This window comes from Podarcis pityusensis (assembly GCF_964106645.2).
Source record: "Podarcis pityusensis genome assembly, chromosome: 9".
NCBI lineage: Eukaryota > Metazoa > Chordata > Lepidosauria > Squamata > Lacertidae > Podarcis > Podarcis pityusensis.
This window is the reverse complement of record NC_138034.1, coordinates 3,764,182-3,836,270: the sequence shown is the minus strand read 5'-3', so window position 1 is coordinate 3,836,270 and position 72,089 is coordinate 3,764,182. Positions and strand designations below refer to the sequence as shown.

The 72,089-nt window shown below is 41.4% G+C and overlaps 1 protein-coding gene across 2 annotated transcripts; it reads left to right on the top strand.

Annotated features, from left to right (window-relative positions):
- The first annotated feature begins 11,765 nt into the window (after nt 1–11,765).
- RAB28 (RAB28, member RAS oncogene family) lies at nt 11,766–71,007 on the top strand. Of its 2 annotated transcripts, XM_081021629.1 has the most exons (8): nt 11,766–12,212; nt 22,827–22,923; nt 30,301–30,389; nt 34,457–34,586; nt 60,369–60,472; nt 65,727–65,804; nt 68,897–68,997; nt 70,501–71,007. In XM_081021629.1, the coding sequence occupies exons 1-7, from the start codon at nt 12,138–12,140 to the stop codon at nt 68,990–68,992; spliced, it is 669 nt and encodes a 222-aa protein (XP_080877755.1). In that variant the 5' UTR covers nt 11,766–12,137; the 3' UTR covers nt 68,993–68,997; nt 70,501–71,007. The 2 variants fall into 2 exon arrangements, with proteins under 2 accessions (XP_080877755.1, XP_080877756.1); XM_081021630.1 differs by lacking the exon at nt 68,897–68,997 and having other exon boundaries at nt 11,768–12,212.
- The last annotated feature ends 1,082 nt before the right edge of the window (nt 71,008–72,089 follow it).

The window sequence follows — 72,089 nt, the reverse complement described above, 5'->3', positions numbered from 1 at the left end:
CGTGTGGGTTGCGCTGTGCAAGGGAGCCAAATAATGCCTCCCCACTCCCGGTAAAGGTGGGCAGTCAGCCGCCTTCTGTAATCAGATCCGATTTCATTTCGACCACAAGAAACGGTGTCTAAATGCTGATCTCTTTAATCTGTTTCCTCACGGGATTCCAACACAACACACAGAAGAGACTTCCTGGGCATGGCAAATAAATTGCTTATTGCACAGCCACGAAGCGGGACCAGTTATGGTGACACCACCCAACAATTTCAGAGGCACTTGGGCATTGAACTGCTTGAGCACGCAAGCCTATCGCCATCCGAAATCCATTTACTTGCGGGTAAACTTCACTTAAATAAGCGTTATTTCCCCCTTCAAGTATATGTAGTATATTTAAGAGCCAGATTCTGCCTAACCGATTTACTCTGGTGCAATCCTCCGTGTCTTTGAAAGGTCAACCCACCGAACGTCATAGACTTTCAGGATGATAGGTGGACTAGGACCCCAAATGTCCATTGTAAAGGACGCCTGCCCCACCGATCTAGAGACAAGGGGCAAATAAATCAGCTCATGAATCAGCGCAAGGGGGTGAGTTCCAGTTGCTCTGTCCCAGCTTCTGCCAGTCTAGCAGTTGGAAAGCATACCAGTGCAAGTAGATAAATAGGTACCGCTGAGGCAGGAAGGTAAATGGTTTCCGTGCGCTCTGGTTTCCGTCAAGGTGTTTTGCTGCACCAGAAGCGGCTTAGTCATGCTGACCACACGACCCAGAAGACTGTCTGTGGACAAACTCCGGCTCGCTCGGCCTGAAAGAGAGATGAGCTCCGCAACCCCATAGTCAAGTTTGACTGGACTTAACCGTCCAAAGGTCCTTAACCTTTTACCTTTACCTTAAATCATCCAATGAAACAGGGCTGATTCACACGCTCACGCTCTTTTCGTAAAGCTTGCTACATCAAGCGCTAACTTGCACGTGTGAATGGACCTTCTTTGCTAGTCAGAAACCACATCTAGAGCTTCCGCACCAGCTCAAACGCAGCTTTTTCTCCGTGGACCTGGTTTAAACGTTCAGATGTGAGTTCTATCAGAATTCAAAGCGGAAGAAAGGCACTGCTGTATTCATCACCTTCACACGAAGATAAGTCTCCATACCGCTCAGATCCCAGACACATCATAAGTCTCGTGGCTCTCTCTCTGGGTTTGCACCCATATAGAGAAATCCGAGTTCAAATCCCCGGTGCCTCCTTCCATATCAGGTAGTCCGATCTTTGCATGTTTAATCGGAAACAAGTCCCATTGTTTTCAATAGACGTCACCCATGCTGAGGCTGCGCTCAAATAGAGTAGGCGCTGCACACATGTTTACTATTGCAGGCTTGTGGATAGGACTTATTTAATAATAAAAATATGGGTTCCAGCTGCAGTAAGGGCCCCAGGAGGTTTTTGCTTGGGGGGGAGTATTGGTGCGTGTTAGGTGCTCAAGGCATGATGAATATCGCCTACTTTCCATGTAAATTTTTACACCTGCATTTTAAATGGGTCAGTTATAACGTTCTAAACTATCTCATTTAATATTGCCGAAATTGCTTTAACCCAATCATATGTACGCTTGGATTTTTAAAAATTTTATTTTAAAGACATCTGAGAACCTGTAAATAACTGATCCAAACTGATTCTTAATGAAGCTGCAATGCCGCTGGCTAATCTGGGGAATGGTGGGACGACGATTGTAACCCGCGTCGCCCTCTCTTTCCTGGACCCCTCCGTGCAATAATATTCCATTTAAATGCATTGGGATACACAAGCAGTTTTACGACGGACGCGGTAGAAACTGGTGGTCTTTGTTCCTGACACAAATGTAAACATCCGTTGCGAAACCTGGAGGTCCCGTCCCGAACCTGTTTTTCTATTTTTTCTTTTTTTGCAAAAGCAAAATTAGCATCTAGAAAGAAATCATTTAAGATGCGACATAATGGCAGTTTATCGCGCTTATGCCTGCTTGCTGTGCACTTAGGCTCCTGTCCAAAATAGCTTACTAGGAACTGAACTCAACGCAATTTCCGTCGGAGAAAACAGAGGCAGACTCGGTTGTCACGCCCTTGGAGGAAACTCGCGTGTTTATTTTCACATTTGTATACCGCTTTTTCTTTTTCAAAAGAGAAGCCGAGGCGGGTCGCAATAAGCAGCCAAATCAAGAATGGGAAGACCAGTTTAATACATACCCCGTAGTGCCAATAGCGTTTCTTATGGAGTCTATAATTTTTAAAAAAGTGTCTCGTGTAAAACATGGTGATATTTACAATGCTAGTGGTTCACTGCAGTCGCCGTGCCATATCAATAGAAATAACCTCGGAATGTTTCCGTCTGGACTCCGCGCGTCTCCAAGGCGCGGGCTGGCGCGCACGTCCCTTCCGCGCAGCCGCTGCGCGCAGTCACTGCGGCCACGTTCACCGCGCAGTGATTACCAAGGAGGGAGGGAGGGAAGGAAGGAGTGTATTGGAGTCTGACAGTAGGACGATTGTTTTCTCGCCTGGAGTTTGCAAGTGCTTCAAACCATCCCCGAGGCAGACTGTGCATATTTGAAGGAGGGAAGAGGCGCAGGCTTCCATAGTGCGCTTAGAGCGGAAGGCAGCCGTCGGGGAAACTGAGTCCCATGTTCAAGTGAACTCGGGTGGGACTTGGCTCCCCGCAACCCTGTCCTCGCTGCAAACCCAGGCCCTCCTATCTGGCTAGTACGGCTTGCAATATAAAAACACAAACATACACAACATGGTAGCAATACCCTCCCCACAACTGCACACTGTTGAAACGTGGCTAAGGCAGGCTTAGGCGGATAACCGGAGTGGGGACTCCCAAGGCCCTCCGGGAACGAAGAAAGAAAAAGGCTGCCGCTGCAAAGGACAGCGGCCTGCTGCCGCCGCCTCTTCCCTTCTTGTTTTCCATGCCTTGCCATCGGAGGGAGGAAGAGAGGGGTGAGCAGACCTCCCGCGGGAGGGATCTGCGGTGGAGTTTCATGGACGTCCCGGCGAGGACCACCGACTGAAGCAGGAGCCAAACAATAGGGGGAGGGGGGAGGGGGTCTGCACTTCCGGCGCCTCTGAAGCGAGCCCAGGCTCCTCCTTGGTGCTCGGCGCCAGAACGGAGTTCTCAGCCCTTCCACGCGCACAAACCCACGCTAGGTGGCCAGCACTGCCCACAATGTTTCCTTCAGTTCCCCAGCCTAGGTTTCTCTCTCTCTCTCTCTTTTGGTGCGGGTGTGTGAGCCTGGGGCTGCTGCTCTGGTTCATCAACGGGGAGTCAGAAACGTTTGCTGACACGGAGTGGGAGGTAGAGAGCTCTCAAATAAATCCGCTCACAGGGCGATCCTATGCATGTCCTCTGTTGCAATAAGGGGACTGACTCCCGAGCAAATGGATGGAGGTCTTTTCGGAGGAAGGTGGTGGTGTGGAGAAATCTATGTGGCAGAAAATGGAGCAGAGCCCCAGCAAGGCCGGACCACCCAGGAGACCAGATGAGGCAATTGCCTCGGGCGGCAGGATCCACCGGGGCAGCAGATCCCAAGGCCAAGCTTTCTTCCCTCTCTGTTCCTACTGCAGATCTTCCCTCCCTCCTTCTTCCCTGGCAGGGAGGGGATCTCATTTTGGGGTGTGCCTCAGGTCCCCCCGCAGCAGCGGCCCCTTTTCTTTGCAACAGTTTTCTTTTCGATCAGGAGCGGCGAAAGAGAAGTGCCTTGTTCCCCCTGCCCCCCCCCCAACAGCGACCGGCCGTCTCCCGGTAGCCCGGAGTGTGCCAGCTCTGACCTGCTGACAAACGGGATTTATCGTTTGTTTCTCCTACTCCTTCGCTGTGTTTTCACATTCTTTCCCGTCACGTGAGGCGCATTCCTGGCTTTAGAGGTGCCCAGGGTCTCGTAGAGGCTGCGCCAGCGAGGAAAGGCTTTCCAGCAGAATGGCCCAGGTGGGGATGCAGCTGAAGCAGAGGCGCAGCGCGATCCTAAGGGCATTTTTATTTTGCAGAAAGCCAGCAGCGCTAAGACCTGCTTTGCTCAATGGGGCTAACTCTTTCCTAGTATGTTTGCTTGCTTGGGATTGCAAAAGTGAACAAAAAAATAGAAAAGGGCGTTGTCTGGAGAGCAGAGGGTGTGTGTTTAGATGGCTGATCTAACAGGAGTTAAGGCTTGCTTCTCATAAGCAGAATTCTTATTGCAGAGACAAGTAATCTAAGTTACTGCATTTGTTATGTATTTTAATATAGTTCTCAAACAGAAGCTCTCCCATTTTACTTGGGTAAAAGTCCTGTTGAACACAGTGGGTCTTATTCCTCAGGAATTACGCCGCTATGGCCTCAGTGGCATAGGGGTGTTTATAGATGCTAGGAGAGGATATATTTATTAGATAATATTATTCCTTCTTCACGTGTTTGAGCTCAGCGGAGTGCTTTTCTTTGCAACTTAAAAGGGAAACTTAGATAGGCTAGTTTTTGCCTTTTAGTTTTAAGTAATCCAGGATGCTTCGAGGCAGACTGGATTCTCCTGGTATTTCCCCCTTTTCTCCCCCTTAAAACAATAATCACACAGACAATCTTGTAAAAGGTAAAAATAACATGTACTTACTCAGAATACTTCTTGAAGAGTAACAGATACAGCAGGCTTAAAATGGTAATCCAGTTATGAAGGCATACCTTAGTCTATCTTAAGATGGTTCTCACATTGCGGGAATGAGGTGGAAGAGCAAAGAGGAAGAGGAAGTTACCTGGCAGGTAAGGAGATTTTGTGTGGCTACACCCCCCTGCAGGGCACCATGCTAGTGCCTCTCAGAGTCCTCTCTAAAAAACTTACAGGACTCTCAGTTTCAGCTCCTATCAAGCGCCTATCTAGTCAACATGCATTATTGGTTTGACTGCATTGTAAATATCCCACAAGTGGCAGCTGGTGTTATTAGGGGACAGTCCTCCCCAAGCAGAAAAGATTTATTTTGGTGAAGTTTATGAAAGCATTCCACTCTGGATATCACAAGAGACACATGGAAATGACCACACCTGCTGTTTCTCTGGCATATGTATTTTTATGAATGGTATACTCATGATTTCGGCCATCCTTGAAATGGGCTCTTAGAAGAGAGAATGGGAGAAGATAAGCACATGCTTCCATCGGAATCAACAAGACCAAAGACCACTTAACTTGCTGGCTGGGCCCATCCCATGCACAGTTGAACTGCTTGAGGCCAGTGCTGTAAAGAAAAACATTCTCAATAGATATGCAACCAGATAATTGGAAGAGACTCTGATGGACATCTAGTTGAGAGGTTTGAGTTCATGGCTCCCTTGATGAACTACATCGGGGTCTCCAAGCTTTCCTTGCTTCAGGCCAGTGTCTTGAGCGACAATCACATGGCAGGCCGGAGGGTGGGGAGCACATGCCCACACTATTTCGGGCACACTTCCAGGTCGGAGTAGGCCTGTACGCATGTGCACAAGCTATTTCCGGTGCTCCTCTGACCCGGAAGTGGGTCCCCGTGCCGTGCTGTGCCAGTAAGAGTGGGCGGCAGTGGCTGGCAGTGGCGGGGGGCACCGCGGGCTGGATATACGAGTCCCTTGTGCCTTATCCGGCCCCTGGGCCATAGGTTGCTGACCCCTGAACTACATTCTTTCTGTGGCACCCCTGTGGATCTCAGGAGCCCAGTTATGTCACCCCTTGCCTACAGAGCTGGCAGCCTCTTAACCCTTTTTTGTACACCCTCCCTTGTGGAGTGTTCCCTCAGCCTCCTCTCTTCTTCCCTCTCCTTAGGAGTCCTCTGGGCAGCTGCTGCTGCCCACCCTGGTCTCTTAGCTGCCCCCCCCGCCCCCAGAGAGAAGTGCCTCCTCATGCCGCCCCACAGGGGCCAGGGAAGAGGATGCTCCCAGTCTTAGTGACCCAATGGAGACTGGCCAAAGGTGAACCTGAGGCCAGCAGCTTACCTCGGGAGGTAGCAGTAGGCGCTTCAGGGCCTGCATGGCAGAAAGGCTCCCCTTCAGCACTGGGCATTCAGCTTCCAGGCAGGCCTTGCACACAGCAAGCGCAAGAAAGGCCAGTGTGACGCTTGCCTGCCCGGCCTCCCATTTGTGGCAGCCATGAAATAGCACCTACAAGCTTTCTCTGCTGCCAATGCTGCTTTGGCAGTGGCAGAAGTCAGTGTTCACCCACAGACACATTTCAGTGATGGACAGGCAGCAGCACTTTTGAATGAAATCTAAGCTCACCCCTTCCTTCCTTCCTTCCTTCCTTCCTTCCTTCCTTCCTTCCATTGGAGGATGAAGCTCCATTGGACATTTAACTCTTAACAGTCAGACTTTCAAATGTGAGGAGAGTTGAACTCCTTCACTATAAATATATGACTCTCGTATGTGAAAGCAATCTGTCTCAGAAAAGCAGCACTCATGTCTTCTGGCTACCTGGATGGTCTGTGGCATTCTGTCACACCAATATCACTTTTGTTTCTCTAGGCCAGGGGTCAGCAAACTTTTTCAGCAGGGGGCCGGTCCACTGTCCCTCAGACCTTGTGAGGGGCCGGACTATATATTTTTTGGGGAAAATGAATGAATTCCTATGCCCCACAAATAACCCAGAGATGCATTTTAAATAAAAGCACACATTCTACTCATGTAAAAACACGCTGATTCCCTTGTCGGGGGCCGGATTGAGAATGTGATTGGGCCGCATCCGGCCCCCGGGCCTTAGTTTGCCTACCCATGCTCTAGGCTATCCTAACCTGGATCTTTTCAATATTACTTCTACTCTCAGATTCACAGGTTTCCATGCATGTGTAACATGTTCTTGATGTGGAATGTCACTGCCCCTCTTTCTCTGCTAGATCTATTCCTTTTGAATAAGGTCTAACTTTCAGTTGCTATATTCCAGTCATGAGGCTTCTGCCACCAATTCTCAATGTAAATCACATCATTTCAACATTAGAATCTCAGGTTCTTCCTGTTTATTTCCCATACTCTGTGCTTTACTATGTAGATATCAGACACCATGGGGGGGGGGGTTTGCACCTTCTGGTTTCCCTGCTAAATTTCTCTGTGGTTTACTGGTCCCTGCTGCTCTCTGTGTGACCCATTTCCTTTCCACTGCTCTAGTTATCAGGATGGGATATTGCTTAAGGGTTGTTGCTGGGGTCAAGACTTAGTTTGGGAGATGCATTATTTTTGCCCTTGCCTGGATTATGTTAGTCTGTGAGCTGTAGAGGTTTGGCAAGGTCTAAGAAGAGAAGGGAGGGGAGATGGGAGGGTGTTTGGGTGAGCTCTGAGGGGAGAGGGTGGCTTTGCCAAGGAGTGCTTGTGGGAGGGGTGGGAGGGGTGGATTTGGTGAGGAGTAAGGGGTGGGGCAGGGCACCCCACTCACCCTGCCACTTCCTCTGCTGGTGAGGAAAAGCAGTGGTGGTGGCTTCCAGTGAGATCTTGCTGAAATTTTGTGAGATATCATACACTCTGCCATATCTCATGAGATTCCGCTGGAACTCGCTGACAGCCACTGCCGCTTCTCGGGTGCCGCTGCACAACCCAGGTAAGGGAGGCAGGATGGGGAGGCAAAACAGGGGGCAAAACAGGATGTGCTGCCCCTAGAAGTGGGAAGGGGTGGTTTTGGTGAAAAGTGGGGGGGGGCGGCTTTGGTGAGGGGGTTGGTGATGAAGTGAACAGGGGCACAGTGCCCAGTTCAGTATATTTTCTTAAAATGTCACGGGCTTTGTTTAATGACAAAGATTAGATGCAACTTGCATGCACTCTTTTAAAAAAAGAAATAAAATTACTTTTTACTCAACAAAAGCCAGAAAGTATAAGCATGTGTGAGACAAAGATGTTGAACCAATGTGGATTGTACATCTCCTGCCTTGAGATATTATAATCTTGAGGTTTCTTAAACACTGGTCTTTTGAAATTTCACAAAGCACCCTAATTAAAACCACCCTAATTTCCTAACAAGAGTCAGAAAGGCACACACATTATTGCATCTGTTGAATCTCTATGAAATCAATGGGATTTTAAAAGTGGCTAACTTTCTGCCCATTTCACCCCTTATTAAGAAGCCCTCCTGAACAGTCTTTCTCATATTTCCTATTGAAACCATTAGATATAACCAACATGACCCAGTCAAAATTAAGGGTATTTTTTCCTCATTTTTTTCGAGCAGAAGAGTTTTAAATGTGCCCAACTTTTCTATTGAAATAAATGGAACTTAAATGTGTTAATAATCTGTGCTAGATGATGATCCACATTTTTATGATTTAAAGTCAAATACTTGGTTTAACATTTTGCTTCAAAATAAACTGCGGATTCTGAAGGATATTGGCCATCTTGTAATTTTTAGGTGTGCCTTAATACCATGCAGATTTATTCCCGCCTAGAGAATTCCTAAAGTTACAATCTTTGATCTTTGTTCTCAAGAAATTGGTACCCAAGGTGCATATAAAACAGGCATTAAAGTGGCTTTCTACCTTGTGTTTCTTCATTAGCCATCTAGCTTACCACCCACCACTGCTGTGGATTTAAGGGACTCCACATAATTGAGTCTGTAAATTAACAAACAACCAGACAGCTGCAGAAACTGAGCCCTAGGTGGGACATTGGCCCTAATGTTCTCATATTAGCACATTAAACAAGCAGAAGGGGAGTTCTTAATTATGCCTTGTTTTATGGGAGCATGATAAATTCATTTTCCTGGCCTCTCTGCAACGTCAATGGATGTGTTTGTGCCAGTGTTGAATTAACAGAGATAACAAAAAAACGGCTCCCTGGATTGAAGGATTATTCCATGTATCTGAAAAAACATCAGAAGCAGGGTAGTAATGAACCTGGAGCACACCCCAGGCTGCTGTTCAGCATCTAAGCTAGCAGTTATTCAGCATTACAAACTGACAGCTTGTAAATGTAAATTTTATTAAATGCACAGCAATAAAAATTTGTAGGTTTCTGTCACTTTGAATAAAAGGCTTGAACCTTTTAAATTATAGCTTGTACAAGCACAGGGCCAGAACCAGGCAGCATTCTTAAGCTGGGGCTTTTAAAAGCCTCATTATTTACACTCACTCATGTAATATCCTTTGCAAGATCCAGATATCCATGTCTCATATCACACACGGGGATGACAGACAGCCTTGCATTTCATACCTCTTAAAAAAATATGGCAGACCGTACATAAAACTTGGCTCCCTTGGCCCTAGAGGGCCAGATAATGAAACAAAAATTTAAAGCAATCATATAACTAGTCGATTTTAGGACTGTTCTCCCTTAAACCAGACATACTGGATGCTCGTACACCCCTTTGGTGTGAAAAGTGGGTACAAGATTTAGGACAGGGGTGAGGAACCCGTGGCCTTTGTTCAATTTCATGTAGGTGGGAGGAACCCAGAGGGAGAGGCATAGGGCCAGGGGTGGGAATGAGGCAGGAGGAAGCGGAATTGATGGAGCAATGGAAGGAAGAGGTACAGTTCTCAGCAAGAGACCAGTTCATCTTGAATTACTTTGGAGCAGTGGTTCTCAATTAGCAAAGTACTGTGCACACACCCCCTGTTTTTCAAAAGCCATGTCATGAAAAATTGAAAAATTTGATACCTCTGTGGTAGTTTTTGTTATGTCCCTGGACCACCAATTGGGAACCATTCCTTCAGAGAGTTAGCACACAGCTTGAAAGCTTGCTGGGAATTAAATACCGGTACTTGCTGTATGAGCTTGTGTGTGGAACTTTCCCTCATAATCTGTGATGTTCTCTCTGCCTTGGTAACAGGGTCAGCTAAAGTTCTATCCAAAATCAAAACTCAGGGATCATCCTAGTGTTAAAGGTAAAGGGACCCTGACCATTAGGTCCAGTTGTGGCCGACTCTGGGGTTGTGGTTCTCATCTCGCTTTATTGGCCGAGGGAGCCGGCGTACAGCTTCCAGGTCTTGTGGCCAGCATGACTAAGCCGCTTCTGGAGAACCAGAGCAGCGCACGGAAACGCCGTTTACCTTCCCGCCGGAGCTGTACCTATTTATCTACTTGCACTTCCTGCTTTCGAACTGCTAGGTGGGCAGGAGCAGGGACCGAGCAACAGGAGCTCTCACCCTGTTGCACCGCTGACCTTCTAATTGGCAAGTCCTAGGCTCTGTGGTTTAACCCACAGTGCCACCCGCATCCCTAGTGTTAGAACTTGGAAAAAGGAAAATGTAAAGGGATGATTCCTATGAAAATCCAGCTTCAGCTGTTGGAGCTGAATTATTTGGAAAATCTGTCTTCAGATACTAAACTGAGATATGATGGTGGAGACTTTCTGTTCTTTTGATCTGCAAGGCACTGCCTATAGATATAATTTCCTTTCCACACAGTAAATGAAATGCTCATAAAGCCTGAAGTTTTCCACTGGGAGCCAGAATTCTTAGCAAGAATACAATGTGTTCTAAACCCCATTATCTCAATTTACTAAAATAATTTGTGTCACAATAAAAATCAAGGTCATGGTCACTCATGTACCTGTCTTCCCTCTTTCTCCAGGCTCCTTTGTGTCTTATGAAATGTCCTTTCAGAGGCATGTACAAAACTCAGCAGTATCATATTTATATAGAGTGAACAGATGCGAAAGAGAAAAATAGTGATGTATGTTAATGAGTACTGAAATAATGTGTTTGAGATGAAAGTTAAGCATTAGGCTGCAACTCTAAGCACCCTTACTACGGAGCAACATCCTACTGAACACAATGGGACCTCTAAGTAAACATACTTAGGGTTTTACTGCATGTTGCATTGAATTTGTAGCATGGAGAGGTGTCTTACAGTTGAATAAAACTGCTTAGGTTTGTGCTCACGTGTATATAAGAACAGCCAATCTATATTAAGCAATACTGAGCAATTCTGTTTTCAATTTAGTTTTTATTAAAGGTTTTATTGTGTAACAAACAAATACACAACAAAAAGTACATATAGTGTCTCCACTTTCAATTCACTCTTTTTCGCAGTTTGTATACATTTGGTATGAGACACTTTTGTCATATGGATTTTGAGATGGGGGGATAATTATATTTCTTTCTATTGCTTAGTGTTTGTGCAGGATTTTTGTGACAGCATCGCGTGTATCAATCCTTTATTTATATATTTATTTTTGTTGGTATTACAAGAGACTGGAGACTGGTTGGCTGCTGTGTGGTTTGTATGTGTGAGGGGAAGGGGGTTGTTGAGCCCATCTAGTCCCCACCCTGTTCTCAGAGCGGTCAGTCAGATCCTCCTTAAGGGAAACCAGGGAGCAGAACTTGAGCACAAGAGCACTTTCCACGGTTCCCAGCAACTGGCATTTGCAAGCACTGCCACCTCCCAACTGCTGAAGCAGAGCACAGTCATCATGGCTTCGATCGCCATCTCCTCCATGGATCTGTCCAACCCTCTTTCAAAGTCGTCCAGGTTGGCAGCCGTTACTGCCTCCTGTGGGAGTGAGTTCCACAGGCTAACCGCCTGCAGTGCTTTCTTTTGCCTTGTCCTGAATCTTCCAGCTTCCATTCTCGGTGTCATGAGAATGAGAGAAAGTCTTTTCTCTGCCCACTTTCTCCATGTCATGCATAATTTTATAAGCAGGAGGGTGTCAAACCATGGTTTTTATAAGCCGGCTGTGTGCGTCAAACCATGGTTTCTCAATTTTGGAAATTGCAGGCAAAGCAACGCGCATGCCCCAATCTCCCTCCCTCGTGCTCCCCTGCCATTGGCGGACGCTTCCGGCGCCCCGCCCACTCCCCCAGGTACCGGGGCTCCGCCTTCCTCTTCCCCCGCCCTCCTGTCACCTTTCACCCTCCGCGGGCCCTTAGTTACCGCGCCGGCCTTGTTACGAAGCCCCAGACGCCGCGGCTGCCCATTCCAGGGCTCCGGAGCGAACCATTCCTGGGCGGGGGGGGGGAGGCTCTCCAGTCCGTGCTCTCAGGCGGCGGCGGCGGCTCGCGGTTCCCTCTTCTCTGCGTCCCTCGGCGCCGCTTAACTCCCGTTTCTGCGTCTTCTCCCGCGCGGTGGCCTCTCCGCGGCCGTGTCCGTCGCCGGCTCCCCCCCCTTCTCCTGCCGGGTGGTCTCGCCCAGCGTCGGCGTTAACGGAAAGCGCTGAGGGGGCCGAAGATGGCGGCGGCGGCGGCGGCGGCTTCGCCCCTCAGCGACTGAAGGCGCCCGGCCATGTCGGACTCGGAGGAGGAGTGCCCTGAGCGGCAGCTCAAGTTCGTGGTGCTGGGCGACGGCACCTCCGGCAAGGTCAGTCAGCCCCCCGAGGGAGCGAGACTCGCCGTCGCCCGTCATTGGGGGCGGGAGGACCGCTCTCCCCGAGCGCCCCTGGAGACCCCCGGAGGCCGGAGCCGGGCTTGTGGGTCTGGGGTCTCGCGGGGGATCCTTGCCAGCGCCTCTCCGTCCGGGCCGCCCTTCGCCCTCGCCCTTCAATATCGCCGGCCTACCTCGCAGGGTGCTTGTAGAGAGATGACAGGGACCAAACGCACGAGGGGGGTGTGTGTCCTGAAATGCTTTAAAGCACCAAGAGGTGTTTTCTTATTTATTTAGTTACATCGTCTGTGTTGGGAGGGGGGAGTGATGCTACCGGCCCCCCCCCAATGTAATTAAGAAAGCAAATAGTTTATTTTGTTTTAGCGAACAGCCAATATGCACATTAAAGCGATGGTAATTATAACAATAATAGTGACTTGCCTTTCTGCTCCTTAACCTTTTAAAAATTTCCCATACCTTCCTTAAGTTTTGTAGCACGGATCTGTAGAGCCTTAACAAGGAATCGGGATGTTCTGAAAGATATGTACTTCTCTGGATCAAACAGCAAAAACAAACAAACCGGTCTTTGCAAGGGATATCCTTCCCTTCTGCACTCTTAACAAGGGGGGAATATAATTGTTTCTAAGATCATTATAGAAAAGGCATTCCAGGAGCACATGAGTTGTATCTTCTATTGACACCAAGGAATTCATTTATGTCAGCCCATCCAAAATGCTAACAGGAGAACACTTAATCTTGCCTGTGTAAAGAATAAAGTAAATAAATAAGAACACCCCTCCCCACACAAGGATCCTTTCCATGATAGGGCCAGATCTGATACCTGCCAGGGCTCCTTAAAGCAGGGGGGAGCTCAAGTGACTAAAGAAGCGCCTCCTTGCAAAAAAAAATCCCTGTGAGCAGTGCTGGATTTACATATAAGCTAAACAAGCTATAGCTTAGGGCCTCACTCTCTTGGGGCCCCCCAAAAATTTAAAGGAAGAAAACCTGGATGTACATTTCCGAAATATAAGATAAAAAAACAAATAAAGCATAGATACAGCAACAGTGTTTCACTATTAATATACTTCTTAATTGTATTTCAGTTCAACAATTACTTTGATAAAATACATATTTTGTTATGTGCAAATGGCTTTAGATACCTATTAGGTCCATAAATTACCATATAGCATATATTCAACACAAAAAACAGCAACAATTTGTTGTTTACAAAAGACAGCTGGACATATAAAGGGCCCCATTACCTTCGGTAGCTTAGGGCCTCATCAAACCTAAATTCGGCCCTTCCCACGAGAGTACAGTGGTACCTCGGGTTACAGACACTTCAGGTTACAGACTCCGCTAACCCAGAAATAGTACCTTGGGTTAAGAACTTTGCTTCAGGATAAGAACAGAAATTGTGTGGTGGCGGTGTGGTGGCAGCAGGAGGCCCCATTACCTAAAGTGGTGCCTCAGGTTAAGAACGGACCTCCAGAACGAATTAAGTTCTTAACCCGAGGTACTACTGTATTCACTTTTGTCATTTGCAGCTCAGGGCTCCTCTGTTTGGAAGAACACTCCACTGAACACAGTGGGAATTATGATTATTGTTATTATTACTATTTAAAAATAGGGTCATTTCAAAAATAGGATTGGGCTGTCACATGATGATTACGGGTTTTAGATTGTTAGAAAAAAAGACATCAAAACTTTCTAGGGTTTCTAATTTATTCATTAAAATTATAGAACAGCTTTATCTTCCAAGGAGGGGTACATCGTTTTCCCCCATTTCATCCTCACAAGAACTCTTAGAGGGAGGTTAGGCTAAGACAGTGGTTCTCAATTCTTTTTCTTGGAGGCCACACTTGCAGAAAAAAATTGCTTGTGCCACACCAAATTTTTTTATAGATAAGAAAAACATTGGAAAACAGAAGAAACAGCAACTAGCACTGTTTGTACACAACTACTTTATAATAACTTTATAATACTTTATAATACTTTATAATAACTACTTTATAATAATATGTAATAGCACTGTTTGTACACAACTACTTTATAATAACTTTATAATACTTTATAATAACTACTTTATAATAACGCGGGTGGCGCTGTGGGTAAAACCTCAGTGCCTAGTACTTGCCGATCGTATGGTCGGCGGTTCGAATCCCCGCAGCGGGGTGAGCTCCCGTCGTTCGGTCCCAGCTCCTGCCCACCTAGCAGTTCGAAAGCACTCTTAAGTGCAAGTAGATAAATAGGTACCGCTTTATAGCGGGAAGGTAAACGGCGTTTCCGTGTGCTGCGCTGGTGCTGGCTCTCCAGCTGCAGCTTCGTCAGGCTGGCCACATGACCCGGAAGTGTCTGCGGAGAGCGCCGGCTCACGGCCTCTGGAGCGAGATGAGCACGCAACCCTAGAGTCGGACACGACTGGCCCGTACGGGCAGGGGTACCTTTACCTTTACCTTACTTTATAATATTATCATGGGACATCCAGAAATTTTAAAGCAATTCAGCTACATAAGAACATGAATTATTTCCACAATAGAATTATAAACAAGCCTTAAGTATAAATATGTACCTTAAGTATGTATACAACCTCAATGAGATGTATGAGCTTGCTTTTGCAAGGTAATCTCAGTTATAGGATGAGATAGTTCTCAGTATCACTTGATGCTCCTCTCATTTAAAAAAATATATCCACCCCCCCCCCGTATTGTACTGAACTGTACTGTACTACATGAAAATGTTTAAATGTTTCTTTGTCCTTGAATCTTCCCGCCACACGCCATCCTCTCCTGCCATACCCTTTGAGAACCACTGGACTAAGAGATGGTGAGTGGCCCAAGATCATCCAGTGAGCTTCATGGCTGAGTGGGGATTCACACCATGGTCTCCCAGGTCATAGTCCTAACTATTATGCCACACTGGCTCTCCAAATAACCCTGGTATTTCAGGATTCTGAAACTGGTGAGGAGGCGTCCCCGCCCCCACAAGCTGAGGAGCACAATTTGGGTGGTGGTGGTATTGGAGCTGGTGTGTTGGCCTCTGCTGCTCCCCTTGAGTGTTTTCAATAAAGCTTTATTATAGTAAAGCTGGGAAGGGGCCAACAAAGTCAAATGCATTTGTATAGCAGTCTTTTTAAAGCTGTTAAATTCACAAAAGGTCCCGAAATGGAGATTAATGTTTTTTTTAAGTCCCTAACTTGATTAAAAGTAAAAATGAGCTTAGGTAGCCTTCCAAGGGCACTAGAATGCATTTTGAACTGGACTTGAGTGGGAAATCATGGTGAGTAGTGTAGGGTAAAGGGATCCCCCCGTACTATGCAAGAGTATCCAGCGATGCAGGTCTCCGCACCTGCAGTCTGAAGTGGAATAGCCCAGGCACATCATTGAGAACTAGGTCTATTACCAATATTGCATCCATTTACTTTTCAGTAGCATTCATTTAAGATGAGGAAGAATAAAGTTCTGTCCTAATAAAAATGATATAGCTTAGCATAAGGAGTGTGCCCCGTGCCCACTGATGAATGATGAGGGGAAAGGGTTTACCGTATTTTTTGCACCAAAGCACTCACTTTTTTCCTCCTAAAAAGTAAGGGGAAATGTCTGTGCGTGTTATGGAGGGAATGCCTACGGGTGGCATGCCTACGGATTTTCCTCCTCTAAAAACTACGTGCATGTTATGGTCGGGTGCGTGTTATAGAACGAAAAATACGGTAGTTGCTCTTAGGATAAGAGAGCAGTGGAGTCATATATGTAAGTAGAGCATCGTCAGGTCTGGCCCACCCATGAGGCAAGGTGAGGCAACTGCCTTAGGTGGCAGGCTCCACAGGGGCAGCAGATCTGGCCTACGGCAATGGCTAGACCTTCTGCTTGGAAACTGGATCTGCGATCTGGAGCTGTCATCCCACCCCCAAGTTCTGCCTCTTGGTGAATAGGAGGTGCTGCTGGTCTCCTCCCACCCCTTGGGGGGAAATGTTGGGGTCTCCTGGGCTCTGCAGCCACCCAGCATGTTTCAGAGTGAGCCCCTTTTCCTCACCACAACAGCCTTTGATTCCCACGTCAACCATCAGGTAAGGTTGATTTGATTCCACCACCCTGTTTCTTCCTGTTGTAGATCTTCATGCACCCGTCCTTCCCTGTTGTGGTGGTGGTGGGGGCATTTTGTGATTTGCCTCAGGTTTCAAAATGTCTAGGGCCAGCCCTGAGCATAGTGGAGGAATCGGACTCTATAGCAGAATGTAAATTTGCTGATACTGTGTCAGATTCATAGAGAGCAACTTAAATCAATCAATCACCTTTCTAAAGTTAAAACCGTATAGAAATTACAGAATATAATTTTACAAAATATAAAATTACATATTACAAACATGGCAAAACAACACCAAAAAGTACACAACCGAATTGAACAATTTCCATATAAATCAGAATAAGGTCTAAATAAAGATGCAAAAAATTAATATCAATAACAGCAACAACCCCACCCTCCACAAAACCCCCTCAACAACACTCCAACCCAAGAATCTGTTCAGCAGCCACAGCTTTTGCATCTGGAGTCAGTCCAGGTCCTGCCCTCCCAGGCCGGGTGGAAAAAGGCCAGCAAGGCAGGGATCAGGTCTTCCCGGCCTCACAGCCAAGATAGTCTCTTATGTACCTTGCCCTAGTGCAGTGCTGCAGTTTCAGCTTATTCCTGCTATAAACTGCCAGCTTGCCCTCTCTAACTTGTATCACAAGCCTGGTTTAAAATTGTTTCTGGCCTCTTCATGTAGCTCTGAAGTATTTACCATCCAAGCCATCATAAAAAAATCATAGAGTAATTATAAGGATAGTTAAGATTGTTTTCTAAAAGTTTCTGGCTTCTCTTTCACATTTACAGATAGCCAAAATAGTTCAAAATGTGTGGTTCTAGTGCTAGAAATAGCAGGCACTACTTGTATCATGCTTTAGTGTTCAAGAGTGTACATTTAGAAGCATGTACATTCAGGTCCATGGGACACAGGTGGCGCTGTGGGTTAAACCACAGAGCCTAGGGCTTGCTGATCAGAAGGTTGGCAGTTCGAATCCCCGTGACAGGGTGAGCTCCCGTTGCTCGGTCCCAGCTCCTGCCAACCTGGCAGTTCGAAAGTGCAAGTAGATAAATAGGTACCGCTCCAGCGAGAAGGTAAACGGTGTTTCCGTGCACTGCTCTGGTTCGCTAGAAGTGGCTTAGTGATGCTGGCCACAGACCTGGAAGCTGTACGCCGGCTCCCTCGGCCAATAAAGCGAGATGAGCGCCGCAACCCCAGAGTCAGTCACGACTGGACCCTAATGGTCAGGGGTCCCTTTACCTTCAGGTCCAGCTTCATGACATAGCATCCTCAGGCCATGGCCCTGTCTCTTACCACGGGTCTCTGATTAGTGCTAGGCAGTTTGGTCTGGGCACCTTCCATTTTAATTTCCCACAGTGCTTCTGGTGCAGCATTATTCTGGGACATTGTGGGAAGTTAAATAGCAACTTGCTGCTCAGGGGATGAACTGATATAGGTGGAGCTGCGCCAAGACTCACTTTGCCAAGGACACACCTCTTCTTCTTGGTCTTTGATAATTGAACTGTTGTTATTAGTGCCCCTCCTATATAATCTGTTTTAGTTTATATGCATTGTATGGTATTTGGGGGTGGATTTGTTTTCATTATATTGTATTATTTTTTCTAGCTGTAACCTGCCCTGGGATCTTAATGTGAAGGGTGGGTAATAAATATGATGATGATGATGATGATGTTGTTGAGAAGAATTGCTTTGCTGGATCAGACTATCTGCCTAGTCCAGTATTTTGTTTCCAACAGTGACTGGCTGAATGCTTCTTGAATCTAAAGAATGTATTTATTTTACATATTTAGTACCTCTCCCTTCAGTTCGGAAGATCTCCCAGGGTAACTTATAGTAGATCAAAAAACCCCAAACAAAAGCTTAATGGTAAATCAGCAGTAAGGAAAACCTATCACAACATTATAACCAAAGCTGCAAAGTTTACAAAACTGGAGCTACCTGCAGACATTGAAAAGGTCTTCACGCTTGACACCGAGATTTCAGAAGTTGCTTAGGGAGAGTGTTTCAAAGATGGGGTGCCACAACTGAAAAGACTAATCCTGGCCACTCCCTGCCTCATCCCTTAGTTATATTGTACAGAATTAGAGCAACTGCCTGTTTATCCCTGCTGGTGTTGTTCTCCACAGGCCTTTCTGTTTTCTGATACCTCATATCCTTTAACTAAAGATGCTGGGACCTGAATCTGGGACCATACACATGTGAAGCAATGAACTATATTAGTGTGGGAAACCTGTGGCTTTTCCGATATGAACAGCCTCATTGTGAGTGTCCAGGAGTGATAGGAGTTGTAGTCCACCATCATCTAGAAGGCCACATTTACCCCAGCCTTCAACTCTAGTGGAGAAGAGCCATGCCCTCTGTCCAGAAACAGGAGCACTCAGCTTGATATTAATGGAGCAATAACAAGCAGAAGATACAGCGGGTTGGGGGCTCATTACTGGTTTTTGGGAGCACTGAAGTACGTTTCTTGGATTGTGTGGCACAGTTGCTTGTAGAGTTTTTACAGTTTGACCATATCTGTTCCCATTTTATTGAGAATTACCATATAATGGTTATGAGTGCCTTATATGATATGATACACTTGACTATAATATTGTACGCTGTATGCTTAGAATTATACTCTTCTAAACTTTTATCCCTAATTATGGACTAGAGACGCTTACTTTTGAAGGAAGTCTTTATTATTTTACATTTTTAAAAAGCATTTTAAAGTGTGTACCGTATTTTTCGCCCCATAGGACGCACCGCCCCATAGGACGCACCTAATTTTTTTGGGGGGGGGGGAAATAAAGAAAAAAAAAATATTTCCCCCCCCAGGCACGGGGCAGGCGTGGGGGAAGCCCGAGCTTCCCCCGACCCCAGCCCCCAGAACAGCCTGCTATCCGCAAGCCTAGGGAGCCGCGCCGGTCTCCCCAGGCTTGCGGAGAGGTGCGCGAAGCCCGGGCGCGCTCTTCAGCGCGCACCAGGCTTCGGAATGCAGGCAGCTCTGCGTCACCCTCCGGAGCCCCGCGCGGCTTCGCGCCGGGCTCCGGAGGGTGGCACAGAGCTGCAGGAACCCCGGGAAAGCCTGCATTCGCCCCATAGGACGCACACACATTTCCCCTTCATTTTTGGAGGGGAAAAAGTGCGTCCTATAGGGCGAAAAATACGGTACAGCTTGTTTTTTTCATCCTGATGATATCCCTATATGGAAAGTGACCATACCCTAGCTTTTAAGAAATGTAGGTAGCATTAGCAACTCCCATGTTGATAAGGGCTTTGAAATTGATTGAGATTCACACCCAACACTCTTTCTGCAATTCTTACAAGAGTCGTGATTCATGTGTATGTGTCAGTGTGGCCTGGTTCAAATGTAACTGGACTTCTCACCAAACTTTGGTTTGCTTCCCTTTCCTCTTGTGTGACCGGCTGCAAATGAGACTTCCTGGTTTTTTTGGACCAGAGTTTCCCTGATGTCTGAAATTGTAGTTTAAGGACCACCTACAATTTAGGATTGCAAACCAGGGTGGTAGTGGAATGCTTAGGTGCGTGCCCACTCAAATTATGTCTAGCTGAGTGACTCTTTTGTGTCTGAACTGGACCTCTTTCTCAATTCAGGTTAGGCTGTAGTTAATGAAGGTTACTAAATTTGGTTTACATGCATGATAGTCAGAATGCTTGTTCAAATCATGATTTCCAATTCTGATTTGCTGTAATGAGAAACAATAGTTTGAAAAAATGGCACTGAAGTGGCAAACTGTGGAAAGAAGCAGCTATGCCCCACCAGCAAATAGTGCACAAAGGAAGAAGTTATTTTGCAGAAATGTTTTTGTGAGAAACTTTTCTTTCTGTAAATTCTCATTTTCTTCTGAAAAATTAGAGGGCAAAAATTCAGTGCAGCCTTAATTGAAAACATTTGATCAGTGAACCCACTCTAGCAGGAAGGGAAATGGAATATAGGGTGCTAGTAGATTTGTCAGCCAGACTAGGCTTGTGGAGACGAGAAGGAAGTGCTGCTGTGGAATGCAAAGAAAACCACAAGGAAAAGACTAAAGAAAAGTATTTACTGGAAGTTAAGTTTGGAGAGTATAAATACATGATATAGCAAAAGAGTGGTTAGTTAGAGGATGATTAATCACCCCCTTTAATAACAGCTAATGGAATGAACAGGCTGTAGGATTAAGACAGATGTACCTGAAGTTCACATGGAAGGAATTTTAACAGTTGTATATTGTTCTCTCTCTTTCTTCTCTTCTTCTGAGACTTAGAATCCTCAGTTTCAGCAAATCAACTAGGAATGCTGAGGGCTACTTTGGGAATCTTAAACTGTAAAAGGCCCCCATGTTTGACAACTGTGTTGAAGACCCAATAACTTGGCTGTTTCTGCTGAATACAGATTACTAGCAGCACTTCATGCCAGAGCTCTTATAGCCCTTTGCTTTCTGGGTACTATTCTGGGTGTTTCGACATGTAAGCAATGTTTCTTAACCACCTGAGCCTAGAATGGGGCCTTAGGGTTTATTATTTTGGCTCCTGAGGCCAAGAAGAGATTTGTTTATTTGTTTATGAGTATTTCTTGAGGCTTTATTTGTAGTACTTAGATTCCAGTGAAAGCAAATTACCAGAGATCGTAAATCAGATATAATGGATTCATTTTTAATTCCTCAGTGTTTTGTTTTTTGTTTTTTAAAACTTGGCTATGTTACATATTGGTCTCTCTTTCTCTCCCCACAACCCCCTGAGCTGTTGGTATAGGGCACTTTACATTTATCAACTGCAAAGTAATAAGGCACCCATCTCCTGATTTTTCTGCTCTAAATTCTTTTGCATTAAGTGGAGATCATGAAAGTTGTCCTAGAAAACTTTGCTGAGTTGTTGAAAATGTATTGCACTTATTGGCAGATGTAAACCCAAAGAGTGTGTTCATTAATGCCTCTAGAAACCTCTTAGGGAATATTGAGTGTCATACAGTGATAAAGTCAATATTTACAGTATCCCATAAATCAAGGATGGGAGGATACTGTATATAACCTTTCTGATTTGGAAAAAATTAAATATTCCTATATAATTTCTTATTAAAATACAGGAATATTTTAAGGTAGGAATCTGTTTGCAAAATGAGGGTAGTTTTGGTGATTTCTTTCATTTATTTATTATGTCTGACATTCTCATTTTTGTAGTTTTCTCTGATGTCATACAATTTATATACTTCCTATAAAGTTTTAAAATGCAATTTTGAAATACTGAAATATTTTCATATTGTTTGGAAGATATTTATCAAATCAAAATGTCAAAATAAATTTATTGTGAATATAATTTTTAATTAATAAATATATAAACGTTGAAATGAATTATGATACCACTGTAAGGTAGGTTATTGTTCTCAGTCAGTCTGCAGCTTACAGTCTAAAATCCTTTCCCTCCCCCCTTTTTTCTAGAAAATGTATTGGGCTTAATTTAGCAGCAACACAATTATCAGTAAGCATATCTTTTAGGAAATGGATTCTATTCCACTAAACTTACATTGTTTTATTGCTAGGAGGCCTACATATTAATAGGAAATTTGCTTCTTGTTTTCTAGGCATATCCTCTAAACTCTTGCATTTATTCATAACTTGAATATCTCTATAACCTCTCATACATTAACATCTGCAGAAGTAGATTAGTGTTCAGAAAGTGAGAGGCAAAGTAGTCCAGTGGATAGAATTTCAAACTTGCTTTTAGGAATTCTAGATACACATCCCAGTTCTTTCATGGACTCGTTCTGTGGTCTTAGTCAGGTTGCCTTCTCTTTGCCTTGGTTCTCTTCTTGGGCTTGTGCTAACCTAGTGAGATGTTCTTAAAACATTTTTACTTGAACGGTATATGTTTTGGCCATGTGACAAGCTGTTTTTGCAACACCTATCAACATCAAAAGTCATCCATGTAGGGAAGGAAACACAGGTCCAAAGCCCCCTTGGGCACATGAACTATTTGTGTGGTCTTTGAATCCTGGACAGTGTTGTTGTGAAGACAAACAACGTTCTGAAGTGCTTTGCTTGTTACAGTGCTAAGTAATTAAGGCAGGATCTGGAGTGTGGCAGAGCATATGCTTTACTTTTAGAAGATCTCTGGTTCAACTCTGCATCTACAGGAAGGGCTGGGAACAATCCCTATTTGAAACCTTGGAGAGCTACTTTCAGTCATTGTAGATAATACTGAGCTTGATGGAGAAATTGTGTGATTTGATATAAGGCAGCATCCTATGATCCTGTGAGGTAAAGATAAATTCTTGTGCTCTCTGCTAGAGCAGCCCAGACTTCGTGTGTGTAGAATAGGATGTACACTTTTATTCTATTGTACTCTCTCACTTTAGACATCAGTTTTGTGTTAGAAATTTCTCTTCTATAGTTTTAGAATTGGTATCCTATCTGTTAACAGGAACCACCCCCCCAAAAAAAAAACAGTCGTGAAGCTCTGATTTAAAACTTGCCTAGTTTTCATTTTATTATGTTTTACTTCAGTTGTGTCTTCTGAGATATCAAGTGAACTTAATATGATTCTGTTTTTAGACATCCTTAGCCACACGTTTTGCTCAAGAAGCTTTTGGGAAGCAGTACAAACAAACCATAGGACTTGACTTCTTTTTGAAAAGAATAACACTCCCAGGTAAGAGGAGATTAACATGCATAATACGAAAAAGTGTGACCAACAGTAAAGTGTTGAGAAAAGGACTGTATTCTTAAGTACAGAAAAAGTTCTGAAGTTCTAAAAGTATGAACCAGCTTCAGTTACTAATACAGGATACTTACTGATGAAGGATTGTTTTTTATATTTGCATTATGTTTTGTTGTGTGTGAATATTTAGATTCCCAAGAATGTGTTTGTATGAGGTTCTTGAATCTAGGATTTAAAGTAGATACACCATGTGCAAAATGGAAATGGAAAAATGCTTATTTTGAAATGAATATGGTTTTTAGATAAAATATCCTCTACTTTTACTTAGGTTGAGGGGATACATATATACTGTAACTATGGAATTGCTAGGCTGTGATATGTGAATGCTGTCTTATGCAAGGCAGCATGAAATTGCTGGCATTTAATAGACCACTAAAATTCAGGGTCCCCAGGCACTCATAAAAATACAGTTTGAGCATTCAAGATGTTTCACTTCGTGATGCAAAGAAACTATTTAGATGCCAGTTGTAGTACACTGCATGGAAAACGTAAAGAAGTAATTAAAAAAGAATGACAGAATCTTAAAGTTTGTTTCTAAACAATTGGGGGGGGGGTCTAAAATGAGTTGATCATTTTAATGTAATTCAATTTGCAAGCATAAAAATATTCCATTAAAGGCATTTTCCCCTGGTGTGCTTAACAAACCAAAGCTGGAGAGAGCATTTTCACTATGAAACTGCAGGGAGAATTGATAATGTTGCTGCAAGATTGAACTTTTATTATTTCTGGGATTTTTCAAGAAAATACATATGAAGCATAGTTGAATTGAACAGTGAGCAGGATTTTTGTGTGTGCTAAACCTCAGATGAACTTTTCTGAAAATTCTGTTAAATGAGTGTCAATCTTAGAGGTCCTGAAAAATAATTCAGAATCTAGACTTCAGCAGAAATTTGGGAAAGTTGTCAGGACTTTTCCAGATTTACTAACATTCAAACTACATAGATTTGTTGGATGTGATATTAAATCTCAAATATGGGTGCTTATTTTTTAGGAATGTAGAGAATAATCCTGTGTTGCCCACTTGGTTCTCTAGATGTACATACAATATGTATCATATTTTCAATAGCAGAATGTGGGCCAGAAATACATTTCTTCTTATCTCCCCCTCACCACCCCCAATAATAGCTGCTAAGCTTGTGTAACATATTAAATCATTATTGAATTCTAAATGGGGATTGAATGCTTGGGAAAATTTCTTTTCCTACAATAATTTTTCTCGCCAATTATAATAAAATATTACCCACTTTCTTTATAACATCTGCATATTTCTTGTATTTGTGTTTATAAGAACATTTCAGTTGCTTTTTGGTGGAGTACATAAAATTGTTATTTTTCCAGATTTTTTCACAAGCTCCTCTTTGTACATAATGGCATAACTTTTTAGTTATCGGTGGTAATGTTTGTTGGAGAGCCATAATAAGTCTTCTTGTGCTTAAAATGTTTATGCCACAGAAACCCATTTTTAAAGATGAATGCAATTGTTATTTGAATAGCAACATTGTTATTTTTAAAGTGCAATAACTAGAATAGCAATTTCAAAAAGAAACAGTAACTGTGATTGAACTCATTAGGGGCCAGGTAACAAAACTGCAGTTTCTTGAGAGCTGTGGGATTAATATTTTTGGGTTAATATTTTTGAAGAGGACCCTTTAAAGTGAAAGTATTTTAAATAAAAACGCTTATTCTGCTTCCTTTTTCATGAACCTTTGGTAATTGTTCAAGACTGAATATTGATTTTAGCTCATATTTGGTACCTTTATTCTTGTTAGCTTTGACAGGCATTTATTTTGGGTTTGGAGGGAAGAAGGTCTGATTCTAGGGACCTCTTTTCCCTCCCAATTCCAGTGCTACCACAGCTGATGGTGTCAGCCAACTGTTTTGTATGGAAGGTCCTTCTCATACTCAGTCTACCGCTGTATGCAAGGGTCTCTGCATTGGGATAAATGTTTTTGGATTTGTGGTACATATCTTCCAGCACAAATAATGTTGAATAGTTTAACTGTAAAATGATATATTTTTAAAATTAAAACTGATTCAATTCTCTTTGAGGGAATTATGTTCCAAATAGTGGCCTGGTTCATTATATTTTATGATCCAGTTTAGTGTGTCATTTAGATGTAACCACTGTGCAGATTTCAATGCTTAAAATAGTGCATCTGTTAGTCAGAAGTTTTGCAGATAGAGCTCCTTAAGAGTCACAGTCAAAATACTTTCAGGAAGGTTGTGGGTATAAGCCAGTAAACAGGGTTTCACTGTGAAAAGGCTTTTAAAAGGCCTCAGTAAAAAAGGAGGACAGACGTGTTTTCAGTTCCATCTTTACTGTGTAGAACTTTAAGTAAGGTTAACCAGTGCCCCAAGTATACTTTTAGAAGGCTGCTGTTGAATCCTGCTAGTGGCATCAATTCAGACCAAATGAGTTTGGCTATCTGCCCTGTGTTCCTAATAAACTCAGCTTCACTTTCAATTGAACATTATTTCCTGTAAAGTACAAAAAAATTGAAGTTAAAACAAAATTTCTTAAGAATTTTTAATATTCAATACATATGAAAACTTTAAAGGTTTTTTTTTTGCTATAGGACCAAAAATATACATCATGCAATTGTGTAAAACATATTTGTGTATAGTTACTTGAAATATTTACCACTGTTCAACATCTACATGGATAGTCTGTATTCTCTCCAGTTTTAAATATACATGGAAATTGAACCTAACTGAATAATTCTGGCCTCACTTGAAAAATACATATCTTAGTCTCATTTATTTCAGTAAAAAGTTCTGCCAAATAAATGGGCTTAAGACCAGGATTCTAGGAAAATACAGCTACCAACATATTTTGAAGAGGGAAGAACCTTGTGTTTTTGAACATTGTAATCATAATAAGATATTTTTCAACGTAATATGTTGCTCATAGCTTTGATGCACATTAGTCTTAAGTCTCAACAACCCTGCTAATTGGGTGCCTTCAGGTGCAATCCAAGGGAAGTTCTCCTGTGCAAGGTTCATTAGAATGGATGAGAGCTTCCATTCATTTGAGAGTAGCTTGACACGTCACATGCCCTTCAGGAATATATTTACACAGAAAAGTTGTTAAAACCATTATTCACACTAGCTTTATTATATAGAAAGAAGGTTCCAGATCTGAATATAGTTTCTACATGTATCTCTTTAACACAGGCAAAACACTATCAAAACTGGCTAACTTTCTCAAGTTTTTCCTGATCATTTATTTATCTGACTATGCAGCAATGTTAGGGGAAGAATTTTAAAAGGTGTTCAGACAGGAAACCTTATATTTATGTTAGTTGTATATTGTAAAATATCAATACTTTTTATGTTAAATGCAGTGGGACTAAGACTAAAATCCTGTATATGCTTACCTAGGTGTAAGTCTTATTGATTTTGTTGTGGAGCTTAGTTCTGAGTAGACACTTTTATAAACCAATTTGAAGCTTTATTACATTCAAGCAATATATAGGCGTTGTGAAATAAAATAAAAAAAAAGACGTGCAAGTTTGCACTCTAAATATACATGAATGGGTGCATGATTGAAACCATAGTACTGTAAGTCATTTACTTTGATTTAATTAGGAGTAATCAACATAAGGTTCATCAATTTTATCTTTAATAATATTGAGTAAGTGAAATTAAATCTTTTTGTTTTATAGAATTACTTTTGTTTTAAAGAAATGGATATTTTTGTAACTGATATGAAGGATTTTAATAACTGTTACTTGGGTGTATTAAACTTTTATTTGCAATATAACATACAAAATTCAAACTGATGGCCTTTCTTTCTTCATTACACAGACACACACACACACACACACACACACACGCACGCATACACCTTCCATTTCCTCAGGTTGACATCTGTAACATGGGAATCTAGGAATATATATTGCTCTTGAATATGTGGACTGTTTAGGGTTTTCCACCTTCTTGTCTTGACCAACTGCTCTGCTAACAGCTGTGTGACAGAGAAAATGCAGTTTTGAGAAAAATATGCACCTATTGAATTTTCGTTAGTCTGCTCATTGTTACGATGGCACAGAGCTTCTGTCCATAAAAAGTAGCATACTATGATGCTAGAATTGTGACCTAAAGCATCCCTTTGAGATTTTTGTTCGGGGGAAAAAATGCATTGGCTGCTTAGATTTTGAGCACAAAATCACTATTTTGTATTATGCAAGCTGTGCTGTTCGAACAGTTCATGGAACTATGTTCTAAAATGTGATGTATGTAGGCAGTATATTTTGCCGTGGTAATGTTAACACTGGTTATAAAAGTTGGCATAGGGAATAATTTATGTGAGTTGTTTCTACACATACACATTTATTTTAAATGGAAGAGGCATGATTGCAATTTGTTACACTCTTGTGTTCAGTATTTTGTTAGATGTAAGTACTTTTAAGTACTTTTAAAGTGTGTGCAAAAGTGGACATACTACTTATCTGACATGAACTGATTCCAGCAGTAGCTGGCTCTTAGCATAGCTGTCAACGTTTCCCCCTTTTAAAGGGAAATTCCCTTATTCCGAATAGGATTCCTCGTAAGAAAAGGGAAAAGTTGACAGCTATGGTTCTTAGCTGTTATATCTTTCTTGCTTTATCATTACATTTTTGGGGGGTGTGATGCAAACAAATGAATTCCTGTGGGTGAGATTTAAGCTTTTATTTAGTGAGATCAGTGAGACTGGGAAATGTTTCAAATTGGCTGTATCATGCTTATATTATATGAAGTATTATAAAGGCTTGATATTAGAATAATTTGGATTTCTGCTAGAGAAAAATTAAAAACCACTGCTCAATTCATGAGATTTGAAGTCACATTGAAGGTGTTTTGCTTTTGGAATATTTATTAATGGAATATAGTGCTGGTTTAGCATCCACAATATATTGAGTATGCTGACACATATACAGTGGTGCCCCGCAAGACGAATGCCTCGCAAGACGAAAAACTCGCAAGACGAAAGGGTTTTGCGGTTTTTGAGGTGCTCGTAAGACGAATTTCTCTATGGGCTTGCTTCGCAAGACGGAACGTCTTGCGAGTTTGTTTCCTTTTGAAGCGGGAACTGGGCTGGCAGGGAGCGAGCAGGGGAGCGACCTACCTTTTCCAGAGGGATCCTCTTCTGGAGAGGGCACAGAGGAGGCAGGTGAGCTGGGATCCAGCGGATCTGGCTGGGTCTCTGTGCCGCCTCTGCCTCTGCCTCTCTCTCTCTCTCCCCCTCCCCACGTGGCTGCTCCATTTTGCTCTAACTGCGCGAAGGCAGGAGGAGGCGGGACAAAGGAGGAGGAGGAGGAGGCATCCACTGTGCTTGGGCGGCCGCGAAGGCGCCTTTGCGGGGGTGGGAAGAAGCCGGGAGCAGCTGCCGAGACTGTGGGGAGCCCGGCAGCGTGGCGCAAGGTAACGGGGGGAGCAAGGGAGAGTCCGCGCCGGGCGCTTCGTGCGTCCGCCCTCGGTTCCTGGGCTCAAACTTCCTTTGGCACCTCATGGAGAGAGAGGGAGAGGAGCGGGCTGGGGCTTTGATGTGGGACGCGGTTTGGCGGAGCGAAGACGCGGCAAGGCTTGGCGACAGAGGAAGGAGGGCTGTTTTCGTGGGGAGGTGGGAGGGGGTGTCTTTGCCTCTTCCCGGCAACAGATCCTCCAGGCTGGGGAAACTCCTCCTGCTGGGGAGCGACCCGCTTTGTGCTTTGCCCGCTATCCCATTATAATACAGTACCAGGGTGCATCCGTGCTTCGCAAGACGAAAAAATTCGCAAGACGAAGAAACTCGCAGAACGGATTAATTTCGTCTTGCGAGGCACCACTGTACACTGTGAGGAGCTAAGGACTATTGGAATACCTAGACACAATATTTAAAATCAAGTCCAGTTATTATTGCTGAAAAGTGCAATCGTTTAGTATTTTGAGTCTGTCTTTCTAGCTGTGCTATCAAGGAGATAACCAGGATCCATTGTATAACTATTCATTTGTGAGCAAGGTCTGCCAAAGCTTTACTTTCAATTTCTCTGCAGTTATTTGCTCTTCCAAACAGAAGAGCTGCTCTGCAATTTTAAAAATGACATGGCTGTTACTGTGGAAAGTGCAACAGATAAAAGTGAAAATATAGCTTTGCACACCATTCATGTCTTCTCAGCTGAATTAGGGGGAAAATTGCCCACAAGAAAATGTGTCAGATTATTAGTACAAATAAGTGGAAAATGGCTGCTACTGAGCACTCACAAATAATGAATGATGTGATGTTGACAGGTACAAACTGTTTGGAAAATAATGTGCACAAAATTTCGTTGTGCTCAACTTGTTGCCAGGACTGAGAAGGCAGAGGGCATTTTTGGTGGTGGCGCCCTCCCTTCAGCTGTCAAGGAGATAAAGAACTACATAACTTTTAGAAGACATCTGAAGGCATCCTTGTATTGGGACGTTTTTAATGCTGGATGTTTTATTATGTTTTGATATACTGTATGCTGTAAGCCTCCCAGAGTGGCTGGGGAAACACAGCCAGATGGGTGAGGTATAAATAATAAAATAATAATTATTACCTAGTTTTATGCACCAAAGTGAGGTTTTAATTTTGCATTCCTTGAACACCAGCCCCTCCTGGTAACATAGCAAGTAAATTGGGGGGGCGGAGCTGTTTGCAATGGAGGCGTGGTAGTGAGATAGAGTTGCTGTCAGAAATCCCCAGTGGGTTTGTGCAAGCTATTGGGCATTATTTAATAGCTCTTGGATCCTGACTATGTTGTGTGTTTATCATGGACACACACACACACACACATGCGCACATATGCTGTCTGGATCCCGTGTGATCCTTGAATTTGTTTTTTGTGCACAGCAGACCATGTCTTATCATATTGCCACTTTAACAGACTTGCATTAGTTAAAATGATGTAAATAAGCAAACCAATAATGGTTTTCATAAAGCATCCAGAAAAATATTATTAAGGAAAAAATCAAGAGAAGAATCAACATTTGACATGACTGTTCAGTTTGTTTGTTTGGTTTTTTTAAAAAACTATTTGCCAATGAGATATGGGTGGTGGTGGTGCAGTTTGGGAAAACATGATTAAAGCTCCTTTAGATGTTGCATTGCGCTCTGGATCCTGGTCAAATGCAGGGCATGGTTTGGTGTAGGCAGTGGCAAAGCCTACTGTTCATTTCTTTTATACAAGACAGATACATCAGCAACAGCACATCTGACAAAGGTGGAACACATGGTGTTGCTGCTTCAATATTCTGTTGCAAAGATTATTTATATCTGATTTCTGTGAACCAGCTATGTCAAATACATCTTTTCCCCCCTTCTTGCAGGAAATGTAAATGTTACTCTTCAAGTATGGGATATAGGAGGCCAAACAATAGGAGGCAAGATGTTGGATAAATATGTCTATGGCGCACAGGTATGGTTTAAAAAATTATAAGTTACTGTGGTTACTTATTGTTGGCTTCTCTAGGACCTTACTGTAAAAATGATAGTTTGCAGTAGAATTTTAAGAGGCTAGTAAAATGTAAACATCTGCTTAAGTGAAACTGTTTTGAACATTGGTTTTGTAGACTGAATTTTTTTAGCAAAGGATTGCTTGAACAGTATTTCCTTTTATGAACGAAAGGTGCTAGTTTGTATATCCCTAACAGCTTTCCGAAACAGATGTTCATGGCCCTGCATTGTGGCTTAAGTTGAAAATAGCAGTTTTCGTCAAGGTTATTTAGATATCCCCATGGATATCTAAATAGGCATAGTGGCTGTTTTGAGTGCAGATGCTTCCTGGGGAGCAAAGGTAGAAGGAGGAAATTAAGAGCAATCCTATGCTATTAAATTCATTCAGCCAGCTGAGGTTCTAGGAGGGCAAACAAAAGAAGGCAACTAGGTAGCTAAATGTTTTTGCAGAGCAGTGAAAATGAACTGTGCTTTACAAGTAGGCAAATTTTTAAATTATCAGTAATGCTACATACATTCTTTTCTGTTTAGAATAAGAAGCATTTGAGACAGTGCACCCTCTGTTGTTAGTAAACTACAAAAGAACACTTGATTTTTTATAGTACTGCTTTTTGGACAGCTTGATTTATAAATATGTACAATAAAACTTACTCAAACCCACAGCCCATTTTTATTTGTGATGAACCTATTTTTGTTTTGTTTTCTCCCTTATTAAAGAGAAAAATAGGTGGTTGAGGCCCAGATGAAATGGGGTGTGTGGCAATGTGTAAATATAGAGGAGGAATTGTTAATTGAAGAGACTGGAAATTGCACATTAGTAGAAGAAAAATGGGCCAACTTGTTAAATTTTAAAGCTAGTCATTTTCAGAAATGAAGTTAACAGATGTTTATTGCAGCTTACCCAAACCTGAGTCAACCTTGCTGCATCTCTTGAGCCACATCATGTTTTCCTACATAAGGCGAGGAAGCACTATAAAATGAGATTAAATTTAAACTCTCAATAATATGGTAACTTCACTATATGGCTGCAAATTATATACACAAAATTAAAAGCAATTGGGGATGTGAAATACTAGAAAATATGTTTCCCATGCAGCCAGTCCATGGAAATAGTGCCCATCTGTTCTCGAGGTATTTCTTCCAAATAAATGTATATAGTTAGCTTTGATATATGAAGTATTTTGAGTGTTCAAACCACCTAATATAAATTATTTTAGTATCCCTTAGAGCAGTCTAGTCAGGTAGGTCATTATTTAGTATCTCCCTATTGCAGATGAGAGACTGAGGCTAAAAAGCAATTGCTTGCATGAGACCATCTGCTGAATTAACTATAATAGGCACAATTTGAGCCTTAGACATCCTTATTCATATTTAGGCACTACACTAATTCTATTACCATTTTAACTTATCAGATAACCTCTTTTCTTCCTCAATTTCTTTTGATTTCAGATTTGCTTCATTAAATTTCAATGCTGTGCTCTACAGCAGAAGTTGCACTTGAATTACAAAAATATAGCTGTGGAAATAAATTTGATACCCAGAGTGCTGGTAACTTTGTGGACATCCATATTCTAGGTTAAGTTTAAATAAGACTGTAAACTTTATTTAGACTTTATTTTTTATACCTTAGCCCAGAAATTTTTTATCATATCCCTCTGACATCTTCCATATATCTGTTTTATTGGGCATGACTGATTCAGTCTATTGCTAGAACAAATAAACCATTGTCTGGACTTTTATATTGTCAATTTCACTCTATCATAATTTCAAGGTTAGAGATTCATAATTAAGACTCTGCAAACTTGAGGGTGATGGGAACTAGGTGCTGTCCTGCCGATGACAGTGAAGAAGAAGAAGAACTTATATGCTCAGCGGCAAGTAATGAATCACAGTAGCCACTACACTCAGGCTAAATGACAGGAAAGATGAGGCTACATGGGCTGGGAGTAGCAATCCAAATTTAAGAAGTCCAAGGTCAGGGCAAGGAGTTCAGAACAGCACAGAAGCAACGGAGTTGCCCTAGCAGGTTGGCAAGCTCATCTGCCAAGCTTCCAAATATAGGGCAAGGCATGCTTACTCATGAGACTCATGAGACTGCCAAGTGTGCAGATGATCATTGCATCAAGGAGGATGCGCCTGTTCCCAGTGTTGGGAGCACTGCCAGGCCCTGGGCAAACAGGCTGTGCCCTCCCCTTCTGACCCTGGTTTTTTAACACCTAGTGGTGGACTAACACCCTCACTGGATTCCATTGCTGTACTCCTTTCCCGGTTGGGGTGTGTGTGTGTGGTGGAATGGCAGGACTGGTTCCTCAGCCAAGACAGCCACATCCTGGGAGGGGGGTGAATCTGTCTGCTTCAACCTCTGTTCCTTAGTCTCAGCCCTGTCTCCCAATGTCACCCTCCTGTTCTCCATCCTCCTTCATCTCAGCCTGCCACTGCACATGGTGACCTCAGGACTTGTTACATCATCTCCCCTCCGATGATGCCCCCCCTTTCTTGGTCTTTGGATCTGGCTTCATGGGGTAGTGCCTGTGAAAGTGGTGTACCAGCTCAGAGGTGGGTACATCTATGACACCCTTCCAGGAGTGTTCGTTTAGTCCATAACCCTTCCAGTCTATCAGACACTGCAGCAGACTAACATGGTGATGAGAGTCTAAAATCTGAGTCATTTCATATTCCTCTTCTTCTTCCACCATTACCAAGATGCCACCCAAGGATGCTTGGCTGCAGAGGGGGATAAGGAGTGAACGCTGGGGGCATCCACATAGACAGGAAATGATCCTGAAATGCCATGGTGTTGATCTGTGCTTCAATTTGGAAAGGTCCTAGATGATGAGCATCCATTTTGAGGGAAGATGATGAGTGAATAGTTGCACTTTGAGTTTGGTGCCCTCTGGGCAATGTTTACTTGCAATTTCTTTGGACGCAGTTTTAGCCCAGCCCAGGTGCTCTTGAAGGAGTTGATGCATAGTTGGAAGGTCTTGGACAAAGTATTTTGTGGTGGGGATCAGAGAGGGGGGCAGGGTCAGTCAGAGGCTTGTGGATGGTTTCCATAGTTGATGGCGAAAAACGGGACTGCTGGGTGGAGGGGGGGCTCTTTAAGGGGAAGCATTGTGATCCAGTCGTCTTGTTGAAAATTTATACAGCAGTGCAGATATATCAGTATTGCGTTTGGTCTGTTCTGTCTGACCGTCGTCTGTGGATGATGGGAGGAAGACTACTTGAGCTTGATACCCAAAAGTTGCAAAAGGGCTTGCTATAAATGGGCTGTGGATTAAGGTCGCCTCTCCAATATATTCCCTACATGGAGCCCATGGAGTCATAATATGTGTTGCACAAGCAGCTGGGCATCCTCCTTGGCTACTGGAAGCTCTGGATGTGGCAAAAAGTGAGCCATCTTGCTGAAGAGGTCCATATTACGAAAGTGGTAGTGTGATACTTACAGGATGGCAAATCTACACTGAAATCCATAGACAAAAATTTCCAAGACCCTGTGGATATGGGTAGAGGTTGTGACAACCTTGTAGGCTTGCATGGCATGTTTATTCCACAGGATTTGACATACCGTTCTACAACATGAGGTGCTTTGAAACACTAGAACTCCCTAGCCATGGAATGATGAGCCATGCATTGTCCAAAGTGGCTGGCTATGAATTTCAGAAACCACCAGAGTAGACTTGCCTCCCAAATGAGGATCTCAGTGTAGAAACCTCAGTTATTCTTCTCCGTTTGTCAATTATTTTGCTTCAGTGCAGTTTCAGCTAATATGATTAGGAGTGCAACATAACCCTTAAAATAAAGGAAACTCTTATTTTTTCCAAGAGCTGTTTCTTACCTAGAACATTGCATTTTAGAACATTTTCTGTGTATGTGTCATTTTAATGCTGGTGGTGGGGAGCTTGTATGAATTAACATTGAGTAAGTGTTCAGTTTGTCTCATTTCTAAGTTCTCATAAAGATAGATTTTTTAAATATAAATTTAGACATCTTAACATACTGTGCTTTATATATATATATTTTGCTTCTCAGGCTGTCCTCCTGGTGTATGATATCACCAACCAACAGAGCTTTGAAAATGTAGAAGATTGGTATAATGTTGTAAAGAAGGTCAACGAAGAGTCAGAAACTCAGCCACATGTGGCTCTCGTAGGCAATAAAAGTAAGTTGTTGAACTGTTGTTTAGCTGGAATGTTTTGGTGATCGAGCTAAGATGCAGGTCAGCAGTATAATCCATATGCACAGATCTGCAGTACAACTATGTGAGCCTCAACGTTGCAGACATTGGTACATGTGTGGTCCCTTCTATTTTACTGGCACCATTGTTCATTGATTTTGGCAGGCTCTGGCCAGTAGAATGTAATATTTCATGCATTAGACCAAATGGGGGTGCTATGTTGTGACAGCAATCACAATGTTTAGTCTGCTGGGGGTTATCACTTCATGGAAATAACCTGCTTCAGTGATTAGCAGCATGACATTACCCATAAAACTTGGGAAACGTTGCCAGTATGTTTTCCTTATTTTTCTTATACAAAATGGTTGTATTATTCATCTTCTTTTTCTTAAACTGTGCTCAATAAACAAAACATAGCCTTAATTCCTAATAATAAAAATAATAATCTTTTGAGAGATGACTATAGCACATCATAATAAGGAAAACAAACAAACAAACAAACAAGCCACTACCATGAGGAGCTTAACAACATAGAGGCTATTTAGTGTCATGGGGGCAAGGATAGAATGATGGGGCAAGAGCTATGTGTTAAGTCACAAGAACACTGTCAGGAGCCTAATTTCCCCTCAATCATTTTAGCAAATACTAAGGTTTGGTATTGCCCTTATCAAACAAGGTTTGGTCAATTGACTAGTCAAATATTGGTCATATATTTTAAAGTAACAATTTTATGAGAACAACAGAAAAACGTGTTGTTGTTTTTTAAACTCTACAGATATGACAATTGGCTCATTGCAGAAACAAAGTAATTTCATGTGTCACAATAAACAGTTGTACCTTGGTTGTCGAACAGCTTGGCTCCTGAACAAATCAGCTCCCAAACGCCGCAAACCTGGAAGTGAGTGTTCTGGTTTGCGAAGGTTTTTCTGAAGCCAAATGTGCAGCATGTCTTCCACGTCTTCCGACTGAGTGCAGGAAGCTCAAGGAAGCCTTGGTTTTCAAATGGTTCTGGGTGTCGAACGGACTTCCAGAATGAATTAAGTTTGAAAACCAAGGTACTACTGTATATTGTAAAACTTTCTATGTCACTGTTAATTACAGTAGATTCTAGAGTACTGCTCAACACAGTAGAAAAAATATTCAGTCACTGGCCACCTGCAACAGAATAATTAAGCAGATTGAAGAGCAGCCAAGTAAAGAGCACAATAAGTGTTAGGTAACTTACTATAACAGCATAACAAATGTGAATCATTCATGGGGGGGAAATCTGTTTGGTTTTTATCCTGAAACTGTAGGTTCAATAAATACAAATGCAGTATAAATAAATAAAGTGTGGATAATGAAATGAAAGCAGAAGGCAACACTGATGCATAATTCAGTACCTTCAGTTATTTCAGTGGCTGTTTTCTAGATTGCAGTCCAGCCCTTCACAGGAGCCTTACAGAGCAGATGGTTAGATCATGTACAAGAAGGAATTCTGAGCCATGACCTTTGCCACTGACCACTTGTATTCCTGTACCTCTTTGAAGTTTCCTGCAGTTGTAGCAGGTAGCCAGTAAGAGAAGCTTTGTTTTGCTGTTAAGTTTCCTTCTTGACAGCCTCAGTGTTGAGGGGCAAGCAGCCCTCCATCGTTCCTGCCCGTGGCACCATAGCGCAATACAAAAGTAATCTGTCATGGACACAGTGACATTCTTGCTTTCATAGAATACTTGGCAATGTTTGATTATAGTCAAATAATAAGTGGTCAATTTTATAGTATTTCATTTGTAAGTTGACTGAAATGCCAACGCTAACAAATCGTTACATTTACAGACTGGAAGATGCGCACTGTCTGCATTTATCACTGGAAACTTTTTAGAAAGTAATGTTTGTTTAGGTTTTCTTTCCCCTCCAAATTCCACAAACGATTGGAGTGAGGCTACAGAAAAGGCAGAATGCCCAGCCATCACAGTCCCTCCTAAAAGCTGCATGGTGCAAATGTATAAAGGCAGCTTTTGATTTTCCTAACTTAGTTATTTGAAATAAGTGAATATTATTAATATGTTTATAGTTCTGTTCCCTGTGTGAAGTCTTGATCAAGGGCTTTCAAATGCTATACTTCGTGCCTTTTGTTTCCTACTGTTATCAAAGCACTTGAAAAAGCTTCATACAAATTTGCATGAATGTGATTTTCACTATGTAGAGTTTGTTCTGTTAATTTTACACATCACTCAATGATAACATTTTTCCTTGTGGTGTATAGAGTGGTGACTGTGTGTTTTCTTTAATTAGAATCTGTTTCTTCTTTTCTGCTTATATAATCTTAGTACCAAAACCAAGTAGTCCACTGTCCTGGAAATAAGACCTAACATAGCTCTGGGTGCCATTTTAAAATGCACATAAATCTCAAGAGTAACGGGTAACTGTTCTGTACAGACACAGTACATACTTGATGGCCTGTCATGATTTTAAATGTTTAAAGGGGACGGAAAGTATTTATACCAATCTTGTTGTGGACTTTCAGTTCTTGCAACTTCTGTGGATAGCTGTGATTCTGACATAATTGAACTGTAAAAATGGGAATACACCTAAAACCCCAGTAGGGTATTATTTCAATTTCTGACCTTAGGATAGGGTAGCTTTAGAAGGGATGTAAATAACAACTTGGCAATATTAAATTTGCTTAACATCATCGTCATCAAACTTTATTATGGTCGCAGAAACAAAAGACAAGTGGTTGAAAGCGACTATAAGGGAGGAAACATGAAGCAGCACAGGAGTTGCATTATTTGCTTAACAAATTAAGTAATGATTTAAAATTATGAAGTTCAAGCTGTATGAACCTGGGCTTCTTCTGCTCTGTACTACCTGTACTACCCTGTGCTCATCTGGTGCTACTGCGAAGAGGAATTGGGAAGGTCTTGCTTCCATTTTGCTGTGCAATTTCTGTTCTCATCCTGAAGCAAAGTTCTTAACCCGAGGTACTATTTCTGGGTTAGTGGAGTTTGTAACCTGAAGCGTCTGTTACCCGAGGTACCACAGTAATGTAAAAGCTTGAGGCTCATGCTTGATATGGCATTTAGTCATGTTAATATGTTTAGCCTGGATGAGACTGGGAGGAGATATCAGAGCCATCTTCATATATCTAAAGGGTTGTCACATGGAAGATGGAGCAAGCTTGTTTTCTCCTGCTGGAGAAACCTCTGAAGGGTTAGACTCAAACCAGTGGTTTCAAGTTACAATAAGAAGATTCTGAGTAAACATCAGGAAGAACATCGTGACTGTAAGAGCTGTTCAGCAGTGGAACGGGCTCTTTTGGAACAGACTCTCCTTCATTGGAGGTTTTTAGGAAGAGGTTGGATAGTCATCTGTCATGCATACTTTAATAGAGATTCCTGCATTGAAAGGGTTGGACTAGATCCCTCAAGATCCCTTCCAACTCTACAATTTTATCATTTTCTGATTTTGTATGAATACAGCATTTTAAGGCTTAAATGAAATGGTTCCTTCAGAACAAAGATAAACTTCTCTTCCTTTGCTTTTGTGTTGTCTTCTGTATACTCTGAGGTCCCATAATTAGGCTGTTTTTCCATTCCTACCATCCATGTTTCTCACCTTGTTTTATTTCCTAGTCTATTATACTTGCTACCTTTGTAGTTCCTCTGCATCCAATGAACCAAACTTGCCTATGAAAGCATTTAACTGCAATAAACCTGCTAATCATTAAGATGCAAGGAATCAAATTTCTGGCAGAGCAACATGCTGGAGTCAGTAATCTTGGAATCAGCTGTCCAGATCTGGGCTGTGAATACAGCAACCTTTGATATACATGGTGACCATTTCGCGTGGGGTTCCGTTCCTGGCTCCTGCATGTGTTGGCGGAGCACGTTTAAGTGCGCACTGCCCCATTCTGCCCCGGCCCCATTCTGCCTTCTTTTGGGTTCAAAAGGACCCCTGCCTCAGTGATCGCATGTCAATTGGACACACCTAAAATGGTTGCTGCCTGTATTACACTAGCAATTTACTGGATTTAATTGAGCAATGTATGGGGCTCTCCTGCCCTCCTACTCCACTTACCTTGAACTGAGTTACATGGAGTGCTGGAAGTGGATGTTTAACTTTTCCCTTACTTTGATTTGTTTGGCTTGTGTGCAATGGGAAAAACAAAATGACTAAGTGTAAAAATTAATAACCTGATCCTATGTGTGTTTCTTTGGAAGGAAGTTCCACTGGTTTCAGTTGTGATTGCTCCCAAGAAAGTGTGTGTAAGTATATACCCTTACCTGAGCAAGTACCATTGAACTAAGTGAGGCTTACCTCTAAACAGACACACACACCGTATTTTTCGCTCCATAAGACACACTTTTTCCCTCCTAAAAAGTAAGGGGAAATGTGTGTGCGTCTTACGGAGCGAATGCAGGGGGGAGGCAGGCTGGAAAAGCCCCCAAGAGCTGCACACAAGCTCCGCGTGGCTCTTGCGGGCTTTTCCCCAGGAGGGAGAAGGGACTGACGCGGCCAGTCAGTCCCTTCTCCCTCCTTCTAGAAAAGCCTGCAGGAGCCGCACGCTCTTTAAAGCAGCTCTGGGGTAGCCCGCGAAGCCTCCTCAGGGCAGCGGCATGAAGGCTACCCCAGAAGCCAGAACAGCTAGAGAGAGCGCTTCCCCCACCTCCCGCAAAAGCCCCCAAGAGCCGCGCTCCCTTTAAAGAGCCACGCGGAGTGGGTGTGTGTGGCTCTTGGGGGCCAAGGAGGGAGAAGGGCAGCCCGTCACTCCTCGGGGAAAAGCCCCCAAGAGCCACACACACACTCTGCGCGGCTTGTGAAAGGGAGCGCTGAGCAGAGCCTGGGATGCAGACAGGTTCTGCTCAGCGCTCCCTTTAAATAATATTTTTTTTCTTGAATTCCCCCTCTAAAAACTAGGTGCACCTTATGGTCAGGTGCGCCTTATGGAGCGAAAAATATGGTAGATTTCACTGTAAATTGCACTGTAAGTTTCCCAAATTACCTGCTAAAGACCCCCCCAAAAAATGTCCTCTGGTATGTGATTATTTTATATTTCAGTCTTGAAATAAATTACTAGGGTGGCATACAGTACTAAATAAAAATGCAACAACAGTATTAAAACCATGAGAAGGACAGTACAGTGGTACCTTGGGTTAAGTACTTAATTCATTCTGGAGGTCCGTTCTTAACTGAAACTGTTCTTAACCTGAAGCACCACTTTAGCTAATGGGGCCTCCCGCTGCTGCAGCGCTGCTGGAGCATGATTTCTGTTCTGAAGCGTATGTAACCTGAAGCGTATGTAACCCGAGGTACCACTGTACTTATATTTTTTACATGTCACTGGAATTTTGTTCTCATCTCCTTTTGTGTACTTCCAAAAGGCATGCTAATAGCATTCACTACTAGCTGCATTCATTCCCTTTGCAAGAAATGAACTTCCTCAAAAGTTGCTGTTTCCTTACTATGCTGTCAGATAGAAAATTGATTTGACTGGACAACTGAGCTTCCGTTATGCTCTGAAGGTTTTCTTTTCACTATCCACTTGTTGGAGGTCAACTGCTTGATATGAAGTGGTGAGCCATTATTGCGGGGGGAAATGGTGCTTAGAAATGCTGCAGAAAGTTGTTCTAATGAATCCATCCCATAAATATTTTAATTGCATTGCAGTCAATCATTATGTTGCCATGGCCCTTAGAAGATGATGTAGCGGCTTGCTCATCATTATCCAGTGTACCTAGAACTGATCTTAAGGACTTTCCTTTCTTCCAGTACAGGCTTCCCATCCCACCCAAGTTCAGAAAATAAAAGAACAAGTTATACTAATTTCAGCTTGAAATCTATTTCTATTTAATACCATTGACTACTATGGCAAAATATTTTTGTTACATAAGGTTTTCCCCTATTGGTTCCTTGAGCCTGACAAACTCAGTCAGTGTTTCCTCCCTTTATCACATCTATAAGCAAAACATGCAAGTGTCAAGTCAACATTCCTGCTGGATAAATTGTGACCTAAAATTAACCCAGACTGCATAGGAGCTGCTGTTACTTGATTTACAGCTGGCCGGTTAGCCTGAGGGCAGTTGTTATCAGCAACTTGTAGAAGGGGTAGGAATTATCGGTCAGCATTGTAGGGTGGATGGAAGAATGATACCTTTTCTCACAGATATTATCCAGATCCTTTCCTAAGCAGAGTCCAATAAGTCAGGTTTTTAAACAGCCATTGTGATGGATGGGCCTGAAAAGAGAGTGCATCAGTGCTAATTAAAAATGTTGATGGTATATTCGGCTGAGTGATGATTAATTGATGCTGGAGTGCTTTCTCTGAGCAGGAAATGTTGCACTGTTGTAGTGTGAAGTTTAAAGGTTACATTTTAATGTAACTCATAAGGTTAATGCATTGAGCTGCCTGTTCTGTTGGGATAACTTAATTGCTCTTAAAACTGGAGAGTTTAGTTATTTCTAGGTACTCAGTAAAAATTTACTAATTTCTGCACAAATAAGCTTAGGAGTTTTCAAGTACAGTGGTACCTCGGATTACATACACTTCAGGTTACAGATTCCACTAACCCAGAAATACTACCTCAGGTTAAGAACTTTGCTTCAGCGTAAGAACAGAAATCGTGCTCCGGCGGTGTGGCGGCTGCAAGAGGCCCCATTAGCTAAAGTGGTGCTTCAGGTTAAGAACAGTTTCAGGTTAAGAACAGACCTCCGGAATGAATTAAGTATGTAACCAGAGGTACCACTGTAAACTGGCTTGTAAATGCTATTTTTTGTTTGTACTGAGTAATGAATTTTTACACTGTGGGATAAGACAGCACTACACTGGATTTTGATAGGTTAGGATATCCTCAAATACAGCTTAGACTCCCTTGTTTTATAAAGGAAGAAAACTATAACACTTCTGTGTAAATGTATCATACAATAATGTTTTGGATATCTGCAAATGAGTTCTTTAAAACTGATATCTGATTTGATTTTCTGCTTCATTCCACAAATTAAAGTCCCAGCGCAAATTCCCAGTTTGCAATTTAACATCAGCATACTGGCTGGAATCTGGGGTCAGGGATTGGCTTTGTTGGGACCCTAGCCCGCCGGAGATCATCGACCAGCGCGACCAAGGCAGTTTCAGTCCCATGGTGAGGCCTGAATCCCGATTGGAAGGGATCCAAATGGTCCGCATCCTCCAGACGTGCTTAGAGTTGTTCAGCAACCACCCGCTCAATCACCTTGCTTATTTCAATGTGTCTATTGAATATAAATTAGTTGGAGGCAACCCATTGTGCTTTTAACAGCAACAATAAGTCTAAGAAACAAATTTGCTTCAGAGTTTGGGATGATATTCCCAGATATTCCCAGTCCTGAGAAATACCCTAACAATTGAGATTCAGCTGGTGCCTTCTCTGCCAGTTTTTAAATGCCTGTTGAAAACTTTCTTATTTCACCAGGCCTATGCAGGCAAGTAAGAGTACATCCTCCACAATGGTCTACTGTTGTTTGTTTTTGATTCTTTTGCTTTTAACTTGTCTTTATTTTTTATTATTTTACTGTATGGCTTTATGTTTTTATATTGTAAACCGCTGTGATATATTTTTGATACGGCAGTATATTAATATTTTTATAAATAAAATAGATAGGTGATTCTACCTTTGTGTTTAAGTAGAAATGTTTTCTGGCAGCATTGTTCATATTTGGTAATGTTACAACAAATGAAGAGCTTGTACCATGGAAAGCCGTCAATCTACTGTGGACAGAAGTGGAATATAGAAAAGGAAATAAATCAGAAAACATGTGAATGTCTCATTCGGTAGTCAACTGTGAACAATATTGTGTTGCCTAACTGCACCAACTACTTTAAGAAAAAAAATGTTAGTTTCTCCAGTAGCTAGGTTAATGATTCTTGGCTTTAAAACAGAATGGTTCATTGTTATCCATCAATTAAAAGAAAATATTCTATAGTCCTTTTTATAAAGTTGTTGCCTATAACAAGGGCATAAATAAGAGTTATAATTATTATCAGCTGAGCTTGGACATAAAATTACATTTTTGCAAAACACATTTAGCACGGTTTTGGATAATTGGCATTAACCCTGCACAGTGATTTGGCTTTATGGATTCAAGCATTATATGTGGTTGCACTGCTGCAGCAAAAGGTTAAGTATTAATGGAAAATGTTCACAGCTCTTTTACTCAAAGAAAACATGTTACTTGTAAGTTTTCTTTTGATTTTTACTTTTACAGTTACATTGAATGTCTTCATTCATTTAGCCATCCATAAAGCAAATATTGTTGCACATGCAGTGGATAATAAGTCTTTTTAGGACTACTTGTGTGGCATGTCACAGATCATTAACTGCAAGTAACCACCTGACTTGAGGGAAGTCTGGAAGCATCATTACAGTGAAATGAGCTTTTATTTCTGTATCACTGCAGCACATTGATTTGTAGGAATGTCTCCATTAGCTACTGTGGAAATATATCCTCACCAAAGGAAGCTGATGATAGAGGGTAACTAATGTTCGATTGTAAGAAGGATATTAATACAGGGCATTTTGCACAGGGTTTGAAAAGGAGAGTACAGATATCTTTAAGAATTTCTGCAAAACTTCTACATGCCTTTAAGTATTATTATTATTATTTTTACAATTGTTATTTTCACTAAAAAGTGAGTCAAATTTGGAACTGTAATAAAACTTTGCAGCCAGTGTACAGTGTTGTTGCTTATGCTGCAAATTCATCTAATCTGTACACTCACTAAATATAATGTTTGTTTACTGATCCGGTGGTATGGCCATGTGTGTGTTGGGTGGGGAGCAAGGCAGAGGAGGGAGAAGACCATCTACTCAAGAGAGTCTACTATAATAACACTTCCCAGTGTTGTTACTTTGGACAAAAAAAATACATACTGAAAAGCAAATCCTCACAAAAGGATATTCTAATGCTCCTTTTACAATTGTTTATGTTCTAGCTTAACTATTTGATACGCTATTCACAACGCTTATAAGCAGAATAATAATAATAATATGTAATGTTAACATAGAGGTTACTGACAAACCAGCATGTGGGGAAGAATTACTTCACAGTGGAGCTGTGCAAGAGCTTTCCTACATACTGCTTTTTCTCTTGATTCATCCACCACCCCTGCTCCCGTCTTTTCTCTCCGCCAAGATCTTGAAATGTGCTTGCCACTCAAGTGGGTAAAATGACTGGCGGCGGAGAAAATGGTTAAGCACTGCCTCCTGTCCACCATTTTCCTCTGCAAAATGCTCACTACCATCACTTTATGTAAAAAGGGCAAATACAGGGTTTGGAATCCCTGTGTATGTTGCTGAACATGTAGTTCTGGACTTAGCTGTTTCATCAGGGAATTCATATACTTAAACTGTATCATTTAAATGTTCTTCTGTTCCATTTCTAATAACCTAATGGTTACAAACAGAAGACAGTACTGGACATAACATTACTTCTCTTCAATGACAAGCTGATATAGGTTCAAAAAGAGGCAAAATAACTCTGGGGAAGGTGTTTAAGAATCTGGTGACTTGAGCATAATTTGTCCTGGCCCCAGTTAAATAATTTGATATATTCATTTTTCTACAGAAGTGTGCTTGTTTCTAGCTAGCATTAGTTCTTTTTCTACATGGTGTTTAGGGGAGCACCTCATAGCTTGATAAGTTAATATATGAAAAGCTGATTTTGGTTAGTACTTTCTTCTGTACATATTGAGTTTATGTAATTAATTATCATCATTAATTTCATATTACAGTGTCTCATATCTTGCCAGTTTTCTTCTCAATTGACTCATCCTTGTAAGACATAAGTTGACCAGTTACTGAGTTACAATAAAAAGGAATATAATTAAGCACCTACAAATATATTGTTCATCATTTGGTCATATTAAAATTTACACACAGAGCAGGGAAACATATTACAATTAATCAGTAATAAGTAAAATCTGTTGTGTAATATTTTCAGAACATTAGCTTAATTTTCATGGAGGACTCTGCATTCCTTGTTTCTAGCATGCAAAGTGGTACTGCCTTTCTGCTCGTCATGGAACAAAGTTAGCCCATTTCTTGAATTCTGATACTAACTGACCCCTCACAAATTAGTTGCAAATTAGTCCTTGAGTAATTTTGCCAACTCTGATACAAACTGACCTGCAGTCTTGGGAGAAAGGAAATAAGGAACATGAAGGGAGGCAGTCGGCTACCATGAGCTGCGGTAGTGAGATGAGAAAACAGCCATTATAAGCTAAAGAACACACCCCTTAGGGTGTGTCTGAACCTGCATTTGTGTCCAGCACACTAAGAGGTTTAGGATCTTTTGGTGGAGTTAAAATGCCCCGAGAAGTTCACACACCAGAAGAATAAAGAACTGGATTATTTATGGTTCTGTATACATTCCTAGTAGCCCTGTTTAAGCATTCAAAGACTGAATTGAGTTGGTTTGGCATTTGTCTGTCTCGTGAGACAATGGAGTGCACCTTGGGGGGGGGGGGTTAAGTCAAATTGCTGGAGAATGACAGTGCCTGCTGTGTCTGCAGTAAGAGTGGTCCCTGCCATAGGTTTATAGGCTAAATTCAGACAGAAGGAAGACAGCAGCAGCAGGGAAAGGAGGAGTATTAATATTTTTGCTGTGAAACAATACTTAAGAGCAGTGGTTTTCAACCAGGGTGCCATCAGTGGTGAAGCTGCATGCTCCGGCACTGGGGGCAGAGAGCAGGCGGGGGCATGGCTGGCGTGCGTCCCAGGGGCGTGGCACGCCACCCGCGGGGGTGTGGTGCCTGGTGCAGTGGGGGGGGCGTGTGTCCGGAGGACCCCCGGCCGCAATGGTACCCCCTCCCCGATGGTGCTGGGGGGCGGTGCGCTCCCCCCGTTCCTCTTCCAGTGGGTGCCATGGCACCCTCGGGTGCCTTGAATGTTGGTCAGGAATGCTGCAGGCAACACTGGCCTCCATCCCTCTGTTTCAGACATGATTTTCAACCACGTTGGTGTAATTTTCAAAGCCATACTGAGAGTTTGTATGCTTGTGTGAAGAAAACATTTTTGTCCCCATTAGTGGGTTTGCCGATAAAAGTTTTGGTGGAGTGAGTGTAGATTTTGGTGAGTGAAGTGTAGATTTTGTTAGGGTTCTGCGTTCTGTAGATTAGCACACCCTGTTTTCCATGGTGTGTATGTATGTAAATGTCTTAATATTTGTGTGGTTTTCTCTCATATAACCTCTTTCGGTGTAAAGCCTGAAATTGCACAATGGCAAAGTAAATATGAAATTATTAGGGAAATGTTCTATCATTGAACTTATGAAAAGTCAGTGGTGATTTGTTTTTGAATAAGCTACCTGGGTATTTATCGGTACTTATTTCCCCTGTTCCTTCAAAAGCTGACAACAGGGACAGCAAAGGACAACGTTCAGTGTCTTTTCTATGCTCTTGCAGAGTTACAGCACAAGCCCTTCCCCTTGTCTCCATGTATATATTGCAATTCCTATAGGAATTTTGAAACTTAGGTATGATACCAAAAGGAGTATCAATTTTGGGGCCTGGCAACTGTTGGAAATAGCATCCTGGGTAGAAATCTAAAGAGATTTTATTTTATTTTAAGGAATCAGATGTGATAAAAAATGTATTTGATGTAAACGGAAATTTTAAATGACCAGGTAGTTTTCTCATTAGAAAACTAATAATTTTCTTAAGCTGTCTTCCTGATAGAAAGCATAACTGCAGACTCAGTGGACTTCCTTTGGTGTTTATAACTTAACTTCCAGTATAAGAACAAAGCCAAGCCAAAGATTTTCAGAGTTTGAGTAGCTGCATGCTCAGGAAGTTGATCACTTGGGCAATAATACAGGTTTCTGAGCACAGCCAGTACTTTTTCCAGCTGCTTTATGGTGATATCTTGAAGCTTAAAATGTAATCTGTATGGGTAAGCCACAAAAGCCACTTTATATTAAAGCAGGCCTGGACAGTAAATCACAACTGACCAGCTGGCACCACTACTAAGGTAATAAATGTATTTATTAAAAAATCTAATCAGAAGAATTATATGAAAAAGTAAGGTGTAATTTCTACACACCAGCAGATATAATTTAAAAGTAAAACCGGGAAGTGTTCTAGATTAAGGCCCAAATTTATGAACATCTGTTCTGGCAGTTCCTGTGCAAAACTCATGCTCTTCACAATAAAAGTGTGAAACATGTTTCTCTCCTTCTGCCCTCTTGCATTAATTGTGCTTTTCTGCAGTTCATAAACCTCTTGTTTGACCTTACACGAGTGGCTTTCCATCGTCTTTACACACTTGTTAAAGTAATTACTCTGTTATTTGCCAAAAAGCAAGTGCTGTCACAGCATCAGAGCCGTGGAGCAGTGCAAAGGGGGTGGCATGTTTCCATTTATTTATTTCAAAAATACGATATTCTGAGTAGTTCACAAGCTTTGAATATTTTTTCATTGTGAGTTCAAAATTATATCAGTGCTAAAATAATGCTAGAGATTGAACATTGATAGAGCTGTATATGTTGCTGCATTTTCATAGAAGCGCTTACAAGCTGAATAATTCTGCCTTCATAGGAATATACGCTTTCCTTAAAAATAAATGCACTGTATGGATCTGAAGGTAGGCTTGACCTTATATGGACAATGCTATCTGAAAACTCTGAAGCTAGGGGGTTTGCCAAATCTAGGGCCAAGGCTTCAGTGTCATATTTTCATGTTACTTATTCTTATAGTGGTAAATCAATGTAGGATACAGGCTCAGATTTAGAAAAGTCTAAAGAGAACATTGCTTTTGAAATAGGAATATTTACACAAGGTTAACTTTCCATTAATTAAACTAAAACAGCTGTTTAAGGCACCCACTTAATTTTTGTGGAACTATTTTATGTGTTTTTACCTCACTTCTTTCTCTGGATTTCTCTCCACTGGCATCAGCACAGCTGCATCGCCCATTCCATTCCCCCTTTAACCTCTATTTTTAATTAAGAAACTTTAAATCAAATTCCTTTTTTAAAGCTTCTAGCTTAGATTTGGGAAAAAAAAACTTCACATCTAGCCCAGAGGTAGCTGAACAGCTGTTTAAGAGCAATAAGCAAAAGTTGCTTGTAAAAAGAAAAGAAAAAAGAGTTTTTAAAAGTAAAATTTCCACTTAGATTTCACCTATCCAAACTTATTTAGTTTGAGTTAGCTGCATAACTTCCACCCTCACCAATTTTTTATGCAAGAAGAAACAAGCATTCATGTAATAGCAATATCAAGACCCTTGCTGCTGTTGTTACTGGTTTTGTGACTAAGGATGCAATCCTAACACAATTTATCTGCCTGATTGAATTTGTTAGTTTAAATTAGGAATCTCTTTTCATGAAAACATCTTGAAATGATGAACAAGAAAGAACCAACCTGTTTCTTGAGCTTTTTTAAAGGAAATTCGCCAAAATTTGTACTTCTGACATGGGTTGCCTAGATTTTCCTGGACATTTCAGTGATTTCCGCCTGGATACTGTTTCCGACTGCCAAATCCCAGCTATGTCCGGGAAATTCTGAACGTTTGGCAGCCCTAGATAACCAGCCTTATATAATCAACATGCTTAAGTCTAATTAATGCATGAAGAGGTTAATACCATAGAGTAAGCTGTCCTGACCAGTGTAGCGAGGTCACTTCCCCTTACCTTGGGAGGAAATGGGTAATCAGGCCTATTGTTTTCACCTGCACTCTACCTGAGCAGCTTAGCATGCAAAGAGGTTTCAGCTGGTTGTTCCAATTCAGACACCCTTGAATTCTTATACCAATAATATAGGGTCTTTCACCACTTTGTAACTAAGCCAAGGTTTACTGCCTGTGCAACTTTTTCTGAATGCTGTATGGAAAAGCACATAAAACCGTTTAAAACTTATCAAACGTGGTCTTTTTCTATACCAGGGAAAGAGGGAAATTCTGAAACTCACTTTAAAGGACATTTTAAAGGCCTAACAGCCTATATTTGCTTTGGTGCATATTTTGTGATTTTAAATCTCTACTGAGGTTCTCTCGCCCAAAGAGTACTTGCCTCAAACTTGGATCTTGACATCCAGGGAATTCTTATCTATTTTACCTTGAACCAACAGTTTCAACTTCAATACAGGCCACCCCCACCCCCAGTTTCCACCCCTACCCCCAGTTTGTGTTCCTGGCCCCCGCTTGCATTGGCAGAGCATGTGTAAGCTTGCTGCACCCAGCTACGCCCTGCCCGCTTTTCCAGGTCAGCATGCACTGAACAAGCATAAAATGGTCGTTGCCTGTACTGAGTGAGATGAAAACTTCCAACTTAAAAGGTTTGTTGAAAAAGGAAGGCCTTCAGTAAGTGTTGAAAAGGCAATAGATAGGAAGCATGCGTTATATGTAAGGGGAGGGAGTTCAGTGGGACTTACTTCTGAGTAAACGTGTTTAAGATTGCATGGTAATGCAATAAGAGTAGTCCCAGTAGAGGCAGGGCAGTAGCACTCGCCTGACCTCAGTCAGCGGCTTTGTTGCTGCTTACCAGGAGGCAGAGGGGAAGGGGAGAGGCAGCAACCAGGTTGGTGCAGCGCCAATGCACCAGAGCAGGAGCACCAGATCAGCTATGCCAGTGCATTGGCATTGCACCAACATGGTCAGTGCCTCTCCCCTTTACCCACTATCACCACTGCTATTGAGTAGGCACCCAGTTGACACAGGAGAAGAAGGAATTTCAATTTCTTAACAATTTTCTATGTTGAAAAAGGTAAGACCAGCTCTCTAAAACTGTTGAGCAATAGGCACTTGGCTGTATATTATATACTAGACACTTGAATGATAAAAGAACAGTCCATATACTTTATAGTAGTAGTAGTAGTAGTAGTAGTAGTAGTAGTAGTAATAATAATAATAATAATAATAATAATAATTTATTTATACCCCGCCCATCTGGCTGGGTTTCCCCAGCCACTCTGGGTGGCTTCCAACAAAATATTAAAATACAATAGGATTTTTATTTCCCTGAAGAGTTCTGAAATGTATTCATCTGTTCAAACTTTTATTGAATTTACTTTTACTTTTTTCTGGTCCTTGTTGTGACTATTGTGATATGAACATAGCTCTATCCAGTCTCTCTCTCTAAGCTGCATTTTATATTCCACCAAAGTACCGTACATTGCTAAAGCAGATAGATGATTATGGGGCTGCACTGTACTCTTATAGAATAGCCCAATCCTAAGTGGGTAACACAAGTATTTCTATTATGTTGTTGAAAATCTTACAATTTTAAAGGCATCTTACTCTTTTAAACTCCATTTCCAGTCAGCTGCTAGATGAGGATGGATTTCTCCAACAGTTTGGCAGCTGGTCAAGATACTCAAAGTACTGTACTGACAAATTTATTAGTAAAACAAAGCGTTTGTAAGTATTGATTTGCATTTGAAATTCAGCTTAGAATTTAAGAAGTGCTGCAATTATTCTGAATATTGCCAATACATTTTTCTACACTTGATTGGTCTCAGGTATTTTAAAATTCCCCGACACTATGTTTTAAAAATAATTGCTGTTCAATAATTAAAAAATAAACACTTAGTATGTTATTGGTACTTTAAACAGCTGCTTGTTCACTTACTATAGGGGAAAAGGTACTTTATCTTGGGACCAATCTATACTTGACATTAAGTCTCTGCATCTGCCATGTTCCATTCATATCTTTCTTTCTTCCCTTTTTCCCTGTATCCTCTACAGCCCCCTATAGCCAGGCTAAATTAGTCTAAATTAGTCTTTGCTCTCTTCCACACACTCTTTTGCACTTGATCTGGCTGTTAGGAGAGAGACACTGCCACAGTTGAGTGCCAAATTACAGTGCTGAGTCATAAAAGTAGAATTGGATAGCTATGATACAGAAAAGCAGCAGTAAATTGCATAGTAACATTGAGTAATGGCTTCTACTCCTGCGCCAGTCTTGTTTGTATGCTATGAAAGGTTTGGAACAAGAATGCAGATTATGTTTGAAATGACTTAATGCTAGACATTTATAATAGCAATAATACTAGTTTGGCCTGAAATTTGTAAAATGTTGTTATGTCTTAGGAGAGTAATTTGTTTGGTGCAGAGGTACCGAGGAGGAAAAATCTAAGCTATCCAAATCTTTATTACCTCTGCTGGAGATGGTGAATGAATAAGCTTGGAATGTCTGTGGAACCAAGTTGTGTTGGCACTCTTGGAAGTGCATAATTGAGAGCAGTTGAAAAAAGCTCCATAGGTCAGAACAGACTTTTTATGGATCTATTGAAAGGCAGTTGTGCACAGGGATACCTGTTGAAACTATTGGGAAACTGGAAAAAAACTTTAATTCAGCTGCATTTCTCCAGTACAAACTATTCAAAACAACAATAGCGCTATGCAGCTTACCTTTTTGCTTTCCTTGCAAGAGTCCTACATTGGGGCCCAGGGCCAAGGCAGGCGTTGAACAGAGAATATCAAACCATTAGTCCTGCTCTGTTCTATTCCACTTGGGATTGATCTTTATAGCTTACTGTTCTTTATGGTTTTTTTCATTTAGTGTATGAAAAGCTTAAGTTTAGAATTATTCCAGCATCAGTCTATAGGGCAGTGCAAACATTAGTGCATGAGAGAAACGTAAAGCATGCTTGCAATCAAATTAATTTTTCTTTCATCGCCTAATAATCTGAGTGGGGCATAAACTGTTTATTATGTATTTGAAATAACTTTCTGGAGGTTGTTAATATGACACATAGTTTGGCTGGCAAGAGCATAAGCAGAGTGCTTTAGAAGCTTTCCTGATAACCTAAATTATTGCATAAATCTATCCCAGAACTTTGTTTATTTCAGATTTTTAGCTCATTACATCAAACTAGCAATATGTTTGTTTTTCAGTAGGGGATCACTGAAAGCATGGGATTTCAGTAAGTAAAGAGGTTTGCAAATACAGTACAAAAGACATTCCATTATTTGCATTTTTTCTTGTTTGAGAGAGAATATACTGTAATTATTTGAAGTTGCAAATGCAGTAAAAGAGTGCTTGCAAAGGCACTTCTGTGTCTTTGTCAGATCTGCCCCTTGCCTACTTGCTGGAGTATGGGGAGCAGGCTAAATGTTTTAGGGAGGGGTGGCTAGTTCCTCTGATGCTGGTGGCCTACAGCTCACTAGACTATTCAGGCTGCTGTTGATTAGCATCCAGCAACATTTGGAGGGCCACAGGTTAGCACTCACCCCAGTTTAAGCCAAGGTGAGCCAGAAGTTAAAATGTTAAATCAGTATGGATATGGATACTTAAAAAAACCTGAAGGTTCAATACATTAAATAGACAAAATAGCAACCTCTTCGTAAAGACAGCTTGCAGATGAGGACTGTGTTGTAATCCATCTGTCTTGGGAGACAATGGAGGAGGGTGCCTTTGAGTCAAAAGCTGGAAGGTTGCAGCACCTGCTGTGGCTGTAGAGACTGATATGTGAGAGACATATTTTGTTGCAGCTGGTGCAGATGAAGACATCCAGTTGTGCTGATGTAGATGCACCATGGCATTTCTTCTCTCTCTGCTCCTCTCAGTGGTCATTCCTTCTCTGGTCACTGCTATGGGTACATGGCCTGACAGTTTATCTCCAGGCACTGTAGTTGTCTGCAAGGGGTTCCCACACAACAAGGTTGATGTTGCCAGCCTCCATGGCACATTCACAGACATCTTTGGAGCACAGAGTTGGTCTGCCAATGAGTCTGGGGCCTGAAGCCAATTCCCTGTAGAGCATGTCCTTGGGGATCCTGCCATTTTCCATTCTGGGGGCATGACCAAGCTAGCCTAGACATCACACAGTGTGAACATGCTGGGGATGTGGGTTTGGGAGAGCACATCTTTGTTTGGAATTCTGTGCTGCCATGTGATATTCCACCACATCCTGATGTAGCACACGTGGAAGGCATTGCGGTGTCGCTCCTGACAGTTGTAAGTTGTCCACGACTCACTTCCATGAAGCAGCATGCTCAACACACAAGCCTGGTAGACTGTTCAATCTTGGCATTGAATGTTAGCATCACATTCTCCCCTACCCTTTTGGAGAAGCGAGCCGTTGTCATAGCAGCCAATACACTTGTCCAGCTCAGCTCAATGGAGAGGTTGCTGGTTATGGAGGAGCCCAGGTAGACAAAATTGTCTATCACCTCAAGCTTGTGATCACCAGTGATGATGTGTGGAGTGCTAGCAATGTCCTGACCCAAGATGTTGGTCTTTGTCAAGCTGATTGCAAGGCAGGCTTCGGCTAAACAGAGGACGACACCATGGTAGATTCATACCATAATGGATGCCTGTAAATTATGTGATCCTGAACACTTACTTTGAAATAAACTCTAATCTTTATTAATAAAGCCATGCAGTGTTCTAGCAAGATAATGTTCTGGTTATTTAGAGGCAATAATGATTTTTTATTCTTTCTCACCATGGCTGGGTAAAGAGGAGAGGTAATTGATCCTGTTGGAGTTAATTTTTCCTCAGGCATTGGTCACCTCTGAAGCATATCGTTTCTGTTTACCTATATTTCTTTGATAAGCAAAATAAAAATAAAAGTTTGCCATGCTTTTCTTGTCAAATAACAGTTGTTTCCTCATAAAAATCATACTTGTGTGTGCTTTAATTTTGCTAGTTTCTAAATTGGTTTTCCCTAGGCCACACCAGCACAAGCTGTGACCTATATCAAGATGAATGCAACTGTTTGGACGCATATTGTGGTCTGCCAAGTGCTTGGCCCTTCCTTCTCGTTTTTGTAGTTTAGGCAGGCAGCATAAACAGGATGATTGTGCATGGGGGGGGGCATGCATGGCTAGTTGGTTATGTTCGGCTTTGTGGATTACATTTGGCAAACTGGTTGCACTAAAGTTTCCTTTAATGCCATAGTAGACCAACAAGTTAAAAGAAACATTGTTATATGCTTTTATTATGGCCTGAGTGTATTTTTAGAACACTAATATGTATATAATATGTATATAATTAAGCACATGTAAATTAATAAATCACGAGAAGGTTTTACTTGTCAGATTGGTGTGGCCTAATCTCAATAGCTCATTATTTAAGCATTATGTAACTTTATAACGTGTATGAACAGCTGCAAATGCTTTGCAGATAGATTATTTTTAGTTTTTCACAATGTTTTAGAAATTAATATACTTTGTGCTATGTGGATTATCCAAGTATGCAAACAATATTCAGGACTGCATTTAAATATGAAACTTTTCACCAATTTAAATGATAATGCAAGAGGTATTTCCTGATTAGAGAAAGTTGATGTAATATCTGCCAGCTCAGTCTGTTGGGCATGAGACTCTTCATCTCAGGGTCATGGGTGAAAGACCCGTTGGGCAAAAGAATCCTGCATTGCAGGGGTCTGGACTAAATGATCCGCATGGCCCCTCCCAACTCCACAATTCCATGATTCTGTGCATATGTGAAGGAAAGAATATGCTACATTTGTTTTTTTATGGTGCCTGTGTTGCAACAGGTACTGTCTTAAAGGTATTTCTTCCTAGTTGAACAAAAATAGAGAATGCATCTTCTGAGATGGTTCTTGCTATCTGCAACTTGAAAGAGAAAGTGTATGTGCATGTGTGTAATCTGCCTGATAATCCAGGCATCTTCATAGTTAATTAAAATAAACTTTTGATCTAATCAATTAAACAGTACCTGGCTGCAGCAGAGGGCGACATGGGAAATTGAGCCCATTGATTCTGCAGAGAACCAGCTGCCATTTGGCTCGTCTTCTCTAAAAATGAACTGCTCCAATTCATTATAAAAGCAACCATGTAATGTTAAAATGTAATGTAAAAAATGGGACACTGGTGGCACTGTGGGTTAAACCACAGAGCCTAGGGCTTGCCGATCAGAAGGTTGGTGGTTCGAATCTCTGTGACGGGGTGAGCTCCCATTGCTCAGTCCCTGCTCCTGCCAACCTAGCAGTTCAAAAGCACGTCAAAGTGCAAGTGGATAAATAGGTACCACTCTGGCGGGAAGGTAAACGGCATTTCCGTGCACTGTTCTGGTTCGCCAGAAGCGGCTTAGTCATGCTGGCCACATGACCCAGAAGCTGTACGCTGGCTCCCTCGGCCAATAAAGCGAGATGAGCGCCGCAACCCCAGAGTTATCCACGACTGGACCTAATGGTCAGTTGTCCCTTTACCTTTACTAATGTTAAAAATGGATCCCTGGGTTTGCTTATCTTCTTCTTCCTTCTTGCTTTGTCTTTCCTACACACAGGGCCATCTCCATTTTCCTCAGTTGGGTTTCAGAGGACGCTCAGGCAGTAGTTTCTTAGTGGTCTAAGATTCCTTTTCCAGATCTTCTTGAAAGGGTGGTCAAGATGATCAGGGGCAATAGCCATTGCATAAACTGATAAATAAATCTTACACATCTCTTCCACAACTGATAGAGCATCTTAGACTATATATATTAGAAAGGAGCAACCAGGAGAGACAGGGCGACTTGCAGAGCTGACACACAGGGAGGTTTCTTTTTGCACATCAGCTGTTAGTCGAGAGAGCCTCAGCAAAGCTCCAGTGTACCTATGGCTTGCAAGTTGACTCACTCCAGAGCTGTAGAGCAGGGGTCGGCAATTTTTTTTAGCCATGGGCTGGTCCACTGTCCCTCAGACCTTGTGGCGGGCCGGAGAAGCAGCACTGGGGGGGGCGGGGGGGGGGAGCCGGAAGAAGAGGCAAAGGGGGCAGGTAGTCCTCCTGCCCATCCCCAGCCGCTGCACTTACCTTCCCAGGGGCTGCCGCCACTGCCGCTTCTCTTGGGTAGGCAGAGGGAGCTCGTCCGCTCCACTCTCTGGCCCACAGGAGCACCAGGGCGGCAGTAGCAGAGGGAAGATGAGCGGCGCAAAAGGGCTGGCTTAAAATGTTGATCAGCCAGCCCCCTTCCTCCTCTAGGCAGGGCGGGGAGAAGCCAGGAGGAGGGAGGGAGGAGCCGCCGCCGCCGCAGTGTGTGTGAGGGGGGGGATGGAATGGTGCAGCCCGAACAAACAGAATCCCCACGCTGATCCACCCAACAGTCCCCAGGCCGGATCCTGAAGGCAATTGGGCCTGATCCGGCCCCCAGGCCTTAGTTTGCCGACCTCTGCTGTAGATGATGTCCATTTCAGGCTCTACTAAGGGTCTCCTCATGAGCCAGAGGAGCAGCAGTTTTGCCTAGGTCTATCCTCCCACTTGCAGGTTCCCCTGAGAGGTGCCAGAACTCCATTCCAGAGCGTTCTGGCTGAAAAAAACACCCTGCTCCTACCTTGTGCCTAGCAGTTCTATGAAGAGTGGGCCAGAAAAAGAGCAATTCAAGAAGCTCCCACTGTCCCTCATCCTCTCATGTTCCCAGCTGTAAGAATATTGGTGAATTAAAAATCCTTCCAAAACGTACCTTTATGATATCAACCTCTGAAATGGTTAGGGGAATGTTTCTGGCCAGGTTTTTGAAGCAGAAGTGCCACCTGAAAATCATACCCCATGGTAAAATTATTTCATTTTCCCATGTTATGGGACCAATAAAACATGAATCAGACAAGAATAGCTCTGGTGTAATTTTTGCACATTGCTTCTATGCCAACCCCTGTTATTAAGACAAAACTGGCTAAACAGCCCGAAGTAACCAAGGTCTGCCATATAAATGAACTGTAGGAATCCTGTTAGGCCAAAACCTCTCTCCGACTAACTTTCCAGAGTGTGCAAATTAAAGACCTCCAGTATCATTTTTAAATAAAGCATTTTATGTTGCATTTTTTCCCAGTTGATAATCAAATGACCCTATTATTCAGACTTACTAGATTTACAAATTTACAAGTTTTCACAAGTCAGCTGGGTCCCTTCCTCAGGAAATCACTTGAAGGTTTCCCCCCCTGTGTTGACATAAAGAACTTAGTTGTCCTTAAATCCTTGTGAATGTACTTGCCTTATAATTTGACAGCATTGAATCAACACCCTTATGGGGACTTTGGTGCAATAAAAAGAGAAGCTGTGCAATATAGCTTCCAGTTACATTAGGATTAGATTCGAAGAGACTGGAATATGTACAATAAATTCCATGCAGGATTTGAGTTCAACTTTATGTGAATTGGGGTGGCATTTGAAAATTTTTCTATACCCACAGTGGGCCTATAATTGTACTAAATTTAAAAAATGGAAATGCATGAAATCTCATAAAATCAAAATATGTGGTATTGCATTTGTAATGGTGATATCTGAAAGTTTTAATGAATTGTCAGATTCAAGTAAGTTGGTTTCAGAGGTAATAAGTTGGTTTCAGAGGTAATATGCTTTTTCTTCAAGGATTATTTTACATCTTTGGCAGAGACAGACTTCCTAGTATCAATTGAAATAGGCACTGTTTTTAGGATGCCAGCCCCCCCCCTCTCAAGAGTACTTATTAAAACCACAAGTATTGCATTGTTTTCAATTCTCCCCAAACCGGGTGTTTGTTTGTTTTTGGTGGGGAGAGCTCCCCCCCCTTGATGGTTTCAAAATTCCTGGAAATTTTATCTTTCTACTCCTTTCATATATTTGTACCATACACAACTTATCTAATTACATGGATTTTTTTTTAAATAATATTTATTGATAATTTCAGGATTACAAGAAAAATAAAAAATAAAAAACAACAACACTACAATACAAAAAAGAGGAAAAAAACAGAAAAAAGAGAAAAGCACAAAATATGCGACAATACAGTAAAAGAAAATAAACAAGAAAAAGAAGAAGAAGAAAAAAACACAAATCCCAAATTGCATATCCATAATTTCCATTTGCTTGTTTCATTGACCTCCTCACACCTCCCTTTTTGTATTCTAGTTTAATAATTATTTCAGCAAATTCTTTCCATCTTTCTCAATTTTTGTTATACAATTTATCTTAACAATTTAGCCTATTAATTAACTCAACAAATCCTTTCCACCTTTCCCCATATTCTGTTATTCAAATTATCTTAATTTATTTAACCTTATCTTACCCCTAAGTACCTTAAGACTTAAATCTTAGTTTTCAAATATACATAGCTCCTGATAACATTTCTGCTAGAGTCGTATAGTTTCATTCCCACATTTTCCCTAATATTCATTAAGCTGATTCTAAAATAAAAAATTTCCATTATAAATTCTCTTTCAATCATCATCCAGCGTCTCTTCTTCCTGGTCTCGGGTCGTGTCAGTCCTTACTGTCCATTCCATCTAGTCCATCAACCTGGAAGCCTTATGTCCGAGGCCCTTAAGTCTCTTCCATGTCCCTTCTGCAATTCTTCTTCATCTTGTTTGTGCTTGCCCTTTTCCTTGTCTTTTGTTGGTCTCTGTCTTAGTTTCTTTCCTTTCTCATTGAGGAGTAGGTCTCTGAGCAATTCCAACCCAAAATTGTCTCCATCACCCTTCATCCAACTCGCCCATTCCCCACAGTCCCACTCCCCACAGTCCTCAATATAATCCAAAATGTATTTGAAATCAAATTTCAAGATCTCTCCAAAGCTAGGAATCTCCTCATCTCCAGACTCCCCTTGGCCCACTCCAACTTCAATCTTCAATAACAGCGGCTTATGCTCCTGTAGGGCCTCGGGTCTCTCCATTTGTACTATTTGAGGTGCAGCCGCATCCTCCTCCATTGTCATCTGCACTTGCCCAGTCAGTACAGATTCATAGGTTGGTTCCTGAATGATTTCTGTATCAATGTTCCCTGTTTGTCCACAGTTATTAACCACAGCAGTCAAATCCATTTTCTCATTCATCAAGTCCATCTTCTCATGCATCTGTTCCAGCAAAGCATTTGTCTTGCATAGAGCAAGCACCCAGTCTTCCTCCCAGCTCATCTTTGTTCAAGGTCAGAAAAGACTGTTCCCACGGTCTTAATCTCACAGATGTTGGGTCTCAAATATCCTACAGCAACAATTTAGCAAGCTCCCTCTAGAGGAGACAAACTATTTGTATCCATTTTTTTTTAAGACAAAGGAAAGTTACTTTCATTTTTTCAGATATTTCAGATGTTTTTCAGATATTTTGTTTCTTTAAAATGCAAAAGGCAACATTAGAATCAACTTGTTTCTCTTCATTAGCTATCTGTCAAAGTGTTAGATTCACAGTCAATGAACCTCTCCAACAGTTTCTGTCTCTGACACCCCGTTCCCAGGTTAGAGACGGTGGAAACTTATCCTTCTTCACTCCCTCTCCTGCCAGGGTTAAACAGAGTCCCCCCCCCTTTTCTCCTGCTTCCAAGGGGGGTTTCAGTAATTCTGAATGAAGGAAATGTAGTCTTTTTTGACAGCTTCCCGGCTTTAACTTGCAAAATTTTTGCTTTAGTCTATATACAAAAAAGCGGAAGGCGGACTTCCTGTTTGCACCTTCCCGCTTCGATACCAAATTAAACAATTTCTTGATCCAATTTTCCGTTTCTACTCACGGGTATTTGTTTTAAGTCCAATTGTCCACAGGAAAAAGTCAGCTCTCTCTGGCAATGGCTGTGCGGCTTCACTCCGTGAAAGTAGCAGTCAGTTCGTAGCACCGCGCTTCTCACCCCACTTCGCTCCGGAGCCCCTAAATGGGATTCCCCGCGAGTAGGGGGGCGCTTCTGGTGCCCTGCCGAACCCCACGTTCCCAGGCTTCCTCCGCCTGGGATTTCTAGCGGGTCCCCACCTTCGCCGCGGCGGGAAGACCCAGTTTCCACGGAGCCCGTTCCTCCGATTGGAGGAACTCTGCCATTCACCAATGGCGCTGACCCGGAAGTCTTATCTAATTACATGGATAATTGAGACAACATTCTATATAATATTTTTAATATTAGTGTGATATGCAGCACAATCCTATAAATGTTTATTCAGAAAAAAAGTTCCACTTTGTCTAATGGGAATTACTCTCATTTACTCTCAAATACTTACTGGTAATTTGTAGGATTGCAGACTAAAACTTTTAACTGGCCAAAGGAAGCAATTCATCCTAGGATACATCTCATTTTGACAAAAGGTTAAAAACATTTATTTATTTTTGTATTTTTGTCAAGAGGTATGCCAGATGTCATTTTTCTTCAGAAAAAGAATAAAACAGACAGTCCATCAGAATGATGTATACTATACAAAGGCTAGTGGAACTGCTTGTGTCACCTTTGGAACCTGTTCATCCTGACTGTTATGCATTAATAGTATAGCCTCCAGCATTTTCACACCTAGGATTCAACTTACATAAAGGTGCAACACACCATATATGCATGCCTGTTTGCTTCTCTGTCTGGGACTCAAAAGGTGAAACAGGACAGTGTTTTTGTGCCTTTAATGGTGGTATGACGAGCGAATGTTGGCACGGTCAGCTTGTAAGGTGAAAAAAGCAAGGCCCACTGAAACTTCTGTTTCTGTACCATTATTAAAGGTTTGAGTCACTTTCAGATTGCACAGGGTTCTTGAATGTGGGGAGGCTTCTAAGCATTTTGAGTTGAATATGCTTTGAGTCTCACCTTCAGATCTTCCCACTCAATAGGAAGGTAAGGGATGGAGTCAGCCTCAAAAGTGGATGTTGGGGACAAGGCTGGCTCGTGCAGCCCAGCTCCCACTTTGGGTTCTGAATTTCATAATGCTTACAGGAATACTACTTTCTTCTGCACCTGACTTTCTGAGTCTGTTTTCCTCTTGCATTTCCCCTCTCCCCTTTCTTTTTTTCCAAAGAAAAGAGAACAGGGTGGTGATGTCTCTGATGTGACTTACCTTAGGTCTGAGTGTGTTTCACTATTAAAGGCACCATGGTAAAAGTTAAGAGTTTTAGAATGTATTTAAATATGTGCTATTACATTAATACCACACTTTCCTTTCCTTATATAGTTGATCTGGAGCATCTGCGGACAGTAAAAGTTGATAAGCATCTTCGATTTTGCCAGGAAAATCATTCTAGCAGTCATTTTGTGTCAGCCAAGACAGGTGATTCCGTAAGTAATATGATGATTATTGTTAAGTACTTATTACAGGTACATTATTCAAAGGTGTTTTTTCCATTCTCCATAACTTTTGTGAACTGAGTTATTTAAGAATGCTTTTTAAAGGAGAAACATTAAAAATATAATTCAGGTTTTTATTTTGAAACTCTTCCTCTGTTCCATATTTTGTATTTTTTGGTTTGATCAGATTTCTTCTACTAAGGATACATTAATTTCCAAAAACATGCACAGCATATTAAAGTTTGCACGTTTCTGTGGTTGTTAATAATGAATATACATTTTACATTGCTGATTACATTTTAAGTAAGCATTTCTTCTTTTGCAGTTTCAGACTCATATAGCCATTCATGTAATTTCTAAAATTTAATATATTATCTTTTCTGAAATACATTTGTTTGCTCTCCACCAATATTCTAATATTATCCCCCCCCCCAAAAAAAACTCCTAGCTACATCCGAAATTCTCTAACCAAGTTTTAATCTAAGGAACTACTGAATATTTTCCAGCAATACAAGGCTTTAGTGAACAGATTATGCATTAGATAAGAGTTGTCCGAATACAGCCAAAAATCAGTAATTCTAGGACATCAATCTGCATCCTGTCATGAAATAAAACACCCTCAGAATATCAGTTCAACAAGGTCTTACTCATGGAAACCTCCAGCACTTTGGAACATGTTTGGAGTAAATGTAGTCTTCAAGGGCAGCCTCTCTTTCATACCCAACCAGGCGATTCACTAACTGTAGTCTGTGGGCTGTTATTTCTCGTTTTTCAGCAATCAAATCCAAAGGTTGAACAATCCATTTTTTTAAACAAACAAACAAACAAACAAACAAACAACCACCAAATTCTGTGGTGTAACTTTTTAAATTGTTGCTTTTATCTTTCTGTTTGCCATTATATTTTTATCTGCTGGCTTGCATTATTTTGTTGTTAATTATGTGTGTCATTGAAGGGAAGGGTATCAATTATTTTTTATTTCCAGCAGTCTTTTCCATCTGAACCTGATTTGTAGTCCTAGATTAAGCCTCATTTTCTTGTTTCCTGTTTGTTTTTGAGATATTATTTTATTTATTTTATGCATTTACATAGCCATCCTTTAACAATAGTAACCCGGAAAGTCACCCTGCACTAGAAACCAATAACCTCCAAATGTTAGAAACCCCCCAAGCACATTAGAAACCATATGATGGTCAGAAAACTATCCAGCCAGGCTCTTCCCACCAGAAAAAACAAAGCAGTTTACATCTCTCTTGCCAGGCTCCTTCCCTTCTAGTAAGCCACCACTTCCCTATTCACCCTGAGAGTCTTCACAATTTGCTTTTGAAGCTAAATTTAGATGTAACAAAGCAGGACAACAAATGGTGCATAGGAGCGGGTTGGACTAGGGCCGTGAATGGAAAGGGTCTGTGGGCTAGCTGCAGCCTCTGAGCTGGCAGTGCCCACCTCTGTCTTAGCTGGTGAAGCTCTGACCATTGTGTGAAATATCAAATGCAAATGTAGTTGGTGTTCTTTTGGTCATCTTTATGACAGTCTGTTTTTAAGAAACCTAAAAGGTATGGCTCACTTAAACTCAAATAACTAAGACATTTTCTCTTCTTTGAGCTAAGAAATTAGGATTTAGCCTTTCCAACATTCAGATCTCCTGCCCTTTTACGAATTTTGTTCCATCCAAAAATTATAGCATTATTTCATCTTCCACTTGGGGATTCAGTCATTTAAATCGTGCAAAGAGCCGAAATCATGAATTATGGCTGGACCTAGTGGCAAAGCCGTTATTTCTGCCAGCCAGTGCCTTTGAATGTTCTGCAAAAGCAAGAACAACCTGTCTAATATGGCAGATGACACTGCTCCCCATAAGCCAGAGTCTCTGCATGTGTATTTCTGGAAATTAAACACTGCTGCGCTTCCCTGAGAAAACCACTGTACATAAAAACTCCACTCCTAGGTCCTCCACCCCCCCAGCTCCTGTCTATCAGCTGCACACAGTTAAATCTTCCCGTTTCTTCAACTCTCTATGTCCCTTGCCTTAGGCAAGTTTTCTGTTTTTGACACTCATTCTAACAGAAATCTTCATTTGTTCCAGACCATAGTCTAGCAAGCATCTGTTTTTTAATGCCAGGGCTAACTAGGCAAGTACATATGATCTTTCCCTCCATGACAGAACCCTGCGATAGATTTTTCTTCCTTCCCTGCAGAAGCAGCATCCTTCACAAACCAGTTTTTTTAGTAAGTCTCCAGAAGATAAAAGAAGGGAGATGATGATTTGTGGCTCCAGCCACAAATGCATTCTGCTACAGTAGGCACTTGCCAAGAGGAGTTCAATGGCAAATGAATGGTAAAGGCCCCTGCAGAGATGGAAACACAGGTGAAAGCAGATGAAATGATTCATAGAAGCAGTAAAGGCAATGGAAAAACTCAACCAGGCTTGCTTCTTGGTAGATACGAAATAAAGAGGACATTTTAAAATGCCACTGAGAAAGAAACAGGGGCCATGATTAAACACACCTCAATTTTATACTTATTATTCCATTTCAGATTTACTAAGTACTTCAGGCTTTATCTTCAGTTCATGTCACGCTTTAGCTTTAGCTTTTGATTTTTTATTTTTCCATAATCTGTCACCACATCTTTTCCGATTTGCTTCCCTTTCAGCTATTAATGTTACAAATTTTTCTAAAGTGTAATGTTTCTCTTCATTTAATTTCAAATTTTCCATCATTTTATTCTGCTTTCCAAACTGTTATCTTGTGCATCTAGTTTACTTTTTTCTTTCCTGCCATTTCTTCAAATCCCCCCCTGCCCAACGTTTAACCCTCAGAGCATTCTAATACTTTTCTTTAACTGCAGTCCTCTGCATATTTACTTAGGATGATGTCCCATTGATTTTAATTTAGCCAAGCGTAGGATTGCATTGTAAGTTTCCTAAATCTTCAAAAGCTTTAAATTCTAAATGTTTCTGTATGAACTGTACAAAATAGTTTAAGAAGGTAAGAAGAGCTTGCTGGATTGGGCCAATGGATCATCTAGGCCAGCATCCTGTTCTCACAGTGGCCCCCCAGATGCCTGTGAGAAGCCTGCAAGCAGGACCTGAGTCCCAGAGCCCTCTCCTCCTGGGCTTTCCAGCAACTAATATTCAGAAGCATTGATGCCTCTGACCATGAGGCAGGGCATATCCATCCTGGCTGGTAGTGATTGATCTCCTCCACAAACTGGTCTAATTACTCTGTTAAAGGCATCTAGGTTGGTAGCCATCTCTGCCTCCTGGGGGTTCCATAGTTTAACTATGCACTGTGCGAATAAGTACTGTCTTTTATCTGTACTGAATCTTCACTTTTAATTGGATGTCCCTGGGTTCCCATGAGGGAGAACTTTCCTCTATCCATGTTCTCCATGCCACGCACAATTTTATAAACATCTGTAATGTCACCTCTTACTTGACTTTTCGCTAAACTAAAATGACCCGAATGCTGCACCCTTTCTTCATCCCCTTAATCATTTTGGTTGCCCTTTTCTACACCTTTCCCAGCTCGGCACTATCCTTTTTGAGGTGAGGTGACCCCAACTCTACACAGTATTCCAAATGCTGTCATACCACATATTTGTATAATGGCATTATGATATCAACAGTCTTATTTATTAGGTTGATTAGTGTCTAATTTGGGTTTGGGGAACCTTTGGCTCTCCAGATGTTACTGAACTACAACTTCCATCTCCTCTGCCAATGGCCATGGGGGGGGGGGGAGAGTTCCCAACACCTGATCTAAATAATTCATAGTTATTCAGTTTTTATTTTTTCCAGTTCCGCTAATACAGTTAATTAATTCCATTAATTTAGCTGCTGCTCTCCAATACAGTGGACCCTCGGGTTACGTTACCTTCGGGTAATGTAACTTTCGGGTTGCAAACATGGCAAACCCAGAAGTGTCTCCTTCCAGGTTTCACCGCATGCGCATGTGCAGAAGTGCTCTGTTGCGCCATGCATGTGCGCAGGAGCGGCGCCTCTTCTTACAAAATTTTCAGGGTTGCGCACGGACCCCCGGAATGAATTAAATTCATATCCAGAGGGTCCACTGTAACAGCAAATTTCCAAATAGAAAGCTACCAGTAATTCATTCGTTCATACATAATACATAGAAACAATTTATCATCTGTTTTCTTTTGGTTCATTTTAAAAAATAGATGAATAATTGAAATCTAAAGAATATTTGTAATTGAAGAAAATTATAATTTATTCTACAGGGTTAAACACAAAGAAGTGCATGTGCGCGTGCACGCGCACACACACACACACACACACACACACACACATTATCACATCAACAAAAGATTAAAACCCAAATAAAAAGAAGGAAAAAGTGGTCTGCAACTCATACACAAATATAAGTGAACTATTTTCTTACCTTCACAGAATGTAAAATTCAAAACAAGGAGATAAAAACTAATAGTCCCAGTCAATGGAGCCACTTTGCAGAGATCAACATATTTTTTCAATATTCTTAACAATGAGTGGTATCCAAGGTGCCTATAATGGTATCCAGTTCAAAGCCCAAAACTCTTGCAAAGGGCCCTTTTGTGCCTTCTCCTTCTCAACTTCTGGCATGCCTCCCCACTTCTCTGCAGAGAGGCTGCCTGGTAGACTTCATAGTCCCATTCTTTATGGGGAACAACAACACCAAAGACATATGTTCTTTGTATGAATTTTTTGGTGAAGCCCCCTGGTCACAAATTATTTTCTTTCAACATTAATTCAAATAGCATAGCAGACAGTTTCAACTGCTAGCAGGATTTAAATTATAGTAAAGTGGTCCATCAGTGCTTTAGGGAGTGATCTGCTGGTGTTCTAAACCTGATAGGCATTGTGCTGTCGTGCTGAAACCTGACTCTGTTGGATGTTTGGTAAAAACTTTTTTTTAAAAAAAGTATTGTTAATGCATTTGTCAAATTAGTCCAGGCATCGTTTTAGACTAGACATTCTGTGGAAGAGCTTATTTTTGACCAACTGAAGGAACTGTCAGTGGAGAGAAATCAGCGTAGTGTTTGTTGTAAAACAAATGAAACTAGTTTGTATGAAAATATTGCTGCAGTTGCTGGCATGAAATTTACAAAAGGAAAGCTCTTGAGATATCTTGCACAGGTTGTATTTTTTATATTTCATTGTTTATAGTTCAGGATTTTTTTGCCATATTTGTAGTAACTCTAGGAAGTCTGTTTCTAATCACTTACGCCTTTCCTTTTTAAATAGGTCTTCCTGTGTTTTCAAAAAATTGCTGCTGACCTCCTTGACGTCAAATTAAACAAAGCGGAAATAGAGCTATCACAGGTGATGTTTTTGAGCATATTGCTTTGACTAGCCGATGTAGATTTTTCTTTTAAATGTGTGAATTAATGATATATCTTACTCTGAGGTATGGCAGATTTGTTTCTTTGCTTTTCTGGACAAACTCTTACACTCTTCCGCTTATAAATTGTTTTCTAAAACCTTCCTCTGAACATGGTGTCAAAGCTTTAGAGTTCAACACCATTGTTTTCTTCATATCCAGAGATACCCATAACTCTCCAATTTTTTCTCATTACCCAGAGAGCTACTTCAGGCTCATTATGGAGTTCTCACATAATTTTTTCCTTAAGCTGCAGTTAAAGTTTTTGTAAGGCTACCTCACATACTGGGGAGCAGGATGAAGTTATAAGTAGAGTGTTAAGCCCAAACGTTTGCATTTCCTTAGTAGAATAGTATCCTGGCCCTGTTTAAAAATTGTAAACCAGTAAGTTGATGATGTGACATTAAGATTTGAGCAGCATAAGAGATGTCCTTGCTCCCCCATGGCATCCCTTGACATTTGGATAGATTTAGGACTCAGTTCTGCACTTTATTTATTTAGTAATTCTCTAAATCATTTCTATATCATCGTTCATCCAGTTTGTATTTCAGAGCAGTTGCAGTATATGACATAAAACAATGATGAAACCGTGGAAGTGTTATGTTTTTTGTTTTTGCTAGTGAATATATATTGTTGTTAATATGCAGTTAAATAAAATAATGAATCTCTCAGACTAACAACATTTGGTATACAATGAAATAGACTTGTCTATCAAATCTGCCAATCCGAGAATCTGATAAGTTACAGAACCTGGACCTTTGGAAGACATATTAGTTCAGATCTGGAGATGGGTATACACAGTGTACCAAAAGGGTAATGTTATTTCTAACTGAGCTGAAATTCTTTTAAAAGTCCAAATTGTTTTAATCTAATGCCATGTAGTGGCTTAAACATAGGTCACTAGCTTAGATATTGTAAACAGCATAGGATTTAACCCAGCTTTTTGAGCAACAATTGATTGCTCAGTGAGTCTTAGAATTCTCTCTCAACTGCAGCAGGAAGCATGCTGCAAAGAAATTAAGTCCTGTGAGGTCAGATAACACTGTTTAAGTGCAGATAACATTGCTCTTTTGTTAACATCTTCATGAAACTGAATTCTTCTCATAATACTGTAAGTCCTGGAGTCCAGTGAATCATAACTCCTGTCTAGCTGATTAGATAATATGATGATGATCAGTCAGAAGTCAGGCAGAGCACATAATTAGATCATAAATTCAGAACCTTTGTCACCTGTATCTCTTACCATTTCTTATTTAGAGAGAAGTTATCTTAAAAAAGAAATATTTATGCAATTAGGGAATCTATACTTTTAAAATATGTAAAAATATGCTTGGGCTGCAGTCCTAAATATAGTTATTCTTAACGGTCTTATTGAAATTTCTGGAACAGCTGTGAAAAAAGCCAGCTTACGAAAAAGTTAAGAAAACAAGTAACTCAGGAAACTTTGTGACTTCTCTGAGAAAAGAGAAATAATTTAATTTTTTAGACATATTTTTAACCCACTGTTCATCACAGAACAATCCTAGGTCACGGGTACAATAAAACAAATAATTTAAGCCACATAAGCAACAGCCATAAAACATAAAACCAAGTCAATGCAACATAAGCCAGCATAACAACCGACTCAGAACCAAAAGAGCTCAAAACTCTTGGTACTGGGACGGGAGGAAGACATTGCATAGGAAAAGCACCACTACAGAGAAGGTCCCGTTGAAGAGAAAATGGTGTGATTCTGAAAAGGTTACTCTAGAAGAAATCTATTTTATGTTTCCTTTTTGAATATTGTTTTGTTATTAAATACAGTAAGCCCACAATTTATGCAGGGGTCACATTCTGGGGATTGTGGATAGTCAAAATGGTGTATAGTCAAAACACATTGGGTTCAATGGTGGGTCGACTTGCCCAAATGCCCACCTGTTTCACTCCCCCCCCCCTTTGCTAGGCTTATAAAGCTGAATGCACTCAAATTAAATGCATGTAAATTGTAGGCTTACTATACTTACAAGATCTTTTAAAAATTATGTTATACTAAATACTATTGAAATCTATTATCTGCAGCAAGGAATATACAAAACATTGCAGTATGTAGGTGAAAACTCCATGGCTGCATGAAATCCAATCACCTCTTAGGCAGAGGCTCATTTTGTGACTTATTTTTTTTTTGTTACAATATATATGTATATATATGTATGTATGTATGTATCTCACTTCTGAAATTTAATACAATTTCCAAGTATCGCTTGGACACAAAACAGTTGTTTGTGACCTATGGGAGGAATTCACAGTCATGCTATTATATTCATTTTTCAGTGCAAGCATTTTTGCATTCTCCAGACCCCCCCCCCGAGACAATTTGCAGGCGGGGAGGGGGCTTAGGGGAGCAGGGGAAGCTCCACTGCACTAGTGGGGCTCATTGCTCTGGCTTCCACTGGCACGCCATTCAGCTGAATCTGGCCCCATGTACAGAAAGGGCTGCAGGTAGAAATGGGGGGCGGGGGGAGAAGCTAATCCTCACATTTCCCGTCCTCTTAATTTTCTGATCCCTCTCCACTCAATAAACTTTTCTTACCTGTGCTGAGATTAAACTTCATTGATTGCTTTGATGGGCTTGGGCTTTGTGAGTCAAGCTTTTCCTTTAGACAGATCTGCACGAAGACTTTGCAATGCATGTTTTGCAGCCCAAATGCACGTTCTTGTACTCATGCATGGACACTCAAAGGTGCAAGTGCTGTGATGATTCCAGGCATTCCTGGTGCTCCATGTTGGACGATGGGGATCAGCTCAGGACTGTCGTTGGTGAGGTCTTCCCAATAAATGTTTTGCTCTGAAAGGAGTGAGCGGGGAGAGATATTGCTTCAGAGACTCTTCCCAAAAGCTGGCAAGTGGGCTGCATGGTGTCTGGAATGCGATGGCTTTTGTTTGTTGCTGCTGTTCATTTGTGTCGGTCTTGTCTTCCTTTCTAATAGTTGATCTGTGTCTCTCTGTTTTTCCACTTGCCTCCTTGTTCTGTCTACTGCTTGACATGTGGCTGCAGCATGTTGTCAGGGCAGAACTAGTGAAGTATCCTGAAGAAGATAATCAACAGCAGAGCACTGCCAGCTGTCAGAGTAAAGTCTGTTCAGTGCAATAGTTCAGGTAGTGTAGTAGAAAGACAGTGTTTTAACAAATGTTACTATTTCATTTGCTTGAAATACTAACCTTGATATTGTGTTTCCTTCAGATTTGTGTATTTGCAATAGCTAATATTTTGGCTCCCAAACGAGAGAATATTAGGTGCACTAAGCCCCAAGGAATTCACCTTCCGATTTCAATTGGATTTGGGTGGGACAAACTTTGGGACCAACAGTTGCAGCCTCCTATAGCAACTACAGCAACCTCTTATAACCTCTGTGCTAGATTGGAAACTGCTTTTTGCCCGAGTTTCAGGGACGACTTTACAGGTGACATAGGGGATCACTTTTGGAAGGAGAAGCTCAAAAGGGGAAATGCACGAATGGGACTAAAGCAGTCACAGATACTGTTGTCCACTATCAAGTCTTAGGAAAAAAGAAAAATTACAATAATGGTGGAATTATGTACTGTATTCTCCTTTTTTAAAAAAGGAGAAGAAGAAGGCGGATGTTAACACATGCAGTTAATATTTTTGCCCTGTACAAAACATTTTGCCCCCACCCACCTGCTTTCATATTCCTTATTAAAAATATCTGGAATTACTTGCAAGAAGGCAAATGCTATGGAGATAAGGGAGTGTGTGAGACAACTGAGTCACCATTCCCTTCCCAACTGAATCATGCATTTTTGACTAGCTGGGGGTGAGTGTGGCTGAGGATGTGCACCTGAAAGCATATATGCACATAGAGCTAGCTTGGGATGAAAGTTTTGCCATGTGGCCCTGACTGGGGATGAAGCTGCCAGCATCGCCTGAGTCATGGGAACTCCTTCAGAGTAAGATATCCACACTAAGGGACATCATTCTCTCCTAATTTTACAGGGCTTTTGTTTTCAGTGTTTTTTTGTTTTTGACTATTTTTAATTCTCTTGTGTGTAAATTGTCTTGAGATGGTGTTTTAGAATGTGATTAATGAATCAATAATAGCAGTAATAGTGATAATTATAGGCTTGGTTTATTTCAGCTTCAAAACAGAACTCTGAAGAGTGTGTTTGTGTGTGTGTCTGTCTGTGTGTAAATCACTTTTAAGGGGAATCCCACACAGCTGAAAAAAAATCATTTTTTGGTGTCTAAATTCAAACTTTACAAAATTTCAGGTCAGGACTAGTAAATATATTGCTGCAGAGTAAGTGACAGAAAAACGTTACAAGCTAGAGCCCTTTCCCCCCTCATTTGGAACAAAGGAACCAGTATTTAGAATTGGAATCAGTACTTGCTTATCATAACCCTTTAATATTTATAAAAAATACTTAAATATGCACTACGTGTTATACCAAAACATGAATGATTTCTGAGAACAGCAGACCACAGCATACCTTTTCTCTTTCTTGTTCTTTTTAAATGTTCCATATTTCATAGTCCAGTCATTAACATGTGAAATGTTTTACTAGCACTTTGGAACAGTGTTTCCTTCGGATTCGCTTGCTATAACCTCTTCTGTTTTTCTTTTCTCTCTCTCCTCCCCACAGAGTGTAGTGAAGGCGGATATTGTAAACTATAGCCAGGAGCCCGTGACAAGAACAGTTAACTCTCCTAGAAGCTCAATGTGTACAATTCAGTGAACTTTTTTTGTATTGATCTCCTTTGGCAGCCATACTACCTTTGCAAAGACGTTGCCCGGAATGTTGTTTTAACAGTGAACATTTCTGTAGAGCGTTTAGAAGTTTCAAGAACTTACTACCCTTTTGTGTGTTGAAAAGCAGCAGGCAGTGTTTTTCGCTAGTCAAGATTCAAATGTTGGGACCACACACTTTGAAAAATTATGAGATATATATCTATATATCTATATATCTATATATATCTATAATCTTGTGAATTATATTTCAATAAAGGAATACAACTATGTATACAGACGCCCTTTACATATATTGTCACTTTGTGGGACAGGGAAATTAAAAATGTATAAATGATACAGGATAATCAGTGATGCTTGAGATACAGCTGTGGAGGTGAAAATAAATCTCTGCTTACAGACATGATTGTTTCTCATTTTGTCCTTTCGTTTGTTAGAAGCAGAGCGGGAGAGATCCCTCATTTTACCATTGTGAGCAACACATTGCCATGTCATTTAGAATAATCCATATTCATTGCTACATCGCAAGGTGTTTCAGGTCTTCTTCAAACCAGACGGGGCTCTTGTGCTTTTGTTAGTACACCAGATGGTCAAAAGGATCTTTCTTCTTCTGAGGACTGAATCAGTTTTTAAGATTTTAGACTAACAGTTTTTGTGATTGCACCATAATTGACCCAGAGGACGAGAACATTTCTTTATGAAACCAATCTGGATTCCAGCTTAACATGCCACTCGGATATATAAGTAGTTTCCCCCCCGTTCCAATACTTAAACCATTCAAAGCATTTCATATAAACTGCTTCCCAGATATTTACAAATTGGAATTTTCCTTAAATAGGAGATAGTAAAAGTATAGTTTCCATTCCTATCTTCTGCTTTTAGCTCCCTGTAGAATGCAGCCTTTTCAGCCCCTGTGGGTTTCCTACCCCACTTCAACTTCACTCAGTTTGACACTGATTGGATTTTAAAACGGGTGTTTCCAGCTGGTCAGTTGGTTTTGTTTGTCTTGTACATGCATTTTCTAGGGGTGGAAAGTGTCGTGAGAAGTGTTGAAATAAACTGTTGACTCAAAACTATTTGGTTTCAATGACTTGCCAGAACCCAAAATCCTAAGGAGTTACCAACTCAGGTTTGAATTCTACATCTTGGTTGAAATGGGTGAAGACTTACCACATTTAAAGCTCTGGATTCTTAATTGGCTTTGGCTTTATTTTTGGCATGGAATCCTGGTATTGTCTTAAGAGAGGCTAAAGTTAGCATGCCTCCTAGTGAAGAGAAGCGTTATTCATTTTTGTCCTTGTAGAGTTGGGCTTTTAAAAATCATTGGATGCCTGTGTTCTTGGATCTAACAATGGGTGTAAGCTAAGTTGTGTCGAGAGTGGAATACCAGATGAAGTAAAACGTATATAAGTCTTCCTTTGTATTGTCTGGATCAGAGGCCTGACACAGAGTATAAACATGAGCTCTGTCATCTCCGTGGGATTT

Excerpts from the sequence above, each read along its gene's own strand:
- RAB28 (XM_081021629.1), top strand. The coding sequence starts at position 12,138 with ATGTCGGACTCGGAGGAGGAGTGCCCTGAGCGGCAGCTCAAGTTCGTG. Across the intron at positions 12,213-22,826 it reads GCGACGGCACCTCCGGCAAG|ACATCCTTAGCCACACGTTT; the intron begins GTCAGTCAGCCC and ends TTCTGTTTTTAG. Across the intron at positions 34,587-60,368 it reads GGCTCTCGTAGGCAATAAAA|TTGATCTGGAGCATCTGCGG; the intron begins GTAAGTTGTTGA and ends TTCCTTATATAG.